General features: G+C 34.7%; 1 protein-coding gene across 1 annotated transcript; it reads left to right on the top strand.

Annotated features, from left to right (window-relative positions):
- The first annotated feature begins 24,824 nt into the window (after window positions 1-24,824).
- On the top strand, window positions 24,825-53,760 carry LOC149791488 (uncharacterized). The gene is made up of 7 exons (XM_089969207.1): window positions 24,825-24,902; window positions 32,099-32,215; window positions 35,005-35,336; window positions 37,505-37,570; window positions 42,708-43,034; window positions 44,920-45,333; window positions 51,050-53,760. Exons 3-7 carry the CDS (start codon window positions 35,105-35,107, stop codon window positions 51,109-51,111), a joined length of 1,101 nt encoding a protein of 366 aa, XP_089825333.1. The 5' UTR covers window positions 24,825-24,902; window positions 32,099-32,215; window positions 35,005-35,104; the 3' UTR covers window positions 51,112-53,760.
- The last annotated feature ends 18,329 nt before the right edge of the window (window positions 53,761-72,089 follow it).

Here is a 72,089-nt window from a genome sequence, read left to right as displayed (position 1 = left end):
CATCCACACCATGTTGCACTTCCCTTGACACTCTACAGTCCCATCCATGTTAAATTCCCCTTGACCCTCAACAGGCCCATTCCCCATGTTAAATTCCCCTTGACCCTATTTTCCATATCCTGTGCTCCCATGTTAAATTTACATAGACCCTATATTCCATATACCCTATTTTAACATTAAAGCCCCTAGACCCTCTATCACCCCTATTCACTACTCACGCCCTTTATTTAGCGTAACCAATCAGAATCAAATATATCTGCCGTCTTTTTTCCAGAGGCGCCAAAGTCTGGGGTAAACTTAACCTTCTACGTTGCGACTACGGGTTACTGGAGATTTTCAATTTGTGATAGTTTTACCATGAAATGAAAGTTTACCGTGTCCCTAATAGTCCGTCTGGCTGCTGTACAAACAAATGCTTAATTAAGATCGAAATTCCCTTCCACACGAAAAGACATTACAGTAATTCGATTTGATAAGCGCCTGTCCCCATAAATCTAATTAATTGTTCTCTGGTCTCGACTAATGTGTTCTTCATAGATCGCCAGAAATTTGCCCCTTCACATGGTATTTATAAACAAAACTTTTGTTCCGAATGTTTGCTCTGGCTCTGTTTTTTGAAAAGTATATCGTTTTTCATGTTGTTTACTTCTACAGGGCAACTTCGTGCAAAGCAGAAGTCTTATCTAACACGGATTGATATTGTTCATGATATCGGATTGAGATCATGAGATAGGATTAGGAATCAGGAAAATAAAGACACATAACCGACTTACAAATATCTTAATGGAGTCGCGCTGATTGTACAACAAATGATCACATCCGTTATCTGTCTGCAGTCCTTCATAACGTTTTTGCTGTGTCATCATGCACCCTGGTGAATGCAGTCAGCTCAGATACTATCTATGAAATCGTGATACATCATAAAAACAACCATTTCTCCGTTTCTCTGTCTCTTTCTCTCTCGGTCTCTGTCTCTCTGTATGTATTTTATCTTTCTCGTATGCGAATTTCACCCAAGCGTTGTAAACAGGAAACCTATTTTGACATTGCTCTGTATAATACGATTTAAGTGTTTGCTGCTATTTAGCCAGCAAAAAAAAAGGGCGGTGGGGGGGGGGAATGGAAATTTTGCAAATGTTGTAATTACATACATTTTATATTTATATGTTCCCTTCTTTCCTTCTTTTTGATTTATTTGCTGCCATACAGTTTTAGTTTAGAGATTAAGATCCCATCATTTGATTTAGTGATCAGTTTTTAATGTAAACTCCTCACATAATGATAAACTTGATATGTTAATTAATATTTAAAGCTGGTGTAATTGCTCATGTTATAACCATTCTTTGACTATCCCAGTAGACTTTAAAACATCAGGGATGATATAAATCTTAGCAAATTAACATATTTATGTGAACATTTTCATGTATCACTTATGCCACTGAATTATATCATCTACATAGTAACTCGATTGTGAAATAGTGTTGTACTAAATTCACATCTTAACTAACTTAACACTTTCAAAAGTTTCAACGAGTGTATTGGTATAACAAACGAATAGGGCATACGCGCATACACCGACTTACATGCATATTGTGTCGTGCTACATACACGAAGTGAAAACACACGAGTACATATATAGTTTATAATGTACGTTTTGCAAAAGCTGCATTGATATATTTCGTGTACGCAGATGCCCCATAGAAAGTAAAATATCAAAGATGATTTTTTTATGAAACACAATAAATTTAAAGACAAACGTAATACAATGTCAGCCTGATTAAAGAACGTTTAATGTAAGGACTAGAACACGCAGTAAATAACAAGTATTGTCCCAATCAAAATGATATCTTTGCTCAAGAGGAATGGAGATATTCAGACGATCCACTTACAAGAGTGATCCCCGCAAACTAATAAAGGTGAGGGAGGGGTATTATACAACTATGTGACTATCATAGAATGTTAATGACAATCACAAAACTAAATAGAAAATCAACTACTCTATTTATCAACCTAAAACATTGGCAACGCTAGTAGGTAAAGTGGAACAAGTAACGCATAATATCAACATGTAATCACCACCAACCCATAAGTGTGTAAAGTGTAAGTATATATAGATATATCCATACATGTACTAGAGCGTACTTTGTTGGAAGAATGAATGGCTAAAACGATATTGTGATAATGTTGGAATATGAGAATACTACAACTTATATACATATTCGACTTATCCCATTGTAGATCGCTTCCTTTCATATTTCTCTCCCAGTCTCTCTATCTCCCATAAACCATTTTGCAAATGTTATGTTTAAAACTCGTTCATATCGGTATCTCACATTTTTTTAAATCATATATTTTTAACGCTTAGTCCAGAGACCCCAACCTTGGTACCGTAAACATGTTTTGATTTAATAATAATAATAATAATAATAATAATAATAATAATAATAATAATAGTAACAGTCTTGACCCTGATATTTTGTAATTGTTCTGGGTTGTCAATTAAAGTGTATATGAAGCGACTAATTAATGCAACTTCTCTGTTGGTCGAAGGAAACCTGTGTTGATGTTCCTGCTGCGTTCAGGAGTCTTTCATAAATTTGCAATTTACATAACAATGTTTGACCTTGCATAATTCGAATGATTTCTCATCTATCTATCTATCTATCTATCTATCTATCTATCTATCTATCTATCTATCTATCTATCTATCTATCTATCTATCTCATTGTTTTTTTAACCCATCAGTTCCTCTTCACTAGCTTGTATAACATAACCAGGGCATTACTGACGTGCATCATATTATGTAGGAAAGTACACATAAATATATATAAAATACGCACTTCCTAAACATAAACATAAACATAATATACGTACGTACGTACATGCATGCATGCATGCATGCATACACATAAACACACACACGCACGCACGCACGCACGCACACACACACACACATACATACATACATACATACATACATACATACATACATACATACATACATACATACATACATACATACATACATATTTAATGGACAATAAAGGAACCCTTGGCTTCCAGCAATCCTTAAAAGAGGATTCATTGCGAAGCAATCGTAAAGATTGAACGCCAAAGAGCAGAGTCTTAACTTCATGACATTACTACGACTTGTGTCTCGTGTCAAGATATGTTTATATGTTTATGGCTGGTGATAATGAGGTGGATGGTGATCACAGTCAGTTCATTTAGGTAATGGCGACGGCTTAACAGCGAGGGTTCGCCATTGATAAATATGTTAGATTGTCAGCACTGCTAAGAGACCAGTAATCGTCATCCGTCATCCATTGTACTAATAATATTGCAGACGAATGTGACAGGTAATCGTCATCCATTTTACCATTCCTACTGTAGGTAGAAGGTAGCAAGTAATCGTCATCCATTTTACCATTCCTACTGTAGGTAGAAGGTAGCAAGTAATCGTCATCCATTTTACCATTCCTACTGTAGGTAGAAGGTAGCAAGTAATCGTCATCCATTTTGCTACTCCATCTGCAAGATGAAACTGACTAGTAGTCGTCTACCATTTTATTACTCATACTTCAGGAAGAAAATGACTAGTAATCGTCATCCATCTTGCTACATCTAATACAGGAAGAATATGACTGGCAGTCGTAATTGATTTTATCACTACTTCTTGATTTAGACTCTCATAAGCTGTGTCATATACAACATTTGTAACTGTACAATGTAGTACTTGAGAGAGAAATAAATGAACGAAATTGAAAAGCACGAAACAACGAAGTATCAAAATTGCATGCAGCTCACAAACATATCGATGATCTTGTATGAACAATGAAAGATTTTAAAATGGAAGTCACTGGTAATTAAATATTGAAATCGGTTGAAATGGCTGGATTGTTTCCCACAGGACGCATGGTTCTACTTCTGACAAGTGTATTGTTTACTGAATTCGGATATAATATATACATGATACCTGGCAGCCCAAAACCTCTAACTTGCTCGATCAAATCTTCTTTTGTTATTCTCTTATATCCTGAATGTGCTTATTCATGCGTATATTAGTTGTTAGACCAATGGATGGAGGAATTAGTGATTGGGAAATACTACAACTACTAAAACAAGAATAACTACTGCAATCTTTAACAATAATAGTAGTAATAAGAATAGCAAAGCACACAACTATTATACGGTACCACATTAAAGTTATTTGCGCATTTGCACGACGTCCATGTCAGAAATGAATTTGCAGTCAAGAACATTTTTATCTTGCAACAACACAAACCTTTTAGAATTTTTTATCAGTGCATGAAATTTAATATCATTAAAAACCAAACGAGAAATCTGTCAACTTTTAAGTTTCAACTGTTTTTGTTCATATCGTTTAGTAAAGACAATGCAAAGACAGTCAAAATCATAAATAGTCACGTGTCATGCCCATAATAAATACATTGTCTGGATATATAGATTATGCTGACTCTGCATAATATATATGCAGATGACGTTTGCTTAGTTATTTAAGAGTGTGATTCCTAAACTTTGTGCCACCCTCAGTTCTGGAGATACATGTATGAGGCTGCGGTGATTTTTTAAAACCAAAATATGTAACTGCGCTTTCGAGTATTGTGAATTAAATTACAGATGATGCTAAAAGGTCTAGCAAGAGTCAACCAAAATAGAGTGTTACAAATGAATTTTAGTACTGAATGTGCTGATGCAACAATTGTCTTGGATGCGCTGGTGTGCCAACAGTAATGATGTATCACGATCATATAATTTGGAATGTCCTTGATTGAGTTTACAATATTCCCAAAATAATAGACAATGAGTTCTTTGTAATCGCAATTAATTCTTAATTCATAAGATTACCTATGTTTATGGGTTGAACTTTAACATCATATTTGCAAACATATTTACATAGCCATTGTACCTTAGACGGATATAGAAAGACAACGTGTTTAGTACACTTAATTCGATAAAAATCTTCAATTTTAAGAATTAATTGCGATTACAAAGAACTCATTGTCTATTATTTTGGGAATATTGTAAACTCAATCAAGGACATTCCAAATTATATGATCGTGATACATCATTACTGTTGGCACACCAGCGCATCCAAGACAATTGTTGCATCAGCACATTCAGTACTAAAATTCATTTGTAACACTCTATTTTGGTTGACTCTTGCTAGACCTTTTAGCATCATCTGTAATTTAATTCACAATACTCGAAAGCGCAGTTACATATTTTGGTTTTAAAAAATCACCGCAGCCTCATACATGTATCTCCAGAACTGAGGGTGGCACAAAGTTTAGGAATCACACTTCTGATATGATTGATCATAAATTCTGATATCTTGGTATGTGGACTTATCGTAAGGTTGCTACAAAGGGAACAAGAAGAAACATAATAAAGACATAGTTATTCCAAATGCTCTAATTGTACGAAGGCTAAGGTGAGGATTTGATATTGTAGCAAATACATTGGATAGCTCAAACAAGCCCCTTTCTGATCGTATTTGTGATTGTAGATAAGTAGTGTGATGAGAATGTAGGTGAGTTGGCAGTAATGAGATTAATAAACATGATTCTGGATTGGTATTTGTATGTTCATTTCCACTACATATTCCTTTCATGAAATATCAGTGCTGGCCAAAGTAATATACATATTTGAATACTAAACACGGAAATATAATTTACATTATTATAGGCCAAGTATGTGACTTTCTAAGCAGATGCTTTGCGTTCGATGATCAGGTACATTTTCCATTTACTTGGAAGCCGTCAAACACTTAAGGATGCTGTCAAATAGACAAGAAGACCATATATGTTTGTTGCTACGTGACATAATTCAATCGAAGTAATTAAGGACAAATTTTAAAGGTACTTTGAAAATGCCGGCCTTGTCAAATGTAGATGTTGTTAACTGATTAGTTGACAATAAAGATGCATTGATGCACTTTATATATATATATATATATATATATATATATATATATATATATATATATATATATATATATATATATATATATATATATATATATATATGTCTGTGTGTGTGTCTGTGTGTGTGTGAACTGAGAGCGCATTGAAGACACAGCAATGGTGTTAGTGCAGACCTTTTTATATACTTCATAAATTAACATCACTATATTCTCCTGAGATTGCATTATCCTGTCCACATGAGTCATGTCATGCATGCTACAAGCTTGAACCTAAACCAAGAGGGTCCTTGGGGAGAAATTAAATGTCTGTGTGTTTATTGACGGACAGAGAAACAAAAATAACAGGGTAGCGACAGGAAGAGTTATGATAAATGTCCACATGCGTACGAAGTGCACGATATCCTGACCCGTGAAGGATCACTTATAAAAGATTTTAAGAAACTTAGATTACATTTTGTGCCCTATATTGTGTTGCCAGAAGACACAAACGTATCTTTTAGAATTCTGTGAATATCCTCCCTGAAAATGAAAACGTCCGAATGTCCGTTCTTTCTAGTTCCATTTTATTTTATACCTGTCCAGATTGGTTTTATTGAAAGCGAATATGATTAAATGATACTTTAAAAAATGGTTAAAAGTACTGCAGAGAAAGCAGTTTCAACGTTCGAGGAGTAAAACCCACTAAATGAGGAATAATTACAGTTCGTACCCCACATCAGTTCATGCAACCTAAGGTCTGTTTTAGATATCTATTTATTGGTGCATTTATGAGCAATTGCTGGTTCAGTTCAGTTGCCTCTTCAGAACAATTACAATCAAAATTATCACACACACCCACAAAAACCAAATACATAAACTATTTACCTTGAATAATGCAAACTGAATCCATCATATATCAAGACAACATTGGTTTTTATTTTCTTGTTAGTAAACTCTTTTGAAAGTCAACGGGCATAAATCATTAAATACTTTAATGATGGCAAGCAGCAAACAAGTATGTTTTGTCAAACATAAATATGTGAAAAGGTACTTGTGATTTGTGATCTCGAAATAAATACAGTCAACTTGAAAGACTGCACGAACCCATTTCGGTGTCGCCAACAATATCCAACAATACATACGTTGTCTTTTATTTTTATAATGCATACATTTTAATTCAAACAACAGTACCATGACATATTTGATATCAACCTTTTTATGTCTTTGTGATCTGACTCATGTTACGCAAAGATAAAATACAATAAACATGCTTCAATTTTACGTTCTGAATTTCTCGATCTAGCAAACAATATATACATGCAACTATGCTAAGTGAACAACATGTTTCGATCCGGATATACCATTAATATAGAATGTCTCATATAATGGCTAAGTTTTTTTCATATGTAGAAAACAGTATACTGGGCTACATGTGTCCAACAGTATCTAATGGAAGATCGTGTGAATATGATAAAATGATAAATTTCAAGGGACGGATATTTGTCACCCTTCTCCTGAGAACTTCATCTTGTGATTTCATGGATAAATGTAAGTAAACAACCAGGTGAATTTGAGACATTTAAGAATATGCCTCACTCGACCAAGTTCTCCCTTCTCTCTCTCTCTCTCTCTCTCTCTCTCTCTCTCTCTCTCTCTATCTATCTATCTATCTATCTATATATATATATATATATATATATATATATATATATATATATATATATATATATATATATATATATATATATATATCTTAGACTTGCGTGAATACTTAAGATATATTACAGGAATAAAAGCAACATAGATTACTAATGAAGCCATTTCTAAACTTACACAGAGATTCAGACGAGATTTAGCAATGATCATTTATATTTCAATAAACAAATTGTAACAGTGCAATCTGACGCTTTCTTTGTGAACGGGTATTATACAACTAGTATTAATACCACATCATCAACAACAACAGCTACTACTATTACTACTACTACTACTATTACTGATACTACTACTAATAATAATTACAGAAGAAGACGTAGAAGAATTATTAAATTATTATCATTATAACGTTTATTATTATTGGAGGCTATCCTATATATATATATATATATATATATATATATATATATATATATATATATATATATATATATATATAAACGATTTAGTCGTTCTCGCCATATTAAATATAAATTTCTACATTATCGCATGTCTGCTACTCACAAATGCCTATTTCCACAACTAGGTTCGATCCTTTTGTGTGGATGTGTTTTGGGACGCTATGCTATATGGGTTAATTGACTGCCTGGAAGGCGATAGGTACCGTAACAAACGCAATCGGGTTTCTATCTCGGCATTAAATTTTCTGTTTGAAATATAATGTATTTTCCTTTCTTCTGTTTGACAAAGAGATCACGTTTGTTGAAAGGTAACACTGTTAATGTGTACTAGGTGAAATCAGTACTAATTGCTAACTCACACACACGCGCGCGTTACATAGAAATGCGGAGTAAAAGGGTTTTGAGATTTGATATTCGATTGCCAAAAGCCACCAAAGTAAATACCTGCACGACATAACAAACTGGAAGAAACTGAACGAATGACATCATTTTGGCTCGTTTTGAAAGAGCAAAGTTTATTTAGGTAATTAAGCAATGTAGCTGTATGAAAGTAATATAGACCTGCTTTTACGAATTGTCCTGTCCATTTTGATATTGATGAGAATAAACATCATGTAGCAAAGTTGAATTGCCTTTGTAAAACGAAACTTGTACTAAGATTTGTCCCGACATATACAAATTTTAAATATTAGTCTGATGAGCGATGAACAGAATTGAACATGTATCCTTGAGAGCAAACATGATACATATCTGCATTCATATCCTTGAAAGCAAACACGATACATATCTGCACTCGTATCCTTGAAAGCAAACACGATACATATCTGCTCTCACATTCTTGAAAGCAAACACGATACATATCTGCACTCATATCCTTGAAAACAGTCAAGATACGCGTAATCAGGTGCATATAACAGATTTTCTTACATGGGAAGTAATATTATCGATGAATATTGGAAAACGTGTACCAAATATACTTATATAGTGTATATCCCCAACTCGTAATGCAAAACTCGCACCGTGTACGCGTTTATACCTGTAAATTCTAAAATAAACTGTTCTCAAATTAACACGTTCTGTATACCGAACCATTTCTTTCCGACTACTGACAGCGTTAACACATATGCGTCTATATTTGCATTCCTTGTAAGTTGAGACAAATGAAGGTACCTCTTCGGATTGAACGTGTACATGTCTTATACTGCACTTTACAATCATTTGATCAACATAAAGTACCTATCCAACCTAATTATAGCTAACATTTATCCATTGAACATATTGTGTCTCAATTAGTAAAGATATATAAACTGTCCGTTTTGTCTTTGTTTTCCATTCACACTCCTCAAACTAGGATATTCAACAAGATTTTTGTTTTGTGATACAAGGAACACTACAACATGTCGATATAGTTCTAAGAACTCTTACTGAAAAGGGTGACAATGCAACAGAAATGATCCGATTCGAGGGTGGATTTTTGGGTGGGTTCGAGGACACGTCTTTTCCAAGTCCTCCTTTTGCTTAGTTGAATACACTAAAGTACCAAATGTATTTTCCGATATCCCCACTGATATTTCATTTTCTTTGGGCAGTTTAGGTCAAACTCAAAATGTAAATTAAGAAGATTTAACATATTCAACAGGTCATAGCACTATTTAGAATATAGGCTATTATATTATTAGTATCAGGAGTCATTTACAACTTTCAAATTGGTGAAGGACAATCACATATTTTCCTTCTGTGTTGCCTTTAACAGCTAAATGTCTTGAAGAAACAATAATAGTTTATAGGAAGCATTATTGCTAATGCTGCAACGAAATCACAGTCAGAATCTAGCGATGACATTTAAATATGCTACAGGAAATGATTTAAACTTGATGATATATATATATATATATATATAGATAAATTATTTTTCTATACCATGTCTGCAACTCAGCTTCAATGTATAACTTACTGATAAATATTTGTTGGCATCAGATCACAGCTTATTTAGTTATATGTGTTACTTGCAACCACTCTTGTTCAAATATGCATTACATCAAATGATGTGTTTGCAACTTGCTGCAGACTCTCCCTAATCTTAGTGCAAGAAAACCCGTGAAACTAAACAATGGTTGATAACCTTGCTCTTGTGCATTAAAATAAACATAACGATCCCGAAGAAGTAACAAACACCCCACTCCCACAAAAAACCCAAACAAAAAACATACAAACAAACTATTTAAATAAGGGACTGTAAGGCATGCATGTAGGCATGCTTGTAACGCACTTTAACAATGTATATCATTCTGAAAGTATTCACATTTTGCTTTGCATTATTAACATAGCTTTTAACATTTCCAAATAGGTCAGATTTGAAAAAAAGTGTTAAGTATTGAGGAAGCAAGCTGTCAGCGGTTTTGCGAACCTTCGTTTGGATGGCAATTTCGGTTAAACATATACATCTGAGTACACCACTTACTTAAACTTCATTCAAAAGAAAAAACTCATTCCGGAAAAGGAAATAACAACAACCAAACAAATTAAAAAAGAAAAAAAAAACAATCCAAAAGAAAAACAAAAGCAAAGACGACAGTCTTTACAACAATTGTTATTCAATATGATTGAAAAATAAATGCGCTAAATTTTAGATATAAATGTGAAGAAATGAATTACATTGAGACTGAAAAGTGCACTTAGTCCATGGGTAGTGAAGGTTGGGGCATAGGTTGGTTTTCTTGGCGAAACGGAATGTGCCTTTTAAAATGTGTATTATTGCATACATTCGAGTTAGAGTGACCAGTGCTATCATCTAGGTCTGTTAGGTCAGGTACGCACCCAGTACTGTCTGCGTGAGTTCGAGTCTCGGATTCGGCCAATGTTGGTATGTGAGAAAGCTTGCCAGTAGCTTTTCGTGGGTCGGTGGTTCTTTCCGGGGATTTCCGAATTCTTCATCTACCATTAATACTAGCCGCCATGTATAGATTATCGTGTGCTGAAAAATGGCGTTAAACCCTACAACAACAGTAACAACAACAACACACCCAGTAGCTAGTAAATACAATTGCACACTCACAGCAAATACATCAATGGGGCCACACCAGATTTCATTGCACAATTGCAAAGCGTTTCAGTGTCAATTACAATAGATAATAACCCTGTAACAGGAAAATGCAGTTTGAAACGTGCGGTTGATAAAGGATTGTTCTTTATCACCTAAGGTACTATATAGAAGTGTGCTTGTATCAATTAAACTTGGTGACGTATATCTGGTATCATTTGCATAACGTATAGTATATATGATTGTACCTTTAACTTGAGAGGTAAGCTAAAGAAAATAAATATTGAAGCTAATTTCATATGAATATAATCTTTCTAGATATCTAAACGTACATGAATCAGACATATTAGTGCATGACAGATTCTATTTTATTACACTCTGTGCTATAACATCAACCAAATTGGACGATTCTTCCAATTCTAATGCTGCGATTTCGAAATAGGATGGAACTCATGTACGACATGGAACTGTGCATTATAATATTGACTGTCTAAAGTGTATTCAATATAATCATTGTGAGCATTTCTGGTGTATATTTAAGAGTACCAGTCAGCAAGTATATAGTAAAACTTTGAAATGATACGATATCAACCTCTTTACATAATGCCGCAATAAGACATCAATGGTTTTACAAAACGAAATAGTGAATACGAATACATTTTATGCTTTGCATGATTCATTTAATTGTTATTCTACACCTAAGCTACAAAGAAACATAGTAGACTTACACTACATAACTGTTTGTCTTTTCACACATCTCTTTGCTTGACCGTTACAGCATTAGGAAGAATATAAAATACATTATGCATCTCCATCCTACAACTAGGAGCCATTTAACCACGTTAATAAACTAGTGTTATATATACATATGTATTGCCTAAGACAATAAAGGGCATTGCCAATGTTGATCGGGAGAAAGAGAACAAAGAGATTAGAAAGAAATCGCAAAATTTTAAGACTTGTATACACAAGAGACGCTTTTATTATATTACTAAAACAAATGTTTCAATGTTTATGGAATTTTAATAAAATGAACAGTACGGGTCTAGAGTAATGCCAGTTATTTCAGTTGCCAAAGTTCGGTGAATTAATCTGAACTGAAAATATCGAAGCTTAGAATATTTTGTTAGTGATAGTCTTATAGACAATGTCTTCTAATTATGAGACTAAGTAATATTTATATCATTCCATCATTTTCAGAAGTGTTAAAAGTTATCAACTTTCTAGTTAAAAGAAAATTATTGAAACTGGCAATATAGCTTCAACTAATTGCCTTCCTCTCTCTCTCTTTATATATATATATATATATATATATATATATATATATATATATATATATATATATATATATATATATATATAATGAATATAGATGTAAGTTAATATCTGCAAAACAAGCTGGAAGCCATTATTGATTACTAACTAGAATAACACCAGATTCTGTGCTAAAATTATTAATTCTACATTAGCCATACACACTGCATCTCCCCATGTGTCTAGATCAGACACTTTAAGTGTCATCTTAGCGTCCACGAGGACTAGATTATTACCAATTATACTATAATTAGAAGCATATATTTATATCAGTACAAAATAAAATATATGGACATATATCGTTCTAGAGTCATTCTCTATATGTGTTAGTGATAAAGATCTGATATCTGCTGGACTGTCAATATGTTTAATTAAGAAATTATTTCGATATATTGAATTTGGCATCGGAATCAGTTCAATTATATGGATTACAGTGGATTGTAAAATTTATAAATCTTAAAGATGTCAACACATCTTTTTTCACTTGTGTTTTGGTAAAATAAATTAATAGTCAATTGTGTGTGATGATGGTTTAACCCGTGTGCATCGAAGGATACAAACAATACTTTCAACAGGAAGGCCAGTTCCTGTAGATTAGTTGGTAAATAACGACAGTCCGCATCGGTTCCTCAATCAGTCCGTTCGAAAACACTTATCTCACAGTTTCTTAGCATGCTAATCATGTGTTCAAAAACAGCAGTTAAAAACCCACAAACAGAACATCAACTCCTAACCTGTCCATCCCATCTAAAAGAAGAAAACAACCTAGAGGAAGGTCATGCGTTATCGTTTCGGCTGATTTAATTAATGTGATTAATAGGGTAGATATTAGAGGTTATTCTCAGAGTTTGTTTACAACATCCGTGGGGAAATATCACGTTTTAATGTATCATATTTAGTTGACGTCAAAGTACTCAGTAAATATTCAGAAAAACCTTTCATTAACAGAGCAAATTATTTATAATACTCGTAATTATTTAGCACGTAGAATTAATAATCGTAATCATTTAGCATGTTGAATTTATTTTGAATGCATTTATCTACGGTAAGAATGGGATTCTATAATTAGGATGAAATCATTTCCTAAAGTGAACGAACACGGACAGAGTATGTGTGAAGAAGCATCTTAAATGATTGCTGAATTTTGTACCTCTTTAAATGCTATTAACTGAAGATATTTGGTGTCATTACATATTATCAGCTGTTCTGTGTGATTTGCGACTTTTAACTTAACTTTAACAATTGTAATCATATCGCTGCGACGTCGTTAACGTGGCAGTTCATAGTGATGTCTAGCACGGGGGCATGCTACAGACATATAGCATCATGTCCCACCCAGTCACATTATCCTGATACCAGGTCGACCAGTCCTAACATTATTCTCTTAATGATGAGCGCCAAGTAAGGCAGGTGCTAGTAAAATTTGTATAAGTCTTTGGTATGACTCGGCCGGGGTTCTAACCCGCGACTGCCAACATCTGAGGCGTACGCTCGAACCACTTAGACTACTGGAGCGGTCAACAGCTGTGCATTTAGTCTCAGGTTAAATATGAAGGATAGTCTTGGCATGTTATCGACTGTATTTCTAAGCATTCTGACGTTCATATGAAATATCATCTTGATATAGTATCGGCTCTCTTTCAGTCAATCTTACTTTATATTTGAAATACTGTATGATGCGTATATGTTCTTACGCCTCTTTGCATTTAAATACTCTTCATTGTAAATCTTTGTTTCACACATAAATCATTATTGGTTTTATCCCTCAAATATCATTCATTTATTACGCTTTACAACCATCTCTTATCCCGCCATTAAGTAGATCCCCCAACCAAAATATACGCAATTTAGAAACATTAAGCAAGAGAAAGGTTGTTTTTATATACATCTCTTGCATGTTTAAGTGTCAAACCTCTTTCGTTTTGATTAATTTTATCTGTTTACACGTACAAGCTTGATGCTTACTTTTATACATTCGAGGTTCCCAACAGGTCACTTTCTAACCCTAACGTGTCAAGCAATAATAGGTATGGAGACCTTATAAGAAAAAAATCTGTTAACCTCCGCAAGTGATGTATCTGGATCAGAAATCGCCAGGTCTTTATTGCTGGACCAATGGTCCACTTGCAAAATGGATGCATTCCAAATGTTAAAACTAACAACCAGACAAACAAGCAAGCATATAGTGGGCTATTTGAAAACGTATGGACCGTTAAGACAATTAGACGGATTATATACCTCTTAATGTTGAATGTGGAGAAGAACAAACGCAAGGTTTGAATTGACAATAGAGGTGGAATCGGGGGGGGGGGGGGATTGAATTAAGTTCAATAGAGGGGGAGTCTGAAATACGTTCAATTTTATCAGCTTTACCTTTCGTGCAGATTGACCATGACCCTTCGCGTATTCCATGACACAATTTAGGGGACCACATCATTCGATTACATAGCTTACAACACTTTAGCTACGTGAAACGAGACGCATATATCCAAAATATAAGACACAAATCAACCCACTAAGATACAGCATTACACATTGACTTGTCCTTAAGGCGCTGAAGATTAACTTGAAAAAGTACATAACTGAAGAAGAGGAAATCGTTGCAACACTTTTCTGGCTATATTACAAAGACAACTATCTTGAGATATTAGATCATATTTTCAGTTCTCATCCATGAGCATTCCAGAGAGATAGAGAGAGAGAGAAAATGAGGGGTGGGTGAGTATAAAAAATCCAACAAACAAGTCATTTATTTTACAATGCAAATAAATAAATAAGTATATATATATATATATATATATATATATATATATATATATATATATATATATATATATATAAGCTATCATTAATGGTGATTCAGAGTCCACTTTGACGATGACTGACGCACAGAGACAATTTGGATGATTTAAGTGCGATGCCAGGAGAAGATTGTTCAGAAGCTGTGTAGGGATATTTTGCCTTGAGCGATGAACGTCAAGATGAATTGCTTGATAAAGAACTATGTTTCGACCAAACATATATAATTCACGACTGACGTGGACAACATTAGAAAAAGACAAATCCTTCTTCTATTCAAGCATTAAGGGTTCACTTACATATAACATGTTAAAATTAAATCTATCAGTAATATTCAAGTATCAATTTTGTATCACAGGATAGCTTGTTTGTTGAGACAGAATGATAATTAACGTTTGTAACGAAGCGAGTTATATCGAAGGATTTCAAAGGAGATGGGTCGGTAAATATTTCGGCGTTATTATCAAACAATGGTTAAGATGATAAAACTGTAAATTATCAAATAGTCGTCGTAAAGTAATTTTCATATTTTTGTATTCATAAAGGAAAGATTTGGTGATAATGCAGATTATTAATTTACATAGCCAAACTACGATCAAAACAATAAATCAAGAGAGATAAACATTTTTGGTCGCCCTAAGGGCATTGATGGATATGATTATTGATCATATATATTTACAACAGTTCGTAAACAAAGCATACCTATATATGAGGGCACCATGCTGGTTATGCATATTTTTGTTACAAGATCATAGAAAGCCATGACACCATATTTCATAACCACTTTTTTTTTTTTTGCTTCTGGATTAATCAAATTTTCATTACACTAATCAAGCATGTTTGAATCATTTACGAACAGTTAAATGGTTTGAGAAAAATTCTACATGATTCTGCACATTAAGGACATATATTTAATGGAGTTTAATTGTATTGCCCATATGTGTATCACTGTTGAATAGGCAACACTGGGAAAGTTTTATGCAGCTTACGTAATTACGCGTTTCAAGAATCTTCAGTGAGATACATTAACAATATGGAATCTGCATATTCTATGTTGCATGAACTACGCTGGATGAAGTTGTTCCTAGTCATAAATCTGACAGTATTGAACTGTACAGTGAGGATCACAGCACAGGTCTCTTTGGATAGGGGTAAGTCGATATTCCACATATTTTAATATGAATAATTACCTGTATTGATACATTAGTCGCTTCACAGCCATCTTCGTACTCGTCTATGAGTGAAGCATGTATCATTTCTGCACAAGGACTTGTATCAATTAATGATATAAATACATTATTGCGCAATTTCTTGTCGTTACTGGGATAAAATTAAAACATTGATCAGTACCTGGTGTAGTTTCATTATCATTGTTTGGTTGTCTTCCCTGATCAGTAATTACTCTCTATTTGGCTGCTTCGCCGTGAATGTTTTGTTATTTCCTGTCCTTACGCACTTATGACTACCGTCGTTTATGTGAAGGTTTTATTTTAGGTCTCTGTCCAGGGGTACTCGAGTTCTCTACAAAAAACAAGATTCTTATATTTGTTATTTTCTGTCAATCCTTTAAAGGAGATTTAAATTTATGTTGCAATTAAAAAAAGATGCATTCCGTAATAGCCCGCCCCCTCCCCCTCATTGGACCATTGCTTGACGATGAGAATTGATTGAACAAACATTAGAAAAGATACAGAATTCACTTTGAGGCATGGGTATAAGTTTATAAGTCTCTCCTGCGTAGATAGAGCTAAATCATGCAGGGAATCTGTCAATGTTCTCTCGTGATACATAAGGGAGGAAATGTTGGGATAGGATGGATGGGTAGGCGGGTGTGTATTTGAGGTGAATTTCTAACACATCAGATGATCTTGTTAGATAAATATATATGTTGTATACTTTAGACTGTAATATGTAGGATAAGGTCTCAGTCTGTACCTACTGTGTAGACTATAAAACTATTATATGTTAATTAAATTTGCTGTTATATTTTTTTTTTGGGGGTGGACTATTTTCAGGGCATGATATGCTGCTATTCATGGTGGCCAGTTTAACTGGTGGAGGACAAACCCTAGAAAGCCCCGGTAAGAAAAACTGATCACAGAAAGCCACGTGCAAGCTTTCTGACATATCTACATTGGGAACCCATGTGGAAAGAGTTGAAATGGCGAGCGCTTTAGAAAACTATCCCATCCTGGGCCCTAAGAAAATGTGTGTGTGTGTGTGTGTGTGTGTGTGTGTGTGTGTGTGTGTGTGTGTGTGTGAGAGAGAGAGAGAGAGAGAGAGAGGCAGATAAACATACATAGTCAGACAGACAGAGAGAGAGATGCGTATTATATACTTTTCAAATTTATTTCATGAATTGCGAAATATATCTCTATTCCAGACCACCCGTGCAATCGGAATCTTTTCACCGATATTGTGTGTGCCGAACAGAACAGTGCTTATGCGGAATGCGTCGTTCCTGGAGCTAGTGAAATCGTGGCAGTCAAACTTCTTCGCAACATATCCGAGGTTGATTGCACTTACAGAGTTACGTTTGGCTTCTCCACAAACTATGTGTGGGTGAACTACGGGTGTAATGGCCAATTTCGTGTTTGCTACGTTGAAGGTATAATTTCCTTTCCTACATTGGATGCATGGTTACAGCTCTATATTCATAAGATTATTGGTAGTTGGTACATACACCTTTCATGCTCTATACCTAAATATCAATACAGTTATATGCTATTAAAAACACATAGCCATGCTTTGCAGTATGTAATTTGCAAAATTGATTTGTTCATCTCAAAGTATAACCTCCTTACGATTAATATTCATAAAATATGCCCGCGCATTAACTCTGAGAACATTTTAATGAAGGGTCTTTTGTCTTGGAACCTAACTCTTACGGCTTGAAATTAAAAATATTTCACCGTAACATAAATGAATTTTCAAACGATTAAGGGACTAAAAATTGTACATAGTAGGAAATAAATTGTACTTAATGGTTTTATGTTGTGCCAATACAATTCCGTGTACTGTGTTTAATGGTTTTCTGTTGTGCCAATACAATGTATTGTCTTGTGTTTAAGGGTTTTCTGCTGTACCAATACAATTTCATGTCTTGTGTTTAAGGGATTTATGTTGTGCCAATACCATTTGATGTCTTCCCTTTAAGGACTTTCTGTTGCGCCAATACAGTTTCATGTATTGTGTTGAAATGTGTTCTGTTGTACAAATACAATTTCATGTCTCGCTTTTAAGGGTTTTCGGTAGTGCCGTTACAATTCCGGACAATAAGGTGTCAGTTGAAGCTTTTCTTTTTATATATTGCTGCTGGCAATGTCACCAAATTATAATGATTTTGCATTTAACTTTCAAAGGAAGGAAAAATATGGCGACCACAACCGCCTCGTCCAAAATTATTGACACTAGCAAAACTTCCGAGAGCGAGATACATATTTCTGGGAATAAGGACCTTGAATGTAAGTTAAATCTTAAATATTAGGTTCGTAATTCCTATCTAAGATTTATAATTAACTTGACACCTGGAAAAGATACATTCGAATAGAGTAATTAGATCTTTAAAAAAAAATGAATAAAAACCCTTTGAAGTGCACTGGATCCAGCAAGGGATCACATGTGTCAGGGATTGATTAAGATAGATGCAATAAACTAACAAGAACAGTGCGATATTAGTATCTAGTTAACCTGACTCTTTAATGAGTCTCTTTTTCAAAGGCAAATACCATGGCTGTTTCTACAGGGATTCAAGCTTCTAACTTTATCATGTTTCAACTAGTTTAACTCAGCGTGATGCTAGATACTAGTTTCGCACTGTTCGTTATCAGTTTATTATATATATATATATATATATATATATATATATATATATATATATATATATATATATATATATATATATATATATATATATATAAAGGGAGAGAGAGATATCAACAAACACAGTGAGATACAGACATTGAAGAAAAAACAAAAGGAAAATGTTAAAAAATTACATAATAATAATATATTAGTTTGAAGATAGTCTTGGGCAGTAAAGTCTTCTTCATAGTTTATAGATCTGCATTTTATTATTTCCAGTACCGTTATATATTCTCATTGGCGACGCCATCCTTGTACTAGTTTTCTTCTGGGTTGCTGTCGGATGTATTATGAAGAAAAGGTAAGTATCATTCAGGTTAAAAGTTAACCGAATATATATATATATATATATATATATATATATATATATATATATATATATATATATATATATATATATATATATATATATATATATATCACCGACAAGAGAAAAGCGAACAGTGTGCAATGTTCTTCTAATCAATCATCCGACTTTTCAATGCTAACACTGAGTTGTACTAAATCGTTCTCTGTCTTCATGTTTGTTTTCCTTGAAATAACCTAAGTCAGAAATTTAAGAGTATTTGCGTTATGGTGTTGTTCGTTTACTGTACCGGAGTGGAGAGTCGAAACGACTTTGAAACTTTCACCAAAACGTGTCCAGGCGTATAGTGTGACCGCTCATCACCTGGTCCCCAGCCTCAAGGCTATAGTCAAAGCAAGGCGGAATGTAATTTTGAGTTGTAGCCTTTTATTTATTAAACATTCGAACAACTCATTATATATTAATGAAACGCTGCCGACGAATATATTATGCTTAAACCGTATGTCACATTTCATGGAGACGTCTTTCCAACAAGGTCAAAATAATGACAACGTATTTCATCGATCTGTATCCTTTGTGTGGATGTTCAAATGACACTTTGCCAAAAAAATAAAAAAATAAATAAATAAATACTTTTTTGAAGAGAATCGTATTGGCATTGGCATTGTGCATGCATGGTTTACATGTGACGTTGCTGTTTGAACTCTGACCTTATTAAAAATGAAATCCGCGATATGTGGGATGACAGTTGCAAGTAATGCAATTATCGACCAAGTAGAAGGTCAGATTGTGAACACTATATTGTTGGCACTAAAGGTGATTATGAAGGAGAAACTATGTTTAATTATTTTGCTTCAGAAAAAGAGTCGTCTTTTTATCGATTCTGTCGAGGCGCTGGCTCGATGTACAGTCGGTTTAATGTGCCACGACGACCCGTAGTAAATGGCTGCAAATTGACGCTAGCGGTCGATTGTGGTGACGTCCTAAATTTATAAAGAGGATTCACTCTGACGTCTCGTCTAGTTTAACTGTCCATAAATAACTTGGAGTGGAAACGGTCAGATGAAACGAGAACGACTTTGTACTCTGTATATTTATCTGGTGTTTAAATATTGAACACTACCGAAAATAATACAATTTTGTATTGCTAGCAAATCAGGCATTTATAACAGGTAGTAACGACACTCAACATCGTTCAGCCTTTATTTTGGATGTAGTTATATTTATATACAACAAACACAATCCAGACTTTGCATAGTACTCGCAATTTTGTCTTTTGTTATGTGTAATTATCGTTCGTGAAAGGAATTCGAAGATTTCGAAAGTACTTAGGTTGATTTTGAAGCAGTTTTGCACTGTTGTTTTACTGTTTTGTCACACACACATACACACACACATGTATATATATATATATATATATATATATATATATATATATATATATATATATATATATATATATATATATATTTATATATATATATTTATATACATACATACATAAGTGTGCGTGTGTGCACTTTTCCTAGAGTGTGCAGGTGAATAATAAACATCATAGACCAGTTACAGATAATATAATTGAATGTTTTCGTCGTATTGTGTATAATATACTAATTTCAGGAGGAACCGTGAAATACATCCGGGTATTGAGGGGAAGTACACCATCAGTAGCAAGGAACTTGCAATATTTGAGGACATAGCAAGAGACCTACAGACAAAGAGACAAGACGACTGATTATAAAATTCTCAATAAAACAGTCTATACTAGCTTCAAATGGTACATTTGTTTTATTTTTAAATGAACTTTCGGAGATATGTTCCGTTCAAGACTGAAACCTACGTTGTCTTTCGTAGAGACTTTAAAAGGATCGATCATAACATTGGAATTCAATTGCTAGAAGGATAATTGCGACAAAGTCAGAATATTACCGTCTAAGAGGAAAATTTTATTGAGACAAAGTCAGAATATTACCGTCTAACATGAACATTTTCTTGCGACAGTCAGACTATTACCGTCTAACATGAAAATGACATTGCGACAAAGTCACGCTATTACCGTCTGTAAAGGGTCCCCTAGACTACCTTAGGTTGGGGTGGGGTTCTCCCAGTATTATCTTTAATTATTACAGAAGGCCCAACCTGGGTCATTTTTTGTTAGAAATTGAAGTAGATGCAAAGCTATGAGCCCCCAGTCAGCGATGCCTACAGTTAAATTACTGAATACACGAAAGGTGAAATTCGAATAAACAACAAATTTAATGATATTCAATTACAGATAGTCATTCCTCAAAATGAAGTTCAATATTCAAAACCCTATCAGTCGTCTTTCACTCGACCAAGTGACGGCCTATTTCATCATCTGACTTATTGTGATAGATTTTCCTCCTGTCCTGTGTTTCTACTCATCTGTAGTATTTCTTGACTCTACCCAGTACCCCTTCAGTCCAACAACCACGTCCTTCACCCTTCCACTTCCTCCACTTCCGTTCTCTCCTTTTCTTGTCTCCCAGAGACACGGGACCAACTGTACCAGGGTATTTCCCTTCTCTCTCTCCTACAGCTCCTCCGGTCCCTAAAATCTTCCTTGCCGTAATAGATAGCGACAATCGAGCAAATAAGTCACTGACCTTTTCCGAAGCTCCTCTGTAATTCCCAGAATAACAATGTTTCCCGCCATCGGAGTAGCTTATAACTTCCTTATCTAATTTCCGCAGGTTGGTTTAGCGACTACTGACGTTTAGTTTCAAGACTTTAGATTTAAACTTGCGATTCCAATGGTGGCCACAACTTGCTCAATTCCGAGTGGATGTCGATTCACCCATGGTCTACATAATTAGCAGACGTTGCCACCTCCCCGGCAGTCTGTCATGGGTTGATTTACGACCCCCACTTATTATTCTTTTGAGCCAACACCGGCAATTCCTGCCACTTACATGTGAATCGAACTCATCAGAATAAGGCGCCATTAACAAGTTCCTATGGAAATGTAATATACAACTGGCTCCCCCCCCCTCCGTCTTTGTGATGTCGGCTTAAACTCGCAACATTTATGAAGCAAATAATTAGCCTCAGGGTCTAGCGTACACATGTTGCAATCTGGCTATTATTCTGTACTTATAACATGACACCGTCTAACATGAAAATGACATTGCCACAGAGTCAGACTATTACCGTCTAACAGGAAAATTTTATTACGACAAAGTCAGACTATTACCGTCTAATATGAAAATGATATTGCGACATAGCCACGCTATTACCGTCTAATATGAAAATGATATTGCGACAAAGTCAGAATATTACCGTCTAACAGGAAAATGATATTACGACAAAGTCCATTATCGTCTAAACAATGAAAATGATGCTCAGGAATATACCACTTTCGTAGATAATCATGAACCGAAGTAAGAATGGTATCAATTGTTACTACAATGACAATGGTAGTAATTGTACTGATAATAATTGAAGTGAAAGTGTGTACGGTTGCTTATGACGTTTATATTCATAATGTTGGAGTTTAGTTGCATTTACCGTAAATGGGAACCAAATTCAATTTAATCTATTGTAAGCATGCATTAAATGTAAACAAAACACTTTATTAATCTTCATCCCACAAGATTCCTGGCCTGAAATAGGCACGTTTACATGTCTTTGAATAGAAAGGCGTTTCTGTGACATGGCACAAGCTGTAAGTTCAACCCTTATTGCTCATCTAAAGGAACTGACGTCATATAACCTGTAGTACTCGAGGAATCAATGTTATGATGCTCCGGTAATCATATTCACCACATATTATGCAGCGTCTGTGTGAAAATAATCGCAGAAAAATGCTAATGTGTCCTGAGAAAGGATACGTGCTAATGTTATTGTGATATAGAAATAAAAACTTACGTTCATTGTACGCTTAGCTTCATATTTAATTGATGTTTTAATTGTGAACTTATCAGTATTTGCTTTAATGTTTACTTTGCAATACGGTCTGACCACTTAAAATTTGCCCAAGTCACATTTTTTAATGATTTTGTTTATTATATACGTTATATGTACTATATTGAATAGTCTTGATAATGTTAAGGAAACACGACATTCATACCGTCTTACGTGAAACGCACTATTTCTTTACCATGACGCCAGCACGATGAATATTACAATGCAGTTTAAAATGGTTTGATGAAATGACTCAACGGTAATGATACTCTTTCTTAAATAACACATTCTCCCACTAGAGAGCTTTTGCATATCTCATCACATCACAAACCTTTCTAAAGTCCACACTGAAGAAGAATGTTACATGTATAATAGGAACTACATTTATAGGGGTAGAACGTGAACTGGGATATATGTGATTCTGTCTCGGACAAGGCATCATGGATATCTGTAGAACTATTGCAGAAGTTTTGAGTAACCTGGCACATTATATGAAATATGGGCACATCAGTTTCAATGTATAATTATATATGTGTGTGTGTGTGCGCGCATCATGGTTCCATATACCACACTATACACTGCTACATGTTATGATTGTTCATTCCTAAAGAAATTGAATCCCCTCTTAAATGTCAGGATATCTTCGTTTTGATAAATCAGTAACAAGGTAATTAACTATACAGTGTCATATATTGAGCTTATTTCTTTAACTTATGTTGATAACGTATTACTTTCTTACATATCTAGTAGGAGCACTTTTTCTTCAAACTGTTTTCCAGGCTACATGTGCTACACAGCAGTCTTCATACCTTCTTTTTGTGTGCAATTTTCCAAGCGTGGCCATGTGGCCTGACGCGCTCGCCTTTAAGACCACTGAAATCTTTACATGTTTCTGGGTGGATTTGAGTCTCGGCTTGGCAAGCGTGAGTTTATGTGAAAGCTTTGCCTGTAGCTTCCCTTGTGACGGTGGTTCTTAACGTGGTCTTTCATAGATATTCCTCCATCTAACATACTGAAAGTCGTTTATAACCAATCATGTGAAAAAAATGGCGTTAAACCTACAAGAAGAGATACAGCTGCCCACCCACCCCCTTGAACCCACAAAATTAAAATAATATGTGTGCCTCAAATTAATACATATGCGCCAAAGTTTACTTGGTCATCAGGTTTGACAAAATGAAAAATCACATTATCTGTCCTAAAGGGCAAATAAATCTCAAAGCTAAATTGCCATGATGGACTTAACAATTACATTGTTTGCAGAAGGTTCTTAACTTATCTGAATATTTAAGCAGACGTGATTCCATTGAACTATTTTGTCACTTATTTAAGAGTACGTAAACAGCCCCATTAAACGTTTCCTTTTTCTCTCTGAGAACACGTTAATGCAGCAAATGTACTTAATTTTTCAATCTGGAAATCGTTCGTTTCCCCTTATCGACAGTGTGATGCAAAATAATAGAAAAGTTTAGTTTAATCATGTGACTCATTCGATATTAACTGAACTCATCATTCTTAAAAGCGAGTCATAGTTGGAAATGTTCACTGCGGAAGGGTTGATGTTGACAGTTCTTCTTTTCCATGCCCTTGTTTGTGTTTATCTGAATGCCCGTGAGTATAGCAAATATTCTCTCTCTATCTCTCTCTCTCTCTCATTTCGAGAGTGCGATTTAAGACTGGAAATGTTAATAAAATAATAGACAAATCATAATGTTGAGAAGGTTGAAAATTCCGTTATCAGAATATAGTTTGTGTTTTTGTTTCACAAGTATTAGAAGACAGACAGATTTTATTCATTTTTAAATGGCTCATAACGTTTGAAGAATCGGTGATAATCGTAAGTAAAACTATCGGGAATGCTGCAACACATAACATTTTCTTCCAAATCATCGAAACAAATATTATAATACCTGTTCAATGAATACTGGAATATATTTAAATCAAATTCTGAAATCCAGAAATAAATTATTTTATTTTTCATTCAATGAATACTATAATACATTTTAATCACCATTAGGAACAGTTCCACATGAGGCCCCACCCCCCACCCCCCAACATGAGCCTCTACATTCAGTGAAAATGATGGTTGTGACAATTTATTGTCCACCGGGGATTATTTTTGTTCCATATCAAAAAATATATGTATAATATACAATTAATGTATACGTACTAACGTACCTGAATATGTATTGTCTGCTTGGGAAACGAATCACAAAGTTCTGATACATTCACAAGCAACAACATGTACTGATATGCTATAATTATGCAGCCAAACATTGTCTTTTGCACAATTTATAGTTTTCTAAGTTAACCTTTACAGCACGTCATTCCACAGTCCCGAAAAATGAGTACTTTTTTTCCTTCCCTCGCACTCCTCGTCCTTATTCTCACAAGCTGAGAAAATGGCTGTCCTGCGATTCAGTTCCCCATTTCCTGCCCATACTATATCTCCGCAAAGTATATTAAATTTATACCGATTACATTTGTCATTTCCTTACAATACTTAGAATACGTGTAGAAGAAGAAGAAAAATATTGAACACCATAACCATCACACATATTTTAGTTTTCCGCGGTAGCTTATGACATTTTTGAGACAAGAACTGTTCCCGTTTATTTATCATCTTTCAGATGTTCAATTCAGCATAGACTTACCTGTTGAAGTTTAATGTCAAAGTAGGAGCTCAACAGCTATTAAAAACTGCGTTGTATTCGTCTTTACCATAGCAAAGTGCAATTTTCTCAGAAAAGATGCTCTTAGAATCACGAAACTTAGAATGCCGTTTTGTTTCCTACTGATATTAACTTTTGAAAGCAATGGAAACCATTTCATTATGAGCGACGAGAAAATATGGCCTTATAATTGGAAAGCACAATTTCGTAGTATGTACGGTGTATTATTGATATAACAGGAGGTGTATACATTTTTCATTAAAAGGAAACTAGGCTTGCCGAAATAGCTTTTAATGAACATTTTTTACAGCGAGTGGTATACCGAAAATACAGCATACTAAGACCGCTCCGGTGGCCTAGCGGATAGAACGTCCGCCTCGGTTGCTAGAGGTCGATGGTTCGATCCCCATCCGAGTCATACCAAAGACTTATAAAATGGTACTAATAGCTGCCTCGCTTGGCATTCAGCATGGTACATGTCTGCGGCATGATGTCCCAGTGCTAGATATCATTATAAACTGCCACAACGCAGACATCGTAGCGATATGACTGAAAAATATTAAAGCTACGTTCAAAATCCAAATCACAAACACACACACGCACACACAGAGAGAGAGAGAGAGAGAGAGAGAGAGATAGAGAGAGAGAGAGAGAGAGAGAGAGCGTACTAATACTATATTTTATTTACATCACATACATCTACTTGCTGTTCAGACTGAATATAAACAAATGTGTATCGACGGAACGAATGACAGCCCTGTCCAGTATGTCCGTTACAAAGTCTAGTTCTTAACCTTTAGCAATAATCGCAATCTCCTTTGCAAACTGATACGCTGGTTCAAGTTCTTTAACTTCTGTTTTGATTCATATTGATAAAACGCAAATAAGACACACTCACGATTTCAACAAGACGGTTTATATGATGAAAGTAGAGTACTACGAGCACAGCATAGCAAACTACTTGAACGTTGAAGGCACTGGCTTTCACATACTGGCTAGCATGTTTAAAGGAGCTGGAAGCATGAACTAAGAGGAATGATGAACCAGCAACTATTTAGATGTATTTACAGTTTATCTAAGTCATTATTATCATTTAATTAATATTTCTAACAACCACACAATTCTTTATATCCTCATGTTCTAACTTTCCCCTTTCCGTTACTTTGTGTGACTACATTTTCCCATCATTAAGAGGTACAGAGATATCATCGGATGACACACAGGCGAAAAGATGCCACGCTCGTTTTTTGCTGTATCTTTCTGCGAAGGTCGATCAATCGATCCATCGATCGAGAGAGTTTTGTAGTTGTTATATGGTTTAACGCCATTTTGTTAGCACAATATAGGTTATACATAACGGTGAGTATAAATGGTGAAGGAAGAAGCCGGGGAAACCCCAAAAAGAACCACCGACCCACGAGAAGCTACTGGCAAGTTTTCTCACCTACCAACATTGCCCGAGCCCGAGACTCTAACCCATAGCAGACAGAATTGAGATGGCAGTGATCCGTAACTGTGAGCGTTTTAGACCACTTGGCCACTCGGGGCTTTAGAGAGAGAGAGAGAGAGAGAGAGAGAGAGAGAGAGAGACATAGAGACAGACAGATAGAGAGAGACAGATACAGAGAGAGACAGAGAGAGAGACAGACAGGGACAGACAGAGAGACAGACAGAGGCAAAGATGTGGTGGTGAGGGTTGGAGGGACTTACTATTCATGCATTGCCCAGCTCTGTGTCTTTATTGGTCGATTAGTCTGCTGCCTTACTAGCCCACACAGAGATTTACAAAGTTTGAGGGCTGGCATTTTATTATTAAATAATACGTGTTTAGACTCATAATAACATGTTTTATAAAACACTAATAAATAAATAAAATTAAGCAAAACATTAAAGAGATTACAGTATGTGTATCCCTCCTTACAAATTAATGTACCGTACAAATCTTGACAGACTATTGCAACTTTGTATCACTGGTATTGTGGACACTGTATTAAGATCCCAAGGAAGGCTAACACCTAACCATTATGAAAGCCCAGGTTCGTGTAGGTTACCTATAGTCTGATAAGTTCGTGCCCCAAATCTGTGTCGGTTGTGATGGATGATATGTGGATATGAAGTCACCTGTTTATGAAAATATCTAAGTTTGCTGCATGCTAATATTTCCGTAACAAACATACGTAGTTTAGACTCCTATCGGTATTTGGTAACAGCCACATCTTACGCGAAGTTCAAATTAGCCATATTACAAAGCATGGTGTTATTCCATGTTGATATATAAGTTGTCAAACGTATGATTTCATCCAGTAATAGTATGTACATAACCAGGGACGTCATTTCAACTTTTTCGGGGGGTGGGGGTGGGAGGCAAAACTTGATGGGGGGAGGGGCAAAACGTGATTGAGTTGGGGGGGACAAAACTTGACGGGCTTGTTAATTTTCGTATATAGGCAACGGCAATTTTACATTTTACTGCACATGCAAATTCGGGGGGGGGGGGCAACCCTCCCCCGCCCAAATGACGTCTCTGTACATAACGACAAAAAAACCTTCAGCCGAAGGTAGCTGAACACCTGCGAAAAATACCGGTAAGTGTATAAAATATACCCAAATGTGAATAGACAAAAGTGGCAGCAGATTTTTGGAGGTTTTAATAAATAGGCGATATCATCCCCTAACGTCGCATATTGCACTATTTGTTGTTAGTTATTATGCTTTAGTAATTTTCATTTGCTGTCTTATTTTTTATTATTTTTGCTATGATTAGTTTTAATGTTATTTCCCCAAAATTCGCCTATGTGGTAAGGAACTATCATATATTTTCTACATCAACGGTAAGCCGTACGTATTTAAAGTTGTTTGTCATATATACTCAGTAAATGTGTCAAATTATGTAGCAGCTACATACATATTTATGAAAGATTCATGTTGAAAAAGTCAAATGATTTTCTATATAAATATCTGAATATATTTTTCAAGCTGGATTTCCCTTCTTTGCTTTTTGTGGACAATACATTTTAATTTTCCTTCCTCCGATATATACTTGTAGATTTATCAATGAAAAGATCCCACTCTTCAATTTCGTAATGCAGCCTGTGGAACAAACAAATCCGCTGCTTTTGTTTCGTCCAATTTCCTACTGTAATTTCTTGTTTCATTGACGATATCTTTCTTTCTCCAATCTGTTTGAATCATCGATATTGTAAAATGAATATGCTATTATTAACAATTAAAAGACCTTACACATGTAATTTACGATAAAAGATTTGTTCGGCCCATTGTTATTGATTATTGTCATAGCACGATCTAGCTGTGTGAGTTTGTTAATGTTTTTTTTTAACACCATCAATAAATATGAATCAGAACTTATTGCATGCTTTACGGTTATAATGGTTGACAAGGTCTCGAAAAATTACCTTAGGTGTTTCCATTAGTATGATCATTATTACTATTATTATTATTATTATTATTATTATTATTATTGTTATTATTATTATTAAATTTAGCTTATACCAACTATTAGACATTTTCTATGCGTTAATCTACATGGTTGTTGTTGTTATTATTATTATTATTATTTATATTGTTAAATTTCCCAGTTACTTGAAATTTTCTATGTGTTTCGCTACGTGTGTTTTATTTATTTTTGATAGGGATCTTCCCTCTCCTAATCTAATGATACAATGTTAAAAATTTACAAGCTACAGAGTCGTCATTACTGTTAAAAGAAACTAAATAAAAAACTCACAAACACATATACAAGCATATAATATCACCATGATTATTATTTTACCTATATACGAGAGCAAACGACAGCGAGTAAGGAAGGGGAACCATCATCACTACAGTGGCATTCCTCAAATTATCTCTCTTTAAAAATGAAATAATAAAGCTGTTCTTGGCCTGAAAGCTACCGCAAGTCCATTCAGGTTTTATTTCTTTTCTGTTCTTCATGATAAACTAATACTTTCCAAAGTACATGTCTTAAATTAAAATACTGACAATGTTTTCTTGCTTTCTTGATAATTAACCTGCCCTCCCCCCCTCCCATATAATCAGTCCACTTTTTCCATGAGAACCCAATACTATTTTTTTCTCTATTAAAATCGAATCCCGTACCACGTGTCATGATCTACATGATTATGAATAACTATTATATTATTCTTGAACATGCAGAATATTTATTCCTCAAGGATGTGTGTATTTAAAAAACCATATAGAAATATTTTTCATTTCTTTCACACTTGTCTACACGTCTTCCCATGCATGTTGTTGACAATGCACAAACGTTTATCTCCACTATGACGTCCTCGACATATAGATGTATAAATTATCATTGCAAGTTGTTCGTTTAGATTAATATTTCTTTAGAATTGCATTCATATATTACGTATTTTAGTTAAAATACGAGAAACCAAGATTGATGTGAGGACAAGGAAGTATGCCATTAATGTTAGTACAAGGAAGTATACCATTAATGTTAGGACAAGGAAGTAAACCATAAGTGTCCATGTTTCGTCTTATGTTCTATTGTTAATGCAAGTTTCATTGATTATATCTTTCTATACATTTATCTGTTTCAATAGGCAAAACATATACGTTGTGTTCCAGGGTATAATCCGTACTTGCTAATATTCTTGTGTTTTATATTATATATGCATATGAGTAAATCTTTATGAATGTTTGTTCAATACAGTTGTAATGGGACCTTAAATTGGTTTATAAAATAAATAATGTAAGGACCCCTCAAAGTCTGGCTACGGTTCATGTTTTCTAGGTTAATGACATGTACTCCTTCCTGTTCGTCGTTGGGTTCTAATAAGACTATCTGGTGCATTCTAGTATTCTGCTCTTGGTAGACATTTTTGGTTTTAAGGATAGCACAAGCGACAAAATGGCCATAGTGGAAGAAACTGAGAATATAGGAAAATAAATGCATCACCTAGAAGAAGGCAGCACTTACAGTTCGAAATGCACAATAGTTCTATATAAAAGGAAAACTAAACGATACCCTGTGTTGCAGGCAGACTGAATTCCATCGAACTGAAAAGTTCTAGTCGATATACAGATTAGGAATGTTTGTTCTTCACTGGATATGTTTTTGCAAATCCAAGGAGAACAAACGTCACTTTAAATATCAGGACTTTTTCCTTACAAGCTTTAAGAGAATGAGTCAGCAAAAGGTCTACAAAGATTACTCTAAGCCAAGTCTTATAAAGTTGCTTACTGGTTGACATGTTACTCTCAGTTTGACGCTTATACCTGGTATTGATAATTTAACCGTTTCGGTGGCCAAAGTGGTTAGAGCGTCCGCCTCAGATGCCGGAGGTCGATGGCTCGAAACCCTGGCTAGTTATACCAAATGGTACAAACAGCTGCCTCGCTTGACGCTAAGAATTTAGATGTTAATGTTAGGACTGGTCGGCTCGGTGTCATGATAATGTGACTAATTGGGACACGATAATATATGTCTGCGTCATGATGCCACAGTGCTAGACATCACTATAAACTATCGGGGTCCCGAGTTGCCGAGTGTCTAAAGCGCTCTCCGTTACGGATCACTGCCATCTCACCTCTGTCTGTGTGGGTTCGAGTCTTCGATTCGGCCAATGTGGGTATGTGAGAAAGATTGCCAGTAGCTTCTAATGGGTCGGTGGTTCTTTCCGGGGTTTTCCAAGGTTCTTCCTCCACCATTAATACTGACCGCCATGTATAGCCTATCGTGTGCTAAAAAATTGCGTTAAACCCTACAACAACAACAACAGCAACTATAAACTATCGCAAATTTGTTAAAGATACGTTAAAACTCCAAATCAAACACACACACACACGCACATACACACACACATTTATACAGTAATCGATCTTATCGATAAGTAATAAATAATTCTGAAGCCAAGCTACACACAACTCAAGCACATTTCACTACTAATAATACTAGTACTACGACTATTACTACTGATGATGCTAATATGTCATTAGATGCGCCTTCTTAACTGCACTATTCAAAGATTGATATATTCATTCTTATATATTTGACATAAAGTGGGATGTCTTTTCTTTGCCGCTTTAGCTGCTTAGGTTGTAAAGAGTATAATTTCAATAATTGTAAAGACAATATTTTTCTTTTCTTTTTAGTGAGTTGCGATTTTGAAGACGATGTTTGTGGTTGGTCGATGGAAAATTTCTCGCGAACATCGTACCAAGTGTTGAACAAGGATATTGGCCCATGGCATGACCATACCAACAAAAGCAGTCAGTGTCAGATTTGACTAACTTGACTTTTATCTGTAAAGATCTCTCTATATCTCTGACTCTTAGATCAGAAGTAATCGGCAAGCAGTCTGACATCAGGCCACGGTCGTGCAGTCTATATTGGCAGTACCGCACGTCAAACATCTCAATACATTGGAATGCAAGTGTAAACATACATAATATCCAATAAATAACCAGTGCATATTATTATAAAGGTGTTGTTACCACTAAGTATGGCATCCACTATTCGTACGAATTATCCAAGAGTATCGAAAAGCCAAATTGATAAAGTAAGAAAGAATTCTTATAATGAATATCTTATTATGGTTCATGATGATACCAATTTTTCTACAGATGGATAGAGATAATAAACTTCATTATAATATTTTTTCTTAAATGGTCATAGGCTGGACAAACAGTCACACAATGAATTCATCTTCTACCAATGCATACTATATTTCTGGTATAAGTCACAATTCCCTTTTATTTCTTTCAATCCTACTAAGCCTACAAGTACCAATTTTTAGCATATGCACCGAACAACTAAATCTAGCAAGTAACTTTCCAGAAAATATGATTATAAAGTCTGTATAGCAAGGGTATAACAAACGTGTAATCATTAAGGCAATCATCGATATCAGATTACAGTTATTTGAATGATTTATGTTATTGCTATTCATGGTCATGCTTTTTTCTTGTTATGTTAATTTTGTTCACATTATTATTATTATTATTATTATTATTATTGACAGTTTGGTCTCCCTATTGCCATTTGTTATGGGTGCAATTCTTCTATGACAAACTAAATGCATATTATGAGATTATTCCCAAACTCTCAAAGTTAGAAAGTAAATAATCACAGTTTACGTTATAAATCAATCGCATCCCATGACAAATATGGTTGTTTTGTGGTTTCCTTAATTCAATAATCTATTGTTCCGTCCACCATCATACATCTGCCGGCAGAATAAAACTTACAGCTCTGTAGTATGCATTCCTGTATATTTACGCGATGAAGAACAGACATAGTGCGTTAAATATGTGTAAGGATTATGAATAACACAGTAGAGTGAATGAAAAATCTTGGAGGTTGGCTGGGGTCTTGACGGAGGAATGGTACAAAATAATTTATTAAAGTCGCAAATTGTACATGGTTCAATTCATTTATACAAGTGTAATTACAACTTCCACTACTGTTCTAGACCGCCGAGACATAATTACTTGCATTACTTGATCTCCATTGGGAAAGCAGGATAAGCCAGGTAGAGTATTTACCTCGTTTGTTGTCCGGGATAGAATAATAACTCGGTTTGTCCGAAGTATTAAGATCAAGTCCCTGGTAAAACGAAAATGCACCCACACATGTATATGCCCTATGGATGGAATTAGGCACGTTTTCTGTCTTTGAAGAATACTATTGACATTATAGAACTAAACTAATAGATATGCATCGGATTTCTTTTATCAGAAAAAATGTAAAACTGTAACATATCTTTCAAAAAGCTCTACAAGTGTACGGACAAAATTATACACAATAATACCTAAAATAGATAATTTTGTTTAAGCGAAATTGAATTCATTTAAAATGTAAGGGTTTCAAAGGAGCAGATAGACCCCTTTCATTTTCTGTTAGCATTGTCATGTCGTACGTTTTATAAAAGAAGTTACCATTTTCTAATATTTTAGTATTTACATGTATCTTGTCAAGCACTAAATTTGCTCCAATGTCTTTCAAACAAAGGACATTATCTGTGTATGACCGGCAATTGTACTGTCTTTCAGACAAAGGACATTATGTATGTATGGCCGGTAACCATTGTGTCTTTCAGACAAAGGATATTATATATGTGTGACCGGTAACCGTTCTGTCTTTGGATATAATATAGGTTTGGTCTCACTAGAGCGCATCCCATTTGAGCGTCGCTCAGTGAGGCGCTGAAAATTTCTTTTTCTCATTAGGGCTAATCCCATTAGGGCGTAAAAAAATCTCACTAGAGCGCACTCACAATAGGCGCGGAGAAAAAAATTAAGTTCAACAAGATTGAATTGCCATCACGTTTGATATTATAATATGCACAAAAACGGCGGTGATAGTGATTAGAAAATAATTACTAGACAGAAACCAGAGAACCATCAATACACATAATTTTATACAACTAATATAAATTACACCGGTTTATTCTTGTTTGTACGCAAATAAACAAGTAGATAAAAAATGCATTGCAAGTTAAAATATATAAATTGGTCATTCCTAGAACAAACACGATATTACATGAATAAAACAATATAGATACATATATAACACAAACACATTACTGTAATATATTGATCCTTGGTCAAGATCACTATAATTTAGGGGCCATGATACAGAAACCAGTCGCAAGACCTAGTGTCTGAAGAAGGAAGTATATATCATAAAGAAATATACCGGAAGGAAAACAAAGAAACCAGCTCCAGGGACAGTATGAGTACGACACATCATAAAATAATAAAATGCAAAGATCAATGATCACCCCTCCCCCAACGAGAATAATATATACTTTGTTTCTTCAAAATTCTTTTGACTAGTTCACGCTCTAGTGATACTAGTTCTTCGCACTCTAATGGGATGTGCCCTAATAAGATTAGCTCTAGTAGGACAAACATATTTTTTGCGCTCTAGTGTGATAAGCTCTAATGGTTTGCGCTCTAATGAGACGTTACCATTATATATGTAAGACCGGTAACCGTTCTGTCTTTCAGACAAAGCATATTATATATGTATGACCGGTAACCGTTCTCTCTTTCAGATAAAGGATATTATTTGTATATGACTGAGAATCACATGCAACTTTAGAGAGCACTCAGGTCCATATTAATGAATTTCAATGTCTGACATTTTGGTATCGAATGAAAGAAACCCGTACCGCAAAGATAGAGATCAGCGCGAGAGAAAGAGGAAGCAGCAGAAAACTGAAGACCATGACAAACTTAAATGGCCTGGAAAACACGTGGCATTTCGCCATCGCTGAAACTACTGCTGCAAGCAACACAATTGTATCGTTTCGGATCAGGGGAGAAATCTGGAATAACGGGAACATAGGACTAGACGACGTGGCCATCACACCAGGATCATGTATAGGTACTACTACTACTTCTGCTAGGAATAACAACATGCATCAGTATAACGGTATCACTTGCATAATTTTGCATTCTACATTAGTATTATTAAAATGTCTCCTCTTACTTTTCTAGAGTTACCATCATATTTGCATGGTTTTTACAATTATATCTTGGTTTGGTTTTCTTTAAGTTCCTGTAACAGTGATATTTAATTTGAGTAAAACAAGCTAGTACATGAAACAACTTTTCAGAAAAACGTGATTTGTATAATTTCATCTTGGCATCCGTCCATCTACGGGAGACGATGGCGTAGCTCCAAATTAAGCTTTTGTATATCCTTCTTTCTAGCTCTGTTTTCAGTTTGTTTTATTTTTCTCTCTTCCTCTGCGTTTTGATCTCCCTGCCTGACAGCTAGACGCCAGCTGGAACGGTTGTTTGCACAGCTCTCCCAGTCGTTGACATTATTGTTTGCCGTCTTCATATCCTTCTTGCAAACATCTTTGTAGCACATATGTCGTCGTCCAGTTGGTCGTGATTTGGTTTTGTGATTTGTATACTTCCAAGTTATCGTGTATTAATTAATATTTTCAGAATAGAATAGAGCAAATATAGCCTTATTAGTGGAAGTATATCAAGGTGCGCTTTCCATGACGCGACATATCCAAGTCAAACGTGAACAAAATTAATCTTATTAAGTGATAATGATGAGTAAACTTTTGAGATGTGCTGACCTGAGTATAGAGGTATGATTGACCATCTACAACGATGCATACTGTACTATTGTCAGAAATATAATGACATCGTGAAATAAACACAAGTTTGAGAATCAATTATTTTTTGCAGGAGTTAATGTTTTACCATTGCTTAGTATTATGTGTTTGTTATAGTTTTGCTACTTTGCGCGGTTCTGGTATAATTTTAATTTATTTTTAATTTGGGTCTGGTTTTTCCTACAAAGTCATTTCTTGGGAGAGATAAAGGAAGTGATGGATGGATAGACGGATTGATAGACTGAAAGATGGCGTAAGTGAGTTTGGTTCATACGTTCCTTGCGGGGGTAAAACCTAGATAATACACAGAAAAAACTTGCTCGCTGCCACATCTCATAAAATATAGGTTTGACTGGGATTCTAAGCCCGTGACGTAATACGTGAACTATCCGAACTAACGTTACCGCTACATTTCACTCTGATTTTGTCTAATGATTTTCCTATGCTTACGTCTCCTTTATACATCCATTAAGATATCGTCCTTATAATATACCAAGTACAAATTAATAATCTTTTTCGAAGTGCTTAATGGATCAGGTCAACAAAATATATGAGTACCTTGGCCAGATTCTTTCTCATACGGGCGCTCTACCGCTTGAGCTAACATAGTCACGTTTCAAAGTAGGAAACTATACCTGCAGCGATTAATACCCAATACATATAAGCCAATGGGCTTCAGTAGAGACTACACTTGACCCTCAACGTCAACGCGTTGAATCAAGAATGGCTTGTAGCTGAAGCATCTGTCATTGTTTAGGAACTATGTTTGAAGTTGTTGGAAACATTATTGGAGACTAAACAATACTTACGATCATCGTATTTGAACATTATCGGAGATAAACCACGCATATTTGGGACAATAATGCCACTATCCATCAGACAAGAGTAAACAAGGAATATAAACATCAAAACAATATCTGATATCTGCTAAAAAAGGTATCTTACAAGATATTGATATAGGAGTTTATGTTATTAACTCTGATATGTTTTAGGGAGGTTTTGATGATCAAATGCCCGCCATGCATATATGTATGTATGCAACGTTCTATAAATGTTCCACCTCCCTAACATTAGCTTTTAATACTTAGCTAGAATCTGAGTTTCTGATTACTCTGCATTTCATCCGCAATTTTTTTCCTCGTATATTCAACAGCCATGTGTCTTAAGCATTTTCGTAAATTCATCTACATTTGTAACCTTTCCTCAACAACCATATACCGTACCGGTCTGCATATTCAACCTCTCCTGCGCAACAATCTCCGCTATCCATCCAATCTTTTCGTACGTCCGGCCTTGTTTGGGACTCTAAGAGGTAGCGAAAAAGACCAATGTGATACGTATTTAAATAGCCCTTGTTGGGCTCAAAACATATGTTCAGTCTGTTTGTTTCTACTTCTTATATTTTTCCTTTCTCCAGACTGTAATGAACATCACTTTTTCTGTAACTGGGATGGAGACTTCATGTGGACCAGTAACCGACAAGGTAGTTTGCACTATCCATTCACATTATTGTAATTTAAGAATCAAATGATTCCAGTTGCACATACTCATATATTTATTGTTCTCGTTTGCTTTGCATATTCACTCAAGTTTTGTTGTCATGCATGATAGTGTTTTCTTTGAGATTATGTAGCCTATTCCTCTAGTGCCTGATCGATGTCATGTGTAATCCTAACCGATAGTGACACAGGCATGTTTCCTTGCATGATAACAAAAGTGGTACCCTTGACAGGCATAATTCAGTCTTTAAATCGTCATGCATTCTTATCAATACTGTTCTTTTGAGGCCACCACGTGATCCACGTCTTGACATGACGTCCGTTGGTGTCTCGTTAAGGAAGTTAATCTGCTGCAATACATTGGTTGTCATAAAGGGGATAATCTATGTTGAATACATTTATTTCATAATAATAAAACCCTAAATGTAATCCTACCTAGCTTCTTCTTACCTGCAGTTAAGTGAAACATATGAGTACACCATTTATTTTGTAAAAAAAACACAGTGCTGGAAAATATTATTATTTCCTCTGAAGGCATAGAGGCATCATATTTAGACAATATTCTTTTTTTGCAAAGTCACAAACTTTATACACTCATTTTTAACATATCTGAACCAATTTGACATTATTTGATACACTTCATTATGATGCAAACTAACTCTAATTGCATCAGCGATATGTTTGTCTTCACCCTGGAGGCACTGCTGCAGTGCAAATGGGACATATGTAACATTTTCAGTTCCTCCAGTTTGATGAACCCATGGTAATATTTACTTCATGCACTGATATCATCAACGCTGGAATACTTCGACAAACATATGAAACTGGGCATTTGATTACTACTACTTATGTGGATAAATTCATATCTGTCTTTCAAGATGCCACTGATGGTAGCTATATGGCTTTGAATGAAGCTAATATTCTCGTTACTTATGAGGATAATATTAAATCTTGGCTAGTACAACATCTTATACAATTTACCATTTTCCACGGTGTAAATGTTATCGGACGATTTGAAATCAGCATACAACAACGTTAACGCGACTCCTTCTCATTTCAAAGTATATTAAGCAAAGTCCATGCTACTAGTATATATGAGTCTTTGCATTTTTACATATATATAAAGCATGTATCTCAAACCTTCTTATAATTCTTCTTAGTTTTATACCAGCGATACGTATTCTTCAACTCTATTCATGGTGTGATTATGACTACCTTTTAAAACAAAAGCAAGAAACCGGGATGCCAACTATTTCCAAACATACTGAAACTTTGCCTAAAACTTACATACTTTAAATAATAAAATAATTGCATCATATTGACCGTTGTAAGAGTATGACTTCTTTTAGATGCTATGGCATCACATAACTGTGTGTTGCATGGTCAGAGTAACACACAGCCAATTAAATTAATCAATATTTTAGGTTATGCTGTTAAGGCTAGCGCCTGAAATAGAACTCGGTGATTTAATGTTCCATGTATGGGCATGATTGATTTATACGGAAGTTTTCTTTTGATAACGGTCAAGCGGGCTGGTCAAGGCAAGGTGAATTCTGTTCTAAGTATCGGGAAATGCCAATCGTTGAAATGATGCAAAGACAGCCTTTGTACTAGTTGAGACGACAAACCTGGTTGGGTGGGTGCTAGATCTGGTCGTTAAATAAACATATATTCTGACTGGATAAATAACTGCTTGGGTTGCGTTATCAGGTGACATGTCGTGTTTAACAAATGTTCTACATGGCACAATTTGTCAGTCTGGCTGAGATCGTGACTCCAAAGATGAATAATGAGAATTTTATCTCGTTCAATAAAAGTAAAAGGGACGTGTATTGGAATTCTTGATAGACGATTCTGTAAAAGGGTAAAGAGACGATTTTGAAAGGGGGAAAGAGAGCAAGGGAAAAGTTCCACACAGCTAAGTAACGGAGACGTTGAAGGTATCCATATTGCAGTTGAGATCCGTAAGAAGATGTATGCAAGAGCGAGGCTACTGTGCAGGTTATGCAGTCACGCTAGACAACTGAGTCCGAATACTTACACTCGACATTAGGATGCTACTGGTTATATCAGTGTACAAGGAACTGTAAATGCATTTTGTAATAAAGATTTGGTAATTATTTTCTATTCGAAGTATATACTTCAAGTGTCTTTTACAATTTAGTTTTGTATATAATTGATTGAATTGCTATATTTTGTATACTTGTGCTCGTGGTGTTTTATTTTATATCTCAGATCTCTATTTATTCTATCCATTAATTCCATATTTTTATCATTAACGGGATCAGTACAATAACAACGTGGTCGATCAGCCTCTAGATAGCGATAACATTTCACCAAAGCCACCGCGAATCTGTTATTACGAATGAAAGGGTATTTGTTTCTAAAGTGTACTATAAATTACTGCCATAAGACAAATTGTATTATTTGATGAGCATTGGAATGGAATCTTTGCGTTTGGACCTTATATTTGGATCACGGCACGACCGCTATCATTTAAGTCAAATTGAACACTGGATAAAATATAATTGGAGTCAATATAACCATGCCTGGTAGTTATTGTTTTAGTGTTACATCAGAGAAAACTAAACAAATTTATGAAATAGGTCCAACTTTCGTCATATAGTTAACGTATTACTATTCTAATCGGGACAAGACGCTGTCAATGTTTCCTATTGGAGACCCCTATATTATTCGGATTTGTTCCTGGAAATTTCCCGACGACTTAAGGTTCTTGTTTGCACTAAATGGAAAGGAGCATTAAAGTCTAAACAGTAGATAGAATGCTTATTGAGGTCGGCCTCTTGGCAAATGTGGAGGATAATAAGGAAGCACCTGGAACTCAGCCGGTTGTAAATGGTCGCATGCACATACACTAACAGGACATTCATTTTATTCCAATACAAATATTGGTAGCCAACAAACGCGTAAGTTTTGTATGTTGCGCCTAGACCAGCGCCTAACAAAATTAAATTATTCTTCGTACATTTGTTCATATAAGTACTGCAATTATCTTGTGAAGAAATGTATCAACCAGTTGAAGACAATAGAAAAAATAATTAAATAATAGGTATTTAGAATTAAAAGCTGCAAAAACATTTGAAACAAACTCTTACGACTAAGACCAAATCCACTTATGTGGGTTATATCATTTTTGTATTCAGAGATAAATCCGAACCAACTCATTTGGAAACAAAGTGATATATTGCTGACTGTGTAACCGGATACAAGTCTGATGCTTGTTCATCGGTGTTTCGTGCTAACGGCCTAAAACCCCATTGATCAATCACGGTACCACGCTTCCTTTGAACAGCCTAAAAGCTATTAGTTCGATCAAAATACCGAGTTTGTTTTGAATAGCCTAAAAACCTTTTTGTTGAACCACAATGCCGTGTTTGGTTTGTGCATTCTAAATTCTGTTTTGTTTTACCACAATACCGTGTTTGGTTTGAACAGTATAAACACTCCTTTATTTGCCCACAATACAATATTCGGTTTGAATACTTCAATTCATTTTTGTTCGACCATAAAAGCGTGTTTATTTTTAATAACCTAAAGTCCCTTTTGTTTGTCCAACTACCGTGTTTATTTTTAACAGCTTAAAACCCTTTTGTTTGATCAAAACACCGTTTTGTTTTGAACAGCTTTAGATCGATTGTGTTTGACCACAAAACCATGTTTGTTTTGAAAAGCCTAGCACAACTATTTTCATTTACCAAAATATCATGTTTAGACACCCTTGAATTATCTATCACGCCATGAAGTTTCAGTCAAAAGTCAAGCAAGAAAAACGAAGAGAACACAATGCAGTTTGGGAATAAAATTTACTAGATTTTCCAGAACATGACTTATGCGATCACGAGCTTCTAAATTTGGATAATTTCAACTGCACGTTCATCAGTGCGTTAGGTGACGTCGTGAGATCTTAAATTGCTACTACACGATGTTAATCCTATGTTTAATTTAACCCTCGCAGTATTTAGTTTTGCCTTTGCAACAGTGAAATATTGTGGATGTTTGAACCATTAATATTGAGTCCTTTAGTTATTAAGTGCAAAATACTTAAAGTTAGTGTTTTTTCGAAATATGATTGTCGTTCGCGATGGCTGTAATTCTACGCGAGGGAAAAGAAGCTTTCGTGACGTCTACGAAAATAGTAAACACCGGGCGAAAGCAATTGTACGATTTCAGTACTTTGAGAGATGCTTATATTACCAATGAAAAGGATAAATCCAGAAAGATCTTATTTAATAAGAAAACCAAAGGTCCTTTCATTCAAAATTATTCGTCGGACAATCTCTAATTAATCGCCAACATGCATCCTTGAATGTCTCTAAGAACTGCTCGGCAACCTAGATTACATGGCGGTGGTAATTAGGAACATGATTGAAAAAGATTTATTAATTGTTAAGCTTTTCTTTCGCCGTGAATAACGTTGTTATCTCTAAAACATTCATGCAAATAGCCATTTTGTGCGACTGAAGTCTTAGATATTCATTTAGTTACGAGACGAAATTTTAAAGGTCTCGGAAATTCTTGTGACAATTGAAATCAAGTTTAGGAGAACCAACTATCAGCATCAGTAATGCTACCATTCAACATCTGAAGAATGCATAGTGTTTTTGCAAGAACGGATGATCGTCGTTTCTATAACATATTTTATGGTTATATGAAACGTATCAGAAATATGATAACAGTCTGAAGTAATATACAATTGCCAGAAAGTAACTATCTTAAGCTATAGTGATTTCATTTCGTGCTTAATTAATTTCTGTGAAAAAAAAATCTATATAATTTATAAGTTTGCTGTAAATAGAAGTAGTGCAAATGAACGTCTTTGTATAAATTTACTGCTATATTTTCATACCTATAAATAAAAAATATATTATTAGTTTAATTTAATTTTATATTAGTGTACCATATAACTATTAAGCGTGTGTTCTCGAATTTTCTCTTATGTTTTGATATATTAATGCAACCTTAAAAATTAAATTTGCAATATATTCCTTCCTTCTGAGGGCGTGATTTATCTCGCCGCATGATTAGAAGATAAAAGGTAACGTATGGTATAAATTCTTAGAAATATAATCTTTTTATTAATTAGCTTGACTCTTTTCTCAGGATTATTCACAGCAAACCAATTCTACACTGCTCTGAGAAATGAGTCTGTTTTGACTTCAAAGTCAGAAATATTTCCGGGACAGAAGTGTTTGGCATTTCAGTATTTCATTGATGACAACTGTACAACGTATATACAAGTGAGGTCGTATGAGGGTGTGGTATTGTCTAACAATTGGAGGAATAAATCAAGCAAACATTGGCCACCGATTTCCATAAGTATCGATTTATCTAAGAAGTCCAGAATTGCAATCAGCTTCGTACATGGTCGTGACTGCTATGGACAATATGGCATCGGAAGAATTTCCCTAAAGCAAGGACTGTGCCCAGGTAACTTATCGAGCTAGCATTTGTTTGTAGCTTTCAATTTTAGATAAGTGAAACTTAAAGTAATTATCTTATCTCTGACATTTTATTGGACTTAATACACGGCCAACTAAATACAAAATTTTGACTTAGAAAAAGCTATCTGTCCTCCCGATGATTTTTGTTTGTTGTTATGAGTTAATTACACATGCACCTTATTACAATTCAATCAGAAAATATACAAACATAAATGTCGACCAGAATGACCCACTAGTTTGACTTTTCAATGCAATAAGCTTTGTCTACTCGATAAATGGGTACTGCAGAGAATGTATTTTATTTGCAATGTATGACATAAGTATTTCACTGAAGCAATATATGTAATGTCTTGGCACGCTGATACTATATACCGTTGGACGATGCCCTAGAACCATTCAGTTGAGAAGTCAAACGGATGGACAAGACAAGTCAATACAATTTCTTTATTACACTCAGGTTATAATAAGAAGCCTATGAGGAAAATATTAGTATCTCATTTTGCATGCGTGTACATCAGCCATGCACGATAATTTTTGTTACAGTGAATGCAGTATAACTCAGATTGACAGTATTATTACGTTAGTACAGTCAATAATAATAATAAGGCGGACAATATTGGTTAAGTGTTAACAGCGTACACATAAACCAATTGTACTTTAGATATTATGAACTAAAGTGTGAACATAAATCTTAATGGCTGAAAGCTGGCATTTTCAGACAATTATTAATCGATACTTAAAAATTATTATAATCATAAAGTCAGACATGTTAACAATTGACAGGATCAGGCGAACATGAAATCGTTTCCGAAATTAACAAGTATTGTACCACTACAAATTTTCATTTGGCCATAATAGTTTATACTGGTTCATACTAACGATCCAATTAACTACTGCAACATACAATGTATTCTGTTCTTTCCGAATTCGCTGTTTTGTTGCTGTTTTAATTATTCATTAAAGGAGTGCATATTTATCAAGTCTACACATAACTCACTCCTCCCAAGTAGGCATTTAGCTGAGCGAAAACTTCGAGGAAAGGAGATGGTGCCCTGGGGAAAAGTGCAAATTAAACTTACGACACCAAATGATTTTAAAAAATGCTTCTTTATCTTTCCTTTAAAAGCACAATTCCGATTATTGTCAAAACGTTTGTTTTTATGTGATTGAAATTGTCCTTTGTATCGTGGGAAACATTATAGTCAATGCCTGACTAATATGCTGTTGTTGTACAGCCATGCTTCACCTATAATGGTACATTGCATGTATAGACAATCTTCTTCCGTATTCATCTTCTCAGCAAAACCTTACAAAATCAGTCCATTGAATCGCCCAATGAATCATTTGTTAATTATGGTGAAAATGGATGGCATTTAGTGTTTTCATTGTTGCTAATTTTGATGAAAATGGATGGCATTTGGTGTCTCATTGTTATTAATTTTGATGAAAATGGATGGCATTTGGTGTCTCATTGTTGTAGATTTTGATGAAAATGGATGGCATTTAGTGTATCATTGTTGTTAATTTTGATGAAAACGAATTGCTTTTGGTGTCTCATTTTTGTGAGAAATTAAAAACAAAATCGCTACTTTAGCTTAGTGACAGATAGGAATCAAATGTTTCAAACTCAGTGTTCAGATGTAACCTCATTCACAAATTAACACACACACACACACACACACACACACACACACACAAGAACATTTTAGTTGTACGATCCGATTACATATATTCGAGCCTGTCATATTATCTGTTCTCAAAAGACTTTTAGTCTTTTCGCAATTTTGCGAATTAGACGTTAAGTAATAAAATGAACAGTGTATTGGAAGTCGAATTGTTCACTATTGCGTTTTGTTTACTTACTGTTATAGAGGGGCCAATGAAAACGTCTTCCAAAGACGTCGTGATCACCACTGCTATCAATTCTATCAGTATCAACTCTACCACTGTTTCTGATAATTCCACTACTGCGACCGCCACTTTTGTGGCTGATAATTCCACTACAGCGACCGTCAGTTTTGTGGCTGATAATTCTACTACTGCGACCGCCACTTTTGCGGCTGATAAATCCACTACTGCGACAGCCACTTTTGTGGCTGGTAATTCCACTACAGCGACCGCCACTTTTGCGGCTGATAATTCCACTACTGCGACCGCCACGTTTGTGCCTGATAATTCCACTACTGCAAACGCCACTTTTGTGCCTGATAATTCCACTACTAATCCTACTAATCCTGCAACAACATCACCAAGAATTTTGCCCGCGCTCAGTGATTCCCTTAAAGGTAGTTGTTTTACATGAAAGGTGATTCCAGTTATTTTGTAATTACACTAAACTCAAGATGACTGCTCTTCAGGACGTAAAACAGAAATAGTTACTATTCGTGTTATTTCTTGTCAGTTTAAACTCCATCTGTCATAGGTATTAAACTGTATTTGCTTTTTTCACTTATAAAATTTAATATTTGTACCGGTTATGACATAAGTCTTTTATTGTACTTCCTTTATCTCAACCCTTTTCATAACTACCATCATCATAATGAACAGCATGTTCTTCCTCTCTTCCTCTGTGTTCTTGTGATGTGCAGTTATGTTTAATCAAGGTCAAGATAACATAGAATGTTGCACTCAGGTTGACCGGATTTGCTAGGACATATATGAAATATTGTTAAGTCCACATTAATAATTATATTACTCACATCCACATTTGCAGTGTTCATAATTTTCATAATATCATTTTCAACCTAAACCATAAAACCATGCAACATCTGTCAAAGCTACTAAAATTAATAAATTCATGAACAAAATTTATATGTAACTTAAAGGCGCTTTTTGACATATTCTAATTCTGTTTAAAGTGAATATTGCTGTTATGTTTTAATGACACAGCTATAATTATAACTGTTTAAAATAATAACGTTTTTCCCAAGTATCTTCATTTACAGATGTAAATGTACTTCAAATTTTAAGTAAATTTACATCAGTAATCATGTGATCGCACTCGAGCGAAAACACGAGAAATTCACAGTTGCAGAGTCTGACATGTATCCAGTATGATACAATATTGTATTTGACATAAGGTTAAATACGGAACTGGGTCACCGTTGCTCCAAACATTGTCAGAAAGAATAGCAAAAATTAGTCATTGTGAAAAACTTATGACATGGCAGAACTTTGCCATTATTTCGAATGATTGCTAAATCATGAAGAATGATATACTTAGTTTGTTATATTTTCAGACATTTCATTTCATTTTCAGCTGGTACCATCGTCGGCATAGTGATTGTATGTCTTGTTTCGGCCATTGGTCTGTCTCTCGCGGCTTTATGTGTGTATAGTTAGGCATCCAGCACATAATTTATCGAGTATATTCAACCACTAGAGGCAATTAGACCTATTAGCTTTACATTGCAGGGATAATGTTCGGGTTAAAACGCACAAAAGAGGTTAGGAATGTATTTGTTATAAAGTGACCAAAGTCAAGATGATCAGCGATTGCTTTGGTACCTAATGTTCCATTTCCTGTCACATGTAAAGTATAGTTTTCAGTCATATTTCAGTATGTGCTGTAATAAATATAAAAGTTTGATGAAACCACTTAATTATGAAGCATTTTCACCACGTGACTCAGTGAAAATGTTTTCTGTTTTCTTAAAACAAGAATATTAGACCGATATATATTTATACGTAATATGTGACCGCTGATGCTGAGTATATGGTACGTGTCATACATATTATTAACTATCTACAAAGTATTGCAGTGAACAATATATACATATTTGGCAAAAATGAAATGGAAATAAAGCTAAATAGAGTTTAAACATTGTTCAGTAGTTAATTTGAAAAACATAGAAATACAAAACATTTCATATGACATAAAAAAACTATACCATGCGAAATTACAAACAAAATAAGGATATTTTATATTGATAACATCGGAGAAATCTCTCCTTTATTCTTATACATTAATTGCTTCAGAAGAAGAAGTGATTCAAGATCAAGAACAAAATCATTGACTAAAAGAACAGTTTTCAAAGAAGATAATTGCAGAGTGTTTTGGGAATACCATTAATACGAAAACGTCAAACTTGTACCAGAAAGAGAATATCAGACTTCAGACATAGCGTATTACAACGCACATCCGTAATACGACACGATATAAAAATACAGTCACAAACATCAGGTTAAAATTTTTTTGTGAGTCTTCATTAGCTGGTCTTTTGTTGGACTGATGCTGGAAAACAATCACATTTTACCAATGCAGCAGATTCAACACCGAAGTCGTCAAGACGTCAAAATAATATAAAATAACCCCATTGCCATAAACCAATCAAATGTAATCTACGGAAAGCTATTGGCAAGCTTTCTCACATACCAACACTGGCCGCACCTGAGACTCGAACCCACGCAGAAGAGGTGAGCTGGCAATGATTCGTAACGGCGAGCGCTTTTGTCCACAAGGCCACTTGGGGCCACGGATGCAAAAGTAGGTAGACGAACAGTACGTGGCCAAAATGAAATACGCCAATGATACTGATATTGCTCCAAAGTAATTGCTGAATACCACGATCGAGCAGTTGATCGAATTTACTATATGTTATGCCGTAGATCAAGTAGCCCACCGGGTAGCTTAGACTTTACATATCACGACCGGCAATCAGGAACACGGTCTTGGAGCCATTATGGTGACCACGATGCGTCGAGAAAGCTGTCGCATCAGTCAGTCAGAAACAATGAGACGGTTAAAAAACCAAGGCCTGCGACATGGTCTGTAGCTTGGATATTATTACCATAGCCGACACAATAGACCCTCACGTTGTGATGACCAGATCATATGTCGATATTTCTAGTAACAGTAAGGACGGTGCAGGGTTACCGCAAAAACTTCCCAAAATATTACCAAAGAAAAACTAGTGGCCTACGCGGATCCTGGTGATCCACAACACGTTTCAACAAAGGCATCAGTTGGTGCAAAAAAATGCATTCGTGTAGATCCCAAAGTGGTATGAATAAAAATGCATATAACTTTGTAACGAAAGGGCTATTTCTACGATTGCCATAATTGGTGATACCATTTGGGAACCACTTAACATAAAGGAGAGCAGGATAGTGGGTACAGGGATCATGTCGGTCTAAAAGACATTGTTATCAAAGCATACGATGAAAGGGATTGTATCCGAGATTCACTGGATGTTATAACCGCTCTAATAAAAATGAAACGCAAATAAATTATTGACATTAGTAGAGCATACAGATCCTCAAGACGCGGTACAAGGGCAGATTTCGACTTGGCCATTCACCACACAAACTTTGCTATATTTGTATCACTTGTGGCTAGTTACTCATTAACGGCCGATGGTGTTAGGCCTCACCTATTTGATTCTAGAGGAAATCCTAGAATAACCAATACCACTTCATGTCCGTGAATTACCGTGCTCGCGGAGATCGATGGGGTTGAATCTATAATGTATCGTTTTACGGCTGTAGGATATATTGATGAGGGAACAAGTATAGAAGATTTGTTTCACATTATGATTATTACGTGCTTAGATACCTATACGATTTCTGAAAAAGCGGTTAATGTAACGACTTTGGAATAAACATACCAAAGGGTTTACTGCAATATATTTTAAATATATCGACACTCATTATCTCTTCACTAAATCACTGTTAGGCTAAATCACTATTAGGCTATCAGACTGGTTCAACCCGTAAGAAAAAACGTAAGGGGGTTTATGTTAGGTTGCTTATCGAATAGATCGTTTAATCGATCGAATCACATCCTTTAGGTCCCATCACAATGTATCCCACCCTTTCGGTTGCAACCACGAGTAGCGATGCCGTAACTAGTGCCTGAAAAATGTTGTCGATATCAGATATCAGCTCAAAAGGAGGAGCTAAAACAATAAAGTCCATTATGCAATAAAAAGGATGGCGGAGTGTCAGAAATATGGCGTCAACATCAATAATTCCTAGGGTCTATAAATAAACGTTGCTCCCGAGTGACTTAATAAACACTGATGCAAGGCAGAGCCATACCTCTTTGGTCTTTAGAGTCATTGTGTCCACCAGTGCTTGGACTGAATATAATATCTTACCAACACATTTAACCGTGCTCTGCAGAACCGAGCACTTCACAGTTAATAGTGTTACAGACCCATAATAAGTTGACTTTGCTGTCCATAGATTCTCTCTCCTAGGGGATAAGGTTCCTCATGATTTCAATTTCATCTTCCGCGATAATATATAATTTGCAAAACATCTTTATTTAAAATATTTCCTTTGCTTTCTCATTTTCATTGATTTAAGAATCTCTCGGCTGGGGAAAATGACGACTGGCAATGAAAGGAAAGTCATAGCTGTCATGCAGTTGTTTATAAAACCTTGAAAGAAAACATAGATGTGAAGACGGTTCATAATTTAAAGTACCTGACTTGCGAGCTATTATGAAAAGTATGCATAAGAGCGAGAGAGAGAGAGAGAGAGAAAGAGAGTTTAGTCCTTTGTGGTACTGAATGAACATTTTCCATTTCTGTTTGCCTGAAAAAAAGAGTTCTTAGCGATTAGAAGTAAAGTAATGGTTTCAAAGTGTGTTCTTACTTGACCGGGGATAACAAATGACTAATCCAGTCACGTGGGCATATCTTGACTCCCAGAGCTGTTTATTCTGTTCTTTGCTAGATGTCTCCGTTTTTCAGAAGTTTCTGCCGTTGACTGGATGCTCCGAGCTTAGCGATAAGAAAGTATTTGTAACCTATACCCACTGCATTCGAATTTTAACACATCTCATTTGGTATTGTTGCACACGCAACATTTAATTTTTCTCCAGATTGCCGATTCTCTCTGAGAAACAGTCGTTGATTTCCTCATAGGCTCTATAGCCGTAAGATAATCAGTGAATTTAAGCCGTGATTTGGAATCGCTGAATAATATTCACCTGTCTGTGTGTGCAGAGGTTTATGGAAAGTGTTTCGAAATAAGTTTAAACATATGGCCTTATGAAAATGTTATTTGCGTAATATATGAATTCTTGAAACGTTTGTGATCGCTGTGGTGGCGTAGTGGTTAGAGCGTCCGCCTCGGAAGCGGGTGGGCATGGGTTCGAACCCCAGCCCAGTCATACCAAAGACTTACAAAAATGGTACCAACAGCTGTCTCGCTAGACGCTCAGCATTAATAGGTTAGTGTTAGGCCTGGTCGGTCTGGTGTCAGGATAATGTGACAGGGTGGGACATCATGACACATGTCTGCGGCATGATGCCCCAGTGCTAGACATCACTATAAACTGCCACACTGCAGACAACGTAGCGATAGGACTGACAAATTGTTAAAGCCACGTTAAAAATTATAACCACACACACACACACACACACACACAAACACATTAATCTTTTGTCAATATGGGAAGCTGTCAATATGCAGATTAAACTGTTAAATATCTACATTTATTTTCTGAATTCATATTTCGTTATCAATCTATTCTGATGTATAATTCTGATTGTCGCATTTTGTTTACAAATGTTTGCTAGTATAGCCTGAAATGAACTTACATGTTATTCAGTTAATTATTTTCAATAATGCTATATTATATAAAAAAAATATAGTAACACTGACTAAATCAGTCATCATTCGTTGACGGCGACTTTCATATTTACTGGACTGAAATTGACTTAAATATCAATGATCCCACCATAATCGCACTCCTCTACAAATATAATTCATTATATACGCTGCATGAACTCTCTTAAACAATTTAAAATATTAGTTAGGCTAAATATGTGGCACACATTGATTTATTTCTAGATTTGAGAAGTTTCGAAAACCAAATGTAGCATTCACTGAAATGACGAAGAAGTCATATAATCATATTTTACAATAATGCAAAAGATATATTGTTTATCTTTAAAATGTATTCCTTGCTACATCATTTCACAAACTGTCATCAAAATAGTTCTTTATTAACCTATGGACTTTAGATTCACCTTTGTGTTTTATTCGCAGGAGAAGACTGGCTTGTGGCACTACGACAAAGACTACGAGGAAACGTACACTCAAAAATATAACCAAAAGTGGAATGTTGAAGAGAGAGAACGAACATAAAAGTATCACATATTCCACGGAAAAAAACGAAAAACGAAATCCCACGTCCGAATCGGCATATTACAACGTACAAGCCGAGTATGCCACAGTTGAAAAGACACGACTGAGACAAAACCACAATGTACACATGTCGAGTTCAGACGCTGTATATGTCTATTCATTGGCTGGTTCACTGCCGGACAAAAACTGTAACAATGTATCGCATGCGGCAGAGATAGATGGCAAAAACCGTGAAGATGTCAACACAGAAAACAGCTAACAATATGACACTATGTATGAAACAAGGGAATCGTTAACTGACAGCACCTACAACCACACAAATGAGTTTCAGGCTGATACTTATGCCAGCACTATCCCAAGTGCCATAAGACCTTTGGATGAAACGTACGATCACCTGGAATGTAAGAGTACTCTGTATTCTATATATAATAACACTAATTTTGTCGATAAACGTACGCACAATACAACTATCAAGTCTTCAGATCAAGATTTTGATCACACTTATAATAATACATGTTCTGTTGTTGACGACGATGATTGTACTATAACCCATACCATGACAAAAGATGCAGATATATGCGATCATACTTTATACATGGCTAAAGGAAAGAACATTATTTCTGAGAAGCAATGACAACATCATTTTGGGAGATTTTACGCTCATTGTCACATGTAAAAGAATTGCAAAACAAATACTGCAAGTAAAGAGAAAAAATGACCAAATCAGTTTGCTGTGACACAGCTAACCTCATTTCTGATCCTTAAGTAGATATGTAATAAGAACCTGCTGATCTGGGTCATATTATACATAGTTTCGTGGTGTACATGAATTCAGCAGTTTTCATATTAACAGCCATAACATAAAACACAAAAATGACTCGAGATGTATACACGTGGAATCGGCAATTACTTACGAATATTACAGTGTTTGGATTAACTGCGAAACGTTTTGATCAACCTGTAAATATCATTATCTCTATTTGACGCCAGTTTCAAAAGCTAATTACGTGATGATCTGGGACATGACGATAGTGAAATGAACATTAGATATGGCACTTGCCGCGATGAAAACAATATCAGTCGTTTTGCTTACATTTTATCATTGCTCGTTTTCCCTTAAAAGTTGTCACGGATAGCGATGGAAAATAAAAAGGGTAGAAATGGTTCAAGTTCCGTCAATGGATGTTCACAATTATCGCCGCAAACACAATTATTTGAATAACTCAGTGTGTGAATTACACATACAAGTGGATGAAGACCGAATGTTTTAGGTTTAAGTTAAATTGTTCTCTCTGCCGCCAGACCGGCAATCCATACGATCAATTCCTTGATTACAATCATAGCAAATAATATGAAATCACTGATAATATGATTCCCAAGAGACGTTTATTCGATGCTCTTGTATTATTGATTTTGCAGAAACATTTTTTCATAGATAAAGTAAGTCTCCAAATTAGTGGTGAGACATACGGTAATTATAAGTAGGACAATACTGCCAAATATTTGACAGGCATATCTCCACATGAGCATATTGTTTTTATTTCAAGAACACGTGATGGGAGGGTAAGTGATCAATTCATAGTTGAAAAGATTGGGTTTTTATGTTACATCCTTCCTGTTGAGTTTGTGATCGAAATGTAACTAAAGTTGTTTTGTGTGACGGACTAGTGACGACTTAGCAGGACTGGTAAATTTCTAAATCTAATAGTCTTTCTTGCTACAGAGTTTTTTCGCTTATAGTCGTATTGTTTCTTATGAGGTAATTAGTTTGTCACTTAGCTAAAGTTGAATTTTCATCATATGTTACATCCACAAACTGGTGGTCATCAACACTAAGCCACACAAGAAGTTGAGATGTTCTAGACCAGTACAAAACATTGATATCTGTATAAGCATACAGAACACGCTATTCCCTTCCTTCTCAATTCCCAGACTCTCATTACAGCTCTGTTGGAAATCATGGTTCTTGTTTGGAGAAAAACATCGTCTAATGTGATCCTTTTAGTAAGCATAGGACTTTAAATTTCAAGCAGCGCACATTCACTTAAAATTACATCTGTCAACGCGGACAAACTCATTTTGTGTACAGAAACATGCATTCCTTCATCAATAACAGAATATCTGTTAGAATTTAAATAGAGTTTTGCTGCCACTTCCCTATGAAATCTGTGGTTTGTGAAGTTATTTATTGTATATTTGGAACGTAAATATTCTCTTATAAATGTATTCAGATAGTGGAATCCTTTGTGTTGGTAGGGGTACAAGCCGATTCGCATTGTTTACAATCTATTTCGCTGTGATACGGCGCCCGATTATGTTAAACACCTTGCGAGCCATATGACTATAATAGGCTATAATAAGAAAACCGTGTCTACAGTGCAAGACGACATATAGACTCGTTGGTTGAAGTGCACATAAAATACAAAACACATTTTACTTGCATTCGTTTCCATTGTAAATACGTTTTTCTAAAATAACGTTTGATTAAATTTTCTGCTTTATGCTATTTCGAATACTGATTATGCTATTTAGATGTGACTTTGTCGTTTGGTTTTGAAATCAATACGTGTTTGTATGCTTGCTTTTTATAATTATATTTTGATATTGTTTTACTTTTTGTGTTTGTATACTACTTGAGTGTTAGGATCTAAGAAATAATTATCCAGAGGACATGGACAAGCGTCATGAATGGGATAATGACATGAAATTATATTCCAATAGGGTAAAATGATGACCGAAAACAATAAGGATAGAAAAGAAGAATTAGTTCAGCAAAATACATTTAAAATACGGATTCTTGCAGATGTAGCAGATAACCGTCAATATATCTATATATTCCTTAGCCCGGCCGCCAAGTACAGTCCGCGTAAGGTAGAACAGTGACAATGACCAACTTGTGGATATTAAGATACGCAGCTATGCTGCCTTTCACAGTCAGTTACACTAGAAGTCTTTTCCAATCCAGTTTTATATTATTGGAATGAGTCTTTGTCTTTGTCACTTTCAAAACAATGATTGTAGATATTGTTGATAAATCTTCCTTCTCAAGCACGTGTTGTTTGTATATTTCTTACGTGCTTTAACTGTTTCCCATCAGTGTGTGCTCAATAGCAAGTTAATACTTTCTGGAGCATCAAATCTCTCTCTCTCTCTTAATATATATATATATATATATATATATATATATATATATATATATATATATAGAGAGAGAGAGAGAGAGAGAGAGAGAGAGAGAGAGAGAGAGAGAGGGGAGCTGTGGGTGTTATTGAAAGAAAATTGAGTTTATGTAACCTTGTCGAACAATGGTTAGGGATGAAACATAGTTGGTGATTCACGTGGCTTTACCATCCATTATTAATTTCCTGATGCTCTGGAAACGCATGTATCGTACAGAAACTAATCCTCTCATTGTAACAATATCTTGTTTATTACAGCAGTGTACGAAATATCAATGTATCTTTCTAATTGACGGCTATTACATTAGGATCCTAATACAAACATTTAGGGATTTCTGAAGAGTAATAGATTAATGTTTATGGAAATTGATTTGTGCGTATAAGAATCATTTGACGACTCCTTTTGAAAGCGAATTTTCTTCTACAATTATCTGAGTTAGGTGCAGTAATTTTAAGTTTGAAAATCTTAATTTGATTTGAAACAAAACATCAGTGTGTTCTTCTGGCAAATCAAATGGTGTTTCAAATTATATGTTCTTGTTTAGATATAATTAGGTTCCGTTCATGTATCCTTCAAATATAGTGATGAGTAAATTAAACAAATAAATCTAAATGATATTTCCACCGTTTTAAAATGAAATTTTTATTAGAAATTTGTGTATTAGAGGATGAGCATTATAGGACTCATGTGACTAATTATTGAATTAATTATACTGATCAAGTATGATAACAAAATGTTCAAAAGCACCAAAAATATATTTAAAAGAAAATCCTTTATCTCAGGTTGAAGATTTTGCTTATAAACATATTACGACAAACGATAATAAAGTTTATAATGTACATTATGAATATGAAGTTATACACTCTTCATATTGTCCATCGTGAAAACTGTATAGAATGATCGCGAGGGAAGTGTCCTGTTATATTTTACTTTGTACCCCACCCCATCATTGTAATAAACCCCCATCATTGTAATATCCCCATCATGGTAATACACCCCCCCCCATCCATTGTAATAAGGTAAGAGGTCCACATTTGAATAGGCTAAACATCTGGGCATGCGGACAATAAAGTGATTACATCGAGTATCAATATAGACTTTGTGAGACACCATAAATGAAGCACAAAAAGATTAAACCCCTAAACCGCCTTTCCAAAAAGAACCTCAAAAAAGCAATGCTAATAGTTATTTACTATGAGCACCGTTTTGATAACCAACAGAATATTGCATCACATAAATTCCATGCTACAATTAGGTCTGTAGTGTGTATAAAATACACGAATACTCGTGTATATTTATTTGAACTCTTTAAACCACAACATTGAAAATAATATAAAGTAGACTCACTGGTAGTTCATATCACATGCCCATCCCTCTTTCCAATTTTATAAATAATAATATTTAAAAATTCGTAAACCTTAGTCATTTAATTCATCGATTTATAATCTCGAACTCGACTGTAGCCAAAAAGTCCATAAGATTGTTATCACAATCGCGTTTCGAACTAACCGGAAGTGTGCAATGTAAACTACGAACCTACTCAAAATTATTCTCCGGTTCCAATTAAAGTTCATTTTAAATAACGGGGGGGGGGGATCGTTCGACCACACGCACGCACAGACACACACACACACACAAATATATATATATATATATATATATATATATATATATATATATATATATATATATATATATACGGTGAAAATAATAAACCTTGTAAGGCTAATTCAGCTGCTCCATATGAGGACTGTCCCATTCATAAAGTAAGTTAGGAAGGACTCCAAGTGCTATGCATTGTATAAAGTTTTACAAGGATATTCCTGTTAAGTATAGTGTTCTTTTTGCATCTTGGGCACCGAGTTTATTTCATGAACCTGAGAAAGACGTTCATAATTTCGAATCACTCTTCGCTTCCAGAAAATAAAGAAGTGCAAAACTATTCGTTATCTAATGAAACATATACAACGAAGAGGACAAAAATAAGTATTTGTATCAGTTATTTAATATTATGACCGGGTCTCCAAATACTTTGAAATATCAAAATACGTGCAGTCGAGTTACGTCAAAATGAGCACAACAAATCAGTAACCTGTACCAAATATTTCTTTCTTTTTATTCAAACCATATATCTGGTGTCACGTAGAAGAGATTAGATGTAGACGATGACATACGTAGTATAGGAATATGCATACACCAGCAAGAGCACATTAATTACAAAATATGTTCAGACCGACTTTACACATTTGCACAGAGTTTTGTACAATAAAGATATTTTGCTTAATTTATATTTCATGTCAAGAATTTCACCAAATTTAAAGCACAAATTAGACTTTCAGCGTTAATGTTGTGAGCACAACATAAAATACGGATGGATGCTTAAGGATGAATGTGTGTGTGTGTGTGTGATTTGGATTTTTAACGTGGCTTTAACAATTTTTCAGTCATATCGCTACGAATGTTTGCAGTGTGGAAGTTTATAGTGATGTAAAATTCTCACATAATGATATGCGTGATATGTTAATTAATATTTAAAAATGGTGTAATTGCTCATGTTATAATCATTCTTGGACTCTATATATATATATATATATATAGTTTATAATGGACGTTTGACGAAAGCTGCATTGATGCATTTCTTGTACGGAGATGCCCCATATAAAGTAAAAATATCAAAGATGATGTTTTTTAAATAAAACACGATAAGTATAAAGGCAAACGTAATACAATGTCAGCCTGATTAATGTAGGGACTGTAAAACGCAGTAAATAACAAGCGTTTGCCCAATCAAAATGATATCTTTGCTCAAGAGGAATGGAGATGTTCAGACCATCCACTTATAAGAGTGATCCCCGTAAAGTAATAAAGTTGAGGGAGGCGTATTATACAACTGTGTGACTATCATAGAATGTAAATGAAAGTCACAAAAATAAATAGAAAATCAACTACTCTATTTATCAACCTGAAGCACTGGCAATGCTAGTAGGTAAAGTGGAACAAGTAACACATAAGATCAACATGTAACCACCACCAACCCATAAGTGTGTAAGGCGTACGTATATATAGATCTATGTATACATGTACTAGTGCGTACTTTGTTGGAAGGATGAATGGCTAAAACAATATTGTGATAATGTTGGAATATGAGAATACTAAAACTTATATATTTATTCGATTTGTCCCATTGTAGATCGCTTCCATTCATACTTCTCTCCCAGTCTCTCTATCTCCCATAAACCATTGGGCAAATGTTATGTTTTATACCCGTATCTTTGATCCAGTGGCTATCGGTATCTCACATTTTTAAAAATCATATATTATTAACATTTAGTCCAAAGACCCCAACTTTGGTACTGTAAACATGTCTTGATTTAATAATAATAATAATAATAATAATAATAATAATAATAATAATTTTAACACTCTTGACCCTGATGTTTGGTAGTTGTTCTGGGTTGTAAATTAAAAGTATATCTCTCTCTTACGTTCTATATGAAGCGACTAATTAATGCTTCATGTATTGGTTGAACGCAACCTGGGTTGATGTTCCTGCTGGGTTCAGGGGTCTTTCATGAATGTGCAGTTTACATAACATTATTTGACCTTGCATAATTCGTATGATTTCGCATCTATCTATCTATCTATCTATCTATCTATCTATCTATCTATCTCATTCTTTTTTTTAACCCTTCAGTTCCTTGTCGCTAGCTTGTATAATATAACCAGGGCATTACTGACGTGCGTCATATTATGTAGGCAAGTACACAGAACTATATATAATACGCACTTCCAAAACATGATAAACATAAACATAACATACGCACGTACGTACATACATACATACATGCATACATACATACATACATGCATACATACATACATACATACATACATACATACATACATACATACATACATACATACATACATACATACATACATACATACATACATAATGGTCAACAAAGTAACCCTTGGCTTCAGCAATCCTTAAAATATGATTCATTGAGAAGCATCCGTAAAGATGGAACGCAATAGAGCAGAGTCTTAACTTGATGATATCACTACGACGTCTGTCTCATTCATTGTCCAGATATGGTTATGACTGGTGATGATGAGGTGGATGGTGATCACCAGTAAGTTTATTTAGGTAATGGCGACGCCATTGATAAATATGTTAGATTGTCAACACTACGAAGTGACCAGGAATCGTCACCCATTTTACTAATCCTACCGCTGAAAGATTGTGTCAGGTAATCGTGGACCATTTTACCTGTCCTACTACAGACGAACCTTACTGGTAATCGTCGTCCATTTTGCAATTCATAATGCTGGAAGAATGTGACAGGTAATCTTCATCCATCTTAGAATTCTTACTGCAGGAAGAATATGATAGGTAATCGTCATCTATCTTCAATTCCTAATGCAGGAAGAAAGTGACAGGTAATCGTCACACATCTTACAATTTCTACTGCAGGAAGAAAGTGACATATAATTGTTATCCATTTTACCATTCCTACTGCAGGAAGAAAGTAGCTAGTAATCGTCATCACATTTACTACTCCATCTGCTTGAAGAAAGTGACTAGTTGTCGTCTACCATTTTATTATTCCTACTTCAGAAAGAAAGTGACATATAAATGTCATCCATTTTACAGTTACTACTGCAGGAAGAAAATGACTAGTAATCGTCATCCATCTTGCTACATCTAATACAGGAAGAATATGACTGGCAGTCGTAATTGATTGTATCACTGCTTCTTGACTTAGACTCTTATAAACTGTGTCAAATACAACATTTGTAACTGTACAATGTAGTACTTGAAACAGAAATAAATGAATGAAATTGAAAAGCACGAAGCAATGAAGTATCAAACTTGTAAACTTAACTTTGATCTTGTATGAACAATGAAGGATTTAAAATGGAAGTCACTGGTAATGAAATATTGAGATGTGCTGAAATGGCTGGTTTGTTTCCCACATGACCCATGGTTCTACTTCTGCCAAGTGTATTGCTTACTGAATTCGGATATAATATATACATGATAACTGGCAGCCCAAAACCGCTACCTTACTCGGTCAGTTCTTCCTTCTTTTGTTATTCTCGTATGTCCTGAATGTGCGCATTCATGCATGTAATGGTTGTTAGACCAATGGATGGATGGAGGAATTAGTGATTGGGAAATACTACTACTACTAAAACAACAATAACTACTGCAAGCATTGACAATAATATTACTACTAATACTACTACTACAACTAATACTACTACTAATAATAGCTGGTTCATTATATTTGGCTTTGGGTGTTAATGAGTGTCAGTAACAAAGATTTCGTATACGTATCCATCACATATGGAGTAGATTACTTCGACAGAAAAAGGCTATATCCTATTTTAGTTCTTTCATTTCTCAAATTTTATACTTCCTTTAAATTCATACATAATCAGACAAAGAAGAAGACGTATTCGAACTGCAGCTGACTTGTTTGGTTTGATATATTAACTGTAAGCTGCTCCATTTTTTACATGTTCATCTTCACTGAGTAATTCAAGTTTTGGAATTACAGAAGTTGTAATTTGTGTCTCAATTTTCATGTAATATGAATAGCAAAACAAACAACTATTATACGGTACCATATTAAAGTTACTTGCGCATTTGCACGACGGCCATGCAATAAATGATCTAAATACAATTTGCAGTCAAGAACATTTTTATCTTGCAACAACACAAACCTTTTATTGTTTTTAGTTTTATTTCATCAGTGCATGAAATTTAATATCATTAAAAACCACACGGTACATCTGTGAACATTTAAATTTCAACTGTTTTTGTTCATATCGTTTAGTAAAGACAATGCAAAGACTGTCAAAATAATAAATAGTCACATGTCATTCCCATAATAAATACATTGTCTGAATATATAGATTATGTTGACTCTGCATATATATATATATATATATATATATATATATATATATATATATATATATATATATATATATATATATATATATATATATATATGCAGATGACGTTTGCTAAGTTATTTAAAAACGTTATTTATAAGATTACCTATGAATATGGTTTGAACTTTAAAGTCATATTTGCAAACATATTTACATAGCCATTGTACCTTATTTGGTTCTAGAAAGACAAAGTGTTTAGTATACTTAATTATATAGGAATCTTCAATTTTACTAATTTGTTGCGATTACAAAGAACTTATTGTCTATTATATTGTGAATATTGTAAACTCAGTCATGGACCTTCCAGATTATATGATCATAAAATATCAATACTGTTGGCGCACCAGCTCATCCAAGACAATTGTCGCATCAGCACATTCAGTACCAAAGCTCTATTTTGGTGACTTTTGCTAGACCTTTTACGATCATCTGTGATTTAATTCACAATGTTGGTAAGCGCAGTTACAGATTTTGGTTTTAAAAATAAAATCATCGCAGCATCATACAAATATCTCCAAAACTGATGTTGGCACAAAGTTTAGGAATCAAACTTCTGATATGATTGATCATACATTCTGATCTTTTGCTATGTACACTCATCGTAAGATTGCTACAAAGTGAACAAGAAGAAACAAAATAACGACATAGTTATTCCAAATGCTCTAATTATACGAAGGCTAAGGGCAGGATTTTATATTGAAACAAGTCATTAGTTAGCTCAAACAAGCCCCTTTCCGATCATAATTTTGAGAATTATTTATATATTGTATATAAGTAGTGTGGTGAAACTGTAGGTGAGTTGGCAGATAATGCGATTAAAACGCATGATTCTGGATTGGTATTTGTATGTTAATTTCCACTAGAGACTTTTTGCATGAAATATGAATGCTGACTAAATTTATACATATATATATATATATATATATATATATATATATATATATATATATATATATATATATATATATATATATATATATATATATATATATATCAATACTAAACACGTAAATATAATTAACATTATTATACCTAGTACGTGACTTTCTAAGCAGATGATTTGCGTGCAATAATCAGCTACATTTTTCATTTCCCGGACGTTGTCAAACACTAATGGATGCTGTCAAATAGAAAAAAGACCCTATATGTGTGTTGCCACGTGATATAATTCAATCGAAGTAATTAAGGACTAATTTTAAAGGTACTTTTGAAGCTGTCGGCCTTGTCAAATGTAGACGTTGTTAACTGATTAGTTGACAATAAAGATGCCTTGATGGACTCTATATCTATAAATATAGTTTACAATACAAATGCCTACATATATGAACTGAGAAGTGCATTGAAGATACAGCAATGGTGTTACTGCATACCTTTTTTTATATATATTTCAGAAAGTAACATCACTGCATATTCCTGAGGTTGCAGTATCCTGTCCACGAGAGTCATGTCATGCATGCTACAAGAAAATTAAATGTCTGTGTGTTTATTGACGGACAGGGGAAGAAAAATAACACGGTAGCGACAGGAAGAGATATGATAAATTCCAAATGCGAATGACGAGCATGATTTCTTTACCCGTGAAGAATCATTTAAAAACGATTTTAAGAAGCTTAGATTACATAATGTGCTTTATATTGTGTTCCCAGACAATACAAACGGATCTTTTAGAAATCGGTTAATATCGTTCCTGAAAATGGAAATGTCCGAATCTCCGTTTGTTTTTAGTTCCATTTTATTTTATACCTGTCCAGATTGGTTTTAAAGAAAGCAAACAGGATTAAATGCTAAGTTAAAGAAAGTGATTAATAGTATTGCAGATGAGTTTTAACGTTCGAAGCACAAAACCCACTTTATGAGGAATAATTACAGCTCGTACCCCACATAAGTCCATGCATCTTAATGACTGTTTTATACATATGTTTATTGGTGCATGTATGATCAACTGCCGGTTCAGTTCAATTGCTCTTCAGAACAATTACAATCCAAATTATCACACATCCAGAAAAACCTCAATTAAATAAAATTATTTATCTTGAATAAGTCAAACTAAATCTGCATCATATATCAAGACAACACTTCACTTATTTGTTTGTTAGTAAATTCTTTTCAAAGATATCGGGCATAAATCATTCAATACTTTAATGATGGCAAGAAGCAAACAAGTATTTTTGTCAAACAGAGATATGTACAAATGTAATTGTGATTTGTGGTCCCGAACTATATACAATCAACTTGAAATACTGCACGAACGCATTTCGGTGTCGCCAACAATATCCAACAATACATACGTTGCCTTTTATTTTTATAATGCAAACATTTCAGTTCAAACAACAGTACGATGCTATACTTCATATGAACCTTTTTATCCCTTTGTTCTCCGTCTATATATATATATATATATATATATATATATATATATATATATATATATATATATATATATATATATATATATATATATATACAAGCATGTAACAATGCCAAAATGCCAAGTGAACAATATGTTCCGCGATCCGGTTATACCATTAATATACAATGTCTCATATAATGGGGAAGGTTTTTTCATGGTGTAAAAAACAATATACTGGGCTACATGTGTCGAACCGTGTCTAATTGAAGTTCCTGTGAATACGAGAAAATGATCAAATTCAATGAATGAATATGTGTCACCCTTGACAACTTCATCTTTGATTACAGGTATAAAAGTAAGTAAATCAACCAGGTGTATTTGATACATTTAAGATTATGCCTCACAGACCACCGCCCCTTCTCTCTCTTTCTCTCTTTCTCTCTCAGACTTATTTGCTTGAATACTTAAGAGATATTACAGGAACAAAATCAACATATGATACTAATGAAGCCATTTCTAAACTAACATAGAGATTCAAGGCAATATTTAACAATGATCATTTTGTGTATTGCAATTTTTTAACATTGCAATCTACTAGTATTAATAAAACATCATCAACAACAGCTACTACTATTACTACTACTACTTTTACTGCTACTACTAATAATAATAATAATTACAGAAGAAGACGTAGAAGAAGTATTATCATTATAACTTTTATTATCATTAGAAGCTATCAGAGGATTATTTAAATAAATTCGTAGACAAATCATGATTTAAACAAATCCAATTATTATATAAATGGAGCAAGATATGAACGAGTTTGTGAAGCATCCTTTCATCAGGAATTACGAATCAAATCGTAATGGTGTGATCAGAAGGTGCAGGTTGAAGAGACCTGTTGGTGTTATTAGTAATACTGGTCATCTAAGATTTGTTGTTGATGGGAAGAAAACTTATTTCTGTCATCGATTCATATACGAGTGTCGCAGGGGACTGATCAAAGCTGGTTTTGTGATTGACCATATTGATAGAAATAAACTTAATAATAATTTATCCAATCTGAGAATTGTCACGCAAAGGCAGAATTGTAGACTTGGAGACACCGGTTGTAATAAGAACAGTGCCAAAGCAGTCTTATCTATAGATTTAGAGACGGGTGAAGAGAGAATATTTAAATCGATGTATGCAGCTGGCAAATATTTTGATATTGAAAGGTTTACAATACATTCTGTCGCAGAAAATATAACCAGATCCGCTTTCTCTAAAAAATTTGATCAAAGAATCATCTTCTAATATCAATGATGGAGATAAATCGTCAAATTACCTCGAATTATATTTATGGACTATTTATTTAATATTTGGGTCTGTAATATACGAGTATACTACTTACCTGAAGAAAAGGGGATAACTCCGTTGAGCATACTCATGTAATTGAGTTACTTCCCTTTGACCGTGTCACTGATCCGCATACGTGTTTACCATCGTAAGCGGAAAATTGTTGCACATAAATATAAATTTGTAAATAATATTTTTTCTGTGTGTTTCTAAAGTCAGTTGAGTTCGCCAAAACCGTTTTTAATTTTGATCTGTCTAGAGCTGGCTAACGGGAAGAATATCAGTTATTTTCCGTTTTCTTACAGGAATAGTATCAATTATCTCCCTTATATCAGTGAATGTATTTTGCACAAACAATATATTTTTTTAAGTAAATTCGTTCGGTTTTCCTGGTTCGCTACTATGTCTACAGTGTGGCAGTTAAAATCCGGTAACGGTCCATTTACCGATAATCGTGTCATAGTGATGTTTGTCTTCTGCGATAATAACAAGTAGCCAGAACGTTTTTCCGGTACATACATTATCCCGAAAAATAACTAACTTTTTAAATCTGACTTGTACGTTTTATCTGTATTCAGAACTGAAAAGTCTTACATGAATAGTATCAATTATCTTCCTTATTTTATATCAGAGTGACTGTATTTAGCACAAACAATATATTTTTTTCTTTTATTAAATTCGTTTGGTTTTCCTGGTTCGCTACGATGTCTACAGTGTGGCAGTTTATAGTGATGTATACGTCTTCTTCGATGATAACAAATAGCCAGAACGTTTTTCCGGTACATATATTATCCCGATAAATAACTAACTTTTTAAATCTTACTTGTACGTTTTAGCTGTGTTCAGAACTGAAAAATTATTTATAATGAGTTCATTTGTTTTTTCGAATGATTTAATATTAAATTTGTAGCAATAAGAAATGTAGAGATAAACACCCAGTACTGTTTTCTTCAGTGATGGTTATATATATATAATAACTTTTAAATAACTTTATATAATAACTTTTAAAGCGTATATAATCAGACTAAGAACCAGGGCGCAAGTGATAGCGCAGCTGACTCTCATTTTGGGGGTCGGCGGTTCGAATCTCGTAATGGACATACTGTCGACGGTACCTATGGTAGGGTTTTCCTATATAAAAGTGGGGTCGGCAGCAGCCCATGTACATCTCACACTAGTGTGGGTGCGTTTTAGCAACCCCGGGTTTTCTCCTGGGGGGTGTACATAGCGCATAGACATTCTTCTCTTCGTTTCGGTTAGAAACATTCTCCGGAGATATGTCTATGACGCCCCCCAAAATAAACAGTAGCGTGGATGTATAAGCTCTAAGTCACATGGGTACCCACAAAAAAAACATTCAGAAAGAATGTTTGGCTAAAAGAAACGATCATGGGATGCCGAGAAAAGGCCATAAGAAAGGTCTCAAATGAAGACAAAAGTCTCGGGACAAAAGTCTCAGCCGAGACAGAGTCTCGGGACAAAAATCTCAAATAAAGGATCCCATGGAGGCACACAGGCCAGTGCAGGAACCCATGAAATTGATAACCGCTAATCATTGCTACTGTTTTTTTATTTGTTGCTAAAATGTATTTGTTCTGAAATATAATTTATTTATTCTGAATTTTTTAAATCTGAAATGCTTTTTATCTGATCGATCTGAGTACCAGACAACCCATCAGAATTAACAAACTGATTGATTTAGATGATTTTAAGTACCAACCACCCCATCAGAGTTAACAAACTGATTGATTTACATGATTTTAAGTACCAACCACCCTAACAGTTTCTGAATAAATAAAATATTTCTGAATAAAATATTTCAGATTATAACAATTATTGCAATTTGCACAATTTTATGTACTGTTTACCCCATCAAAACAAACAATTTGATTGATTTTCACAATTTTAAGTACCAACCACCCCATCAAAAGAAACAATCTGATTGATTTGCACAATTTTAAGTACCAACCACCCCATTAGAATTAAGAAACTGATTGATTTGTACCATTTACGCCCATAATAATAAAATACTTGTGAATAATAAACTATTTCAGAATAATATTTTTTGTAGTATTTTTTACAAAAACGATCGATTTGCATAATTTTGAGTACTAACTACCCATCAAAATTAACAAACTGATTGATTTACATGATTTTGAGTACCAACCACCCCATCAAAACAAACAGTCTGATTGATTTGCACAATTTTAAGTACCATCCGCCCCATCAGAAATAATAAACCGATCGATTTGTACCAAACCACCCCATCAATTTCTGAATAAATAAAATATTTCAGAATAAATAAAATATTTCTGAAAAATCATTAAGATTTCACATACAGATTCACAATCAATTACTCTCCCCTCATGTCAATTAAGCGTCCAAGGTGGTCTGTGAACTTAAAATGTATTCGTGTTAACATATTATTATGACACCGCAGATATACATGATTGGATGGTACTTGCACAATCAAATACCCAGGGGAAACTTGTGGTGTGTATAAAATATATCCTTGTTGAGCCTGATTCGACTCTCCAAGATCTATTTGATAGCTGCCATCGATCACATCACAAACGAGATTAACCGCGATTGTCGATGTTATATTAACAATTCCTGGTGAAATATGTCTGCCTCCGCCCTATGGATTGTTATCATGTCCGAGAACAAGCGGAGGATGGGCTATTTTTCTCCATGATTCGTTGATTTTAGGAAAGTTCTCATTAATAAGATCGTTGAGTGATTTTACTAGTTTGTCAGCAATAATCCCTGATATTACAATGATTGAGAAACAACCGTTTAGGGGTCGTTGTTGTAAGTGGTTTTGTATAATCACCGTGGTAAAATATATTCCATATGATAGTTTTATTGACGTATCTAAGATCTGATATAACCTGATTTAGATATTTTATCGTCTCAACGATTTGTTGTTTTACATCATGACTGTAGTATTTTGTGATGTCAGAAAAGAAATTTTGTAGTTTGTTGATTGATTGTCTAAATTCAGAATTAACCGGATCGAAATATGACTGAATAAATCCTTCATCGATGATTGGATTCATGTTATCATCATAGGTATACAGATGATCTATTATTTTGGGAAGCTGTTCACCATCAGGAGCAACAGTAATTAAGATAAATCCAGTCTGTCTCCACTGGTATTTGCCTCGATATTTTGGAGCTGTTATAAATTTCTTTTCGTTTATTGTAAAATCATTCCGACGTGGTTCTGGTGGTCCCTGATATTCTGGCACAATATCAGGCCAACCTAGTACGGATCTTATCGATGATTGATAAATATCAACGGCGTAATCAGGAGAATGTATCTCAACCGCAGAAGATAGCGTCGGCTCGTGAACGTTAATTGATATTTTTTGCTTCTTTTCTGGTTATTGATTTTATTCTACGCGCAAATTCATCGTTGATTTGCTCAATCTCATAAATGACAGTTTGTATCACAACAACGTTCCAGTCAGGTGTTCCATCATCTTTAATTTTATTAGCAAATACAAGCGAATTATTTGCTGATGTACCATTAAATGATTTTGATCTGATATTTGGCGAACTGTAATATACTCGTAATTCTGCCAGTGTGATCTCTTTTGCTGGAATCGCAGTTCGAAAACTGACGATAAATTCGGGATTAGTCGAACTTACTGAGATCATCGCTGTTTCAGGCAGAGTTGTGTTTGTCACGATCTGGTGGAGTAGCTCTAGTGATATCATTATTTAATATATTTGTGCCTTTAATACCAGCACAGTTGTATATTTTAATCATTTTAAACTCAAAATCAGATATAATTCCATCATTAAGACCTGTTGATAACAACGAAGATAACTTCGAGTATGCTACCGTCGCCGTGTGCAACTTTATCATATAATTGGATAATATTTTATTCGTGCAAGAACTTATCTTTTTTGCAATGATATTTAGCCCCCTCTGCTGCTCACCGATATATGTACCCGGAGTCTGAACAGATAAAAATCAATAGCACAGACACGATAAGTGACCAGATTCAAAATCACATCAGCTGTAATTACCTTCTTAACTTGTAGATGAAGTTGGTTGCTGTCATAAATTTCCCTTTATAACTTGCAAAAAGTACATGGGTATCTGTGGCAACAGCAATTGCTTTGCAACTGGAAGAAGTACAATATGCGGCTTCTGGTTGTTAGGCATTTCCACTGATACACTCTTGCTTGCTCTAGAAAAGATTGTCTTTGCATGAAGTTTAATGACTGTACTTAAAACAGTGTAAGTAAATTGAAACTAAATGCAAAATCTTAATATGTAAATATTGTGCCTTTGGTTCTTTCTTTTCAACATGATTTAGGCTCCCTTTTTTACTTTATTGCACAGCAACACAAGTAGATTATTTAGTATCAAGGCAAGGGAGTAAAGTGCGGTATCCCCAGCGGATTCAGTGGCAGGATTCAAACAAACGCCTTTCAGTCTCTTGTCTAACCTACTAATCAACAAACTACCACAGCTCCACTGCATGATGAATCTACTCATTTAAATTTTAGACTGTACCTACAGAAGTGTCAGAGATTCAGAGTTAATTTCAAAACCTGAACATACATCTAATTACAATGGCAACAGTGCCGTAAGAAAAGTACAGTCCTGAATACGCCTTCCAGGCAAAATAAAACAGGAAACAAAAATGTTTTGTGAGTATTACATTATGATCTGATGCTCTTCAAACAACGAGGTGCTGAACAATGACATAAACTATAAATAGGGTCATTATTACATGAAGACATCCTTCAAAAGATGTTTTCATTCCGCATTAATCTCTCAGTTTAGTTTCTGCTAATATAGTGTATGTTATAGGAAGCGTCAACAATGCATGTTATAGAAAGGGTGTCACAACACTTATTTTCACAATTTGGTTTTATTACTGTCAGCTGAAATAAAAATAACAATAAAAGAGTTAGCTAGCAAACCATTAGAAGAAAAGTCTAAGTACTTACCGTGTTGATTGTAGTAAAACGATCGCGTATGTTTACTGAAAACTTATACATATATCGATATGACGTTACATACAAAAATGTCAAGGTAGTTGATTTAAAACGTTTGCTAGAAACAAGAGCCGCACAAAGAAAATTTCCCGGAATCCATCCTAAGCATGTTTCTTCTCCTTTAATTGTTTTGAACCGACTAGTATTGAAACCATCTCAAAAGTCCCTCCAGAGACTCCAACATACCTATTTTGATAACAAATTTCTTATCTGTTGACTTAACATGTTCGCAAGATACATGTAAATTTAGCTCATAATTATGTGTCAAAGTATTTGACCTTGAATCTAAAATCATGCACAGAAGGCTTCACTTTACTAGCAAGTTCCTTATATATGTGTCTTCATTTTCCAAGCAACTCATTGCATTAGTGTCAGTTCTCATGTACCAGATATAGACTGCGCTTAATGTAACATATCAAAAGTCAAGACAGTAAAGTTGTACAGATGACATAACAATAAAGTGCTCTTAAAACTCACATATTTCGACTTCAAGAACATATTTAAAGACTTAATAAATGTCTACTTCCTTAACCACTGTTAGTATGTTTTTTTTGTTTTATTGTCATGGTGTTTGTAATCTTGTCGTTGTATATGGTTGTAGTGGTGTAAATTTTGGAGATATAATTTTTCTCTATCCTGTTGTGGTCGGCGTGACACTTAACCATTAAATTTGACGTATGGGTTAAATTCACCATAAATTGTTGACTGCGGGGAATGAAATTTGCTTTTTTGGTGCATGAATTTATTAATTAGGATTCGCTCAGTTAAAGGTTAGAGGCAGATGGAGTGAAATGTTAATAGCAAGTAGAAGTTTAATAGCAGTAACTGTCAAGAGTCACTGTCACAAGGATGGTCTCAGTTGCACAGAGTGCATGTTCATTGGTGTAAGTTTGTAAATATTTTTCAGATTGATATATTTTAAATTCATACTTCAATTTCTTACTGATCTCAGAAGTAATTGCTACCAATCATTTGTCTCAAATGTTATATGGCACATCTATTATATGAACGAGTTCAGATTTAGTTGTTTAGGTACTAACACGGACTAAAAATGTACCAAGACTACCAGAGCTCGTGTTTCGTAAAATGAAGAAGAGCCGCGGACAGTTCCTGTGTCAGTGTTGACCAGAGTTATTCAATATCCTCAAATATTTACATCATTGTTTTCGGCATATCATCGTTCAATACATATGATCATATATCAAAAATGGCGGAATCTCAAAACATATCAGTATTTGTGAAAGGCAGCTGCCATAAAGTCTGGGACGAAAATTGGCAAATGCGCTCAGAAAACATCTGGAAATCTTTGTTGTGAACAATAAGATTATGGTGAGCAATGACTCGCACTCCTGGAAGCAATATATAGGTACTAACACAGACATTACATTTAACAAGAACATATTTCTTATGTCAGGTAATAACACGGACATAGATTATGTTGTATTGTCTATAAATACCAGCATTTGAATACATTAGCTAGATATTGTCCTGTAAAAGACGATTCTGGAACCCGTAGAATCATACCAGTGCTTTGTCATCCCACAAAAAACCCAAGAGTTTAACTCATTAAACATTTTATTTTATATTTCGGATTTATTGCTGCGTTTTAATTAACACACATACCATTCTTTTCTGGTTAGTAAATATTCAGGATAAAGCAAAGAATACGTTTGAATAATTATATTAGGGAATACAACAGGATGCACTAAGAGCTCATTTGCTCGATTGCTTTGTAATACCAAAAAGATCATTTGACTTAGGCATTGTCAAGCAATGGCCACATGTAGCAGTAGGGAAAAATGTCACATGATGCTAAAGATGTTTGTTTCTGAAAATATCAACATATTAAACCACTACACTTCTTATGAACTGCCTCATGTCATCTTATGAGGTAGAGGGCAAAAGTGAAATGAAAATGTAACTTGAGTGAGGTATGGCGTGCCCTTTATAATTGATATTTGCTGTTAAATATCACATCGATTTAGTTATTGTGTGTGTGATTAGGATTTTTAACGTAGCTTTAAAAAATATCAGTCATATCGCTGCGATGTTTACAGAGTGGCAGTTTATAGTGATGTCTAGAACTGGGGCATCATGCCGCAGACATGAGCATGATCTCCCACCCAGTCACATTATCCTGACACCAGGCCGACAATTCCTAACACTAACCTCTTAATGATGAGCGCCTAGCAAGGCAGCTTTTAGTACCATGTTTGTAATTCTTTGGTATCACTCAGCCGGTGTTCGAACCCACGAGCTCCCGCTTCCGACCACTAGGCCACCGGAGTGGCACCTTGAGTTATTGTAAGACACATAATTTTAGAAATATTGGCAAACATCGGAGCATAAGACTAAAGACGGATTAGAAGCAAGTAACTGGTTGATTGTGATCTCAGATCTGCAAAAGCAAAGTGAGAATTATTTGTTTGCCTGTTTACTCCCATAAATAAACACACACGCGCGATATACATGCCCTTTGAATTCTGTGCATACATGTGTGCAGTCATGTTACACATACGTCAGGTTTTCTACACAAATTTCATACACTGAAACCATCCATAAATTATCGTCATCATCATAATCATCATCGTCAACACAGAACCAGAGTATATGCTTTGCATTTGTTAATTGACATTTATGTGGATAATATGATACTGACAGTGTCTATACGTATATTGAAAGCTTACTTCAGGTCACGTTTGAGAGGGTCCATGAATTTGACAAAGGTATTTACTAGTACTTTACAAATTCTGACATCATATATACAATGTAAACCATCTGACAGCAAGAGTGAAACTGATATTGACAAGAAAGGCCAATAATTATGGAAAAAACACATGGAATTAAAACTATATATGTCATTACCTTTCAAACAGGAAGATAAACTATACTGTTAAGATTAAGGAATATGTATAGTGACAGAAAACGCTATGGGTTGATCATATTAACTTCAAATGATTGAGAAAGAAGTATGAATTTTACAGGGTTGAACCGTAATATTAACAAAGGAATACAAAGATATTTACAACTGTAAAAATGATGCACTTGCAAAATTAAATTACAGTGTTTAGTGCATCAACAGAGGGG

The sequence above is a fragment of the Sinohyriopsis cumingii genome, chromosome 9, assembly GCF_028554795.1.
Source record: "Sinohyriopsis cumingii isolate HCF-2022 chromosome 9, ASM2855479v2, whole genome shotgun sequence".
Taxonomy (NCBI): domain Eukaryota; kingdom Metazoa; phylum Mollusca; class Bivalvia; order Unionida; family Unionidae; genus Sinohyriopsis; species Sinohyriopsis cumingii.
This window is presented reverse-complemented; position numbering and strand designations above follow the sequence as displayed.

Coding starts and splice junctions, on each gene's coding strand:
- LOC149791488 (XM_089969207.1), top strand. CDS start 35,105: ATGAAAGAAACCCGTACCGCAAAGATAGAGATCAGCGCGAGAGAAAGA. Junction 35,337..37,504: donor CACACCAGGATCATGTATAG/GTACTACTACTA, acceptor TCCTTTCTCCAG/ACTGTAATGAACATCACTTT. Junction 43,035..44,919: donor AAAGCAAGGACTGTGCCCAG/GTAACTTATCGA, acceptor TTACTGTTATAG/AGGGGCCAATGAAAACGTCT.